A 72089-nucleotide genomic window follows, 5' to 3' on the forward strand; every position below is an offset into this window, starting at 1 on the left:
ACATTGATTTCTGGAAAAAGCCGAACAGAAACAAAGCGGCTGAGCGCTTTATTTTAGCGATTGGTGGGGGTCTCAGTGCTCGGGCCCCCACCAATCAAAACTTATGACATGTCAGAAGCTTGTCGAACGTTTAGTTACCCTTTAATCTTCATGGCATCATTTTTGACATAAAACGAACTCACCAGAATTACATGGCTGAAAACACCACTATTTTTTACTTAAACCCAGCTGACTGTTCCACAGATGGTTTTGGTGCGTCACAATAACAATTTGAATAGTTATTTAGCACAGAATAGCTGAATTGAATATAGGGGGTGTTGCAGGGATTTGTCCTCACTCTGACAGTCTTTCTGTTTATCTGTGTCACAAGCACCATAATTAAATCCACTGTGATTCAATGTTGTTACACAATGAAACATTAAAAACTATTTGAAGACAGACTGTTTATTACACACACCAGTATCTATGCATATTTGGGCCTGTTCACATCAGCGTTGCTTTCCGTGAGGAGTTCCGTCAGAGTTTTCTGTCGGGGGAAGCACCGTAGCTTTCCTAAATGTCAAATTCTATGAGTGGATGTCTCATGGTACTCATTTGCACACCAAATTCAGGCTAGAGATCCCTCACCAAAATATAGGCATAGGCCCTCATTTATCAAGTGAATTACGCCTTTTTACTGTCCGGAAAATTTAGGTACATGACTGTTTTTCACAAAAAAATTTACTTTTTTCGCTTTTACTTTCCCAAAATGGGGACGGGGCTTAGTAAAAGGGGCACAGACACGTATTTATTACAGGAACAAAAGAAAGAGAGGATCCAGCGATGAGTGATATATGTGGGGAAACTGTTTTCACTTTATTGAGATATAAGCAAAAAAGCTCTAAAGAACACCAGGAGGAATGACAAGGTGGTAGGGATGGCAAGTAGATGAAAGCCTACGCGTTTCAAGCACTGGCTGTGCTCTTATTCATGGCTAGTTCGAGTGAGCTGCTACAAGCAGTGAAGGTAAATATATCCTGAAACGTATGAGAGGCAGTGCCTAAATAATGACAACGCCCTCGGGTATGGTAATTTCGGGTGGGAGGTCAGACACCCGTTAAACCATAGTAAAGAAACGATTAATCGATATATGGATGAAACTAATAAAGAAATACTGGATGAGTCAAAAGATAGGGGCCAAAAACAAGGGCAGTATGGTAATATATATGATAATAATTATGTAACGTAATAATGACAGGATAAGATATTTATAATACTCTCAGCCAGCAAATTAAAATGGAAATTTATGGCTGCTCAGACACCGTAAATTTCACTTTAAGTTGCACAGACAGCACAAGATACAACTAATTTATGAAAAAACGTGTCTTTTAATAAATTACTCACATACTTCAGACTTATGACTAAGACTGGCATATGAAATGCCACTCTTGGTACATCTGGCCCATAGTTTATGTATATGTCCCATATAGAATACACCATTTACACTTGAAAGGTATGCTATCCAGTACAATGTATTACCCATCCACTAGACCGGTGATGTCAGACCCCCACGATCACTAAAACTTCACCAGCACAAGTAGGCGTTTATATGGAGCAGCGTTTGAGCATGTGCGCTGCCGCTTCATACAACTCTATGGGAGTAATAGGAAGAGCCAACCGCTCTTTAAAAAGGGCCTTGCATAAATTCGTCTGGTAAGACTACCGCATTCAGTGCATTGTATTTTATTTGAAATATTTTTATAAATGGTCTAACAAAAGTGTAGTACAGCTTCCATTTAGAATAGAAAATAAATGAGTGATCGTTTCTGTAGTGTGCATGCACCTATGCAGCTTTAGTAAGTGGCTTCGTCCATGTTGTCATCACTGGCAGCAAAATCATCTCCATCTTCAAAATAGGAAGCAATATAGTCATTTTCCTATGAGAAATAAAAATGTTGGTTTAGAAAATATGGAATTTAAATGAGCATCGATTTACACACAGCAGAAACCCTTTGTCTTTCAAACTAACGGTTTTCACTTGGCATTCCCTAAAGCCACCAACAATTTAATTAAAGGGGTTGTCCGTTACGAATATACATTAATAGTCTATCCTTAGGACTGATCCCTGGAACCCTTACCGATTAGCAGAACGAAGGACCCGCAGTAGTCCATTGAGCTTGTCCGTACATGCGGTTACTGTAAGCTGGGTACTATAGCTTTGCGGTGTCCATTTCAAGGAGACGGCGCTACGACGCTAGGCACAGCCGCATGCAGCTGCACCTGGATAAACATTTTGCGGAAGTGGCTCTCCAGAGAGCACTCCGGACCCTTTGTTAGACTAGTTTATTGTGTACCTTCGGGTCGGACCCCCACCGATACCATATTGATGGCTTATATTAAGGATGGGCCATCAATCCATATTAATGAAAAAACTCTTTAAGCCATTAGAGAGGCTTGGTCAGTAGTTTAGTAATTTCCAATCTCCTAGCTAATTTGATAGGCGCTGTCACACTGAATGCTAGTGAAAATAGTGTCCCAAAACATTTTTTATGATCTTAAAAGTCATGAGCCCAAAAGGGCAACAAGTGTCAGCAGGTCCTGTGTCGGACACGCAGGATCCACCTGTTATCGATCACATCTAAGTTATGAACCATTGACACGAAGGACCCGCTGACACTGAACCCGTCAGTCCCACTAACCTGATGGACTCAGGTCTCAGCGCTAGATACAGCTGCTCTGTATACAGAAATCAAAACAGCTGTATCTCAAAAAGTAAAAATTGTTTAATAAGGCTCCGTTCAAGTGTGCGTCAGGGCTCCGTTCAGCCGTTCCGTCAGAATGGAACTCTTGACAGAATCAAAAGCGCAGTCGACTACGGTATAGATTCAGTCAAACGACGGAACCCTTGCACAACGGAGACAAACGCAAACCATTTGCACCGGATCCATCACCTCTAAAATCAATGGTGATGCAAACGGAAACCTACGGTTTCTGTTTCAGTCAGGGCTCCGTTCTGACGGAAAGCTCAGATGGAACGCCTGAACAGAGCCTTAAAATGTAATTACAAAGTTGCACCAAACACACTGATTTTTATAGAAAAAAAATATAGAAAAATTCAAAGGTGTACATAGCGCTTTTCACGTAATCTGAACAGGGTTTAAAAGGGCAACAAATTGTAAATGTGCACTATAAAGGCACTGAATTCTGTGCCCATTTGACATTTATTAACACTTTAGTGCCTTTCAGTGCCACCATGGTGCCCATTTGCCACTTATTGCCCCTTTAGCGTCTTTCTGTTTGGTGGCCCCTTAATGCCCACTTGCCATTTACTGCCCCTCTAGCCTTTAGCATCTTTTGTCACTGGAGAACAATAACGGAGCAAAATGGCAAATGGGCATCAAGGGGGCACTGAATAGAAGGATACTAAAGGGGCAATAAGTGGCAAATGGGCACCAAGGTGGCACTGAATCCTCTGTCCATTTGCCATTATTGCCCTTTTTAGAACCCAATCAGTTAACACATTCAAACAAAGTCCAGTCAGTGACTTACCTGCTGGGCTTCTGGTAAACACGGCCTGCTGGTGTTGGAACCGCCCTGGAGAAAACGTTCCCTCTGTCTCCACCAGCCCTGGAAACGCACAGGAAGCGCGTGGTCTCCTCCCTGTCTTGCGTCCTGAATGTCATCATCACGCCTGTCTCATCATTCAGGATGCAGGACAGGGCAAGAGGACGAGCAGTGGCCGGGGCACGTGGCAGCCAGTATGAGGTCGGTTCAGCAAGTGAGTGGCACCTGACCCGCTGGCATCCCGAGTAGTGGCCCTGGCGCGGGGCATGGACTCCTGGTGGCGCCCCCCTTACAGTGCGGCGGGAGGCGCACTGGTCGCACGTACCTAAGGCCGGCCATGGGAGCATCACTTCAAATTAGACATATCTCCAGCCACCTAGAACAGCAGTTCTGGTGTCATATGAAAGAGGAGAATCTAGTCTTTCATATGATACCAGGATCGCAGTTCTGTGACACACACAACAGGAGGTATCACCAGTTAAACACACAGTCGTGAATGGAAGCTGTATACTATATGATCACACAGTGTTGCTGGGCAGGGAAGGGGGAGAACCTGTATGCGGATTGGACAGCGTCATACAGAAAACATTACACCGCCCGCAGTGAAAAGAAAGTGTCACCTCCTATTTGGCTATTAGAGCCACATTAACATATTTAGAAAGATGCTCATAACTTTGCAAATAATAACCGTTTTTTTTTTTTTTAAACAAAATCACACTGTAGTTAGCAGCAAAGCGTCTATTAGATTAGTTAGGAGATAGGGAATTAATAAACTGGTGACAGTGTTTCTTTAAGGGAAATTATCTATTACTTTATAGGTAGATAATAGAGAAAAGTCCAGAAAAGTGACAAGAAGAGCATTGTAAAAAATACTGCATATGAAGAAATTACTTCCTCATTTTCTTCCTCTTCCACATCTGCTTCAACTTCCTCTTCTTCATCATCCTCTCCTTTCTTCTTCTTCTCTTTCTCTTTCTCCTCATTTTCTTCATCAGATTTTTCATCATCACCTTTTTTCTCTAGTTCCTGTTATCAACGAAAGAACATATAGTAACCAACAAAAGGTTATGTACCAATAATCAAGAGAGCTAGCAAAATACTAGGCTATACAATACCAGCTTCAGGGGTGTCTTAAATAGCACCCCAAAGTTGTCTAATTAGAGTCCTGGGAAGTACATGTGTCCCTCTAGATGTTTCTTTACATTGCATATTTTTCACACTGAATTATTTCTTTAACTCGTTTACACACAGGGTTTTATAAGCTTCCTGTAAGAGTAACACGGATAGGCATAATACATTAAAAAAACTGCAGTATTCACTCTAGCCATACTATGATGGGAAAACCCTTTTTAGCAAGTTATCATAAAAAAAATAAAAAAAAATAACTGGTCAGCTAAACCAATATATGCAAAGAGCCTGTATATTCGAATTACATTCTTAGGCTGGATTCACACGAGCACATTATGTCCGTAATGGATGGAACGTATTTCGGGCGCAAGTCCCGGACCGAACACAGTGCAGGGAGCCGGGCTCCTAGCATCATAGTTATGTACGACGCTAGGAGTCCCTGCCTCTCCGTGGAACTACTGTCCCGTACTGAAACCATGACATGATTACAGTACGGGACAGTTGTCCGGCAGCGAGGCAGGGACTCCTAGCGTCATACATAACTATGATGCTAGGAGCCCGGCTCCCTGCAGTGTATTCGGTCCCGGACTTGCGGCCGAAATACGTTCCGTCCTCTACGGACCGAACATGCTCGTGTGAATACAGCCTTAGAAGTGCAGTCTTTATACCAGACAGTGTACAGTACTACAAAGCAGGAAAAATGCAACTCTCCCAGAATGCAGTGCAGCACTGCTCGGTGTCTGTAGATAACTGGTTTCAGTAGTAACCAGCAGCATTGTGAATGTAGATCTGGACTAGAACACAGGCTATAACTCAAGATCAGTACAAGCAGTGGTATAACTAAAATTCATGGGGCCAGAAATGCCAAGAAAGCCCCCCTCTCCCTGCTACAATGGTCGGGATCAGAGCTAGCTACGATACTGGCCATTTAACTCCTTAGATGCGTGGTCAAAAGCGATTGCAACACCTAAGGGGTTAGATAGAGGAAGGGGGCTCCCTCTGTCCACCCATCAGCGCCATCGTGACACGATCACGGGGTACTGATAGGTTGCCATGGCAGCAGGAGGCCTAACTAAGCCCCCCCCCCATGTTTGCAATGGATGTAGACCTATTATAGAATTGGCTACCTGTCTGAATAATACCGACAGGCATAATACACTGCACTACGTAAGTATATTATGCAAGCGATCAAAAGATAGCATTTTTAAGTTTTAAAAAATATATATTTTTTTTTAAAAACCCCACTAGAAATGAAAAATGAAAACACTTTTTTCCAGTAACAAATACTTTATTATAGGTGAAAGGAAACCAATAAAAAAAACAAAAAAAAAACACAACATCTAAACAAAAATCCGTAACAACCTGTGGTATTAAAAGTATCACATTACTTTTCCAACACCGTGAATGCCTTTAAAAAAAATAAAAAAAAAAAATGCTTTGTTTCTAGAAAGTTACCATGATGATCTTTCCCCACAAGAAGAAACAATGTTCTTGTATCCAAGTGGGTTTCCTTTGCTATTGCTGTGGCTGTAGTCCTGCCCATGAGTGCAAGATAACATATCTACACAAACTATAATACCGCGTTCAAAAGTCAACCAACATAGTAACTTGTTGAATCTATAAAGCTTAAAGGGGTTGTTCACTACCGCACAACTGATGACCTATCCACCGGATAGTTCATCAGTATATCATCGGTGCGGATCAGACACCCGGACCCAGCACCGATCAGCTGCTCCGGTGGCCTTCGGGCACCGGATGTTATTGCCCATTAGGCGATGTACGGAACCGGAAGCAGCCCGAACGGCTTAACGGTGCAGGGTCCGTGTGTTGGACACCCACAGATCATGTACGGATGACCTATACGGTGGATAGGTCATCAGTTGTCTGGTAGTGGACAAACCCTTTAAGGCTTGCTCCCTCAGAAATAAAACTTGTGCTTATTGCACGAAGGTGACTGCATTATACTATTATACCATTATAATTCTGGCGCATTTATCTCCCCAAATATATTTATGTGAGGTTTTAGAATACCGTATTTTTAAATTTGTTGTGACCACGATATTGCTAAAAAATGTCACATTTTCCCTATAGGATTATATTGAAGTCTTATGTGATAGGATTCACTCTCCTTCTCGTAGGAGTCTGTACCCCTAAATCACAACAGATTTATGTCATTCTAAAATCGGCAAATACGTGAAACTCACCTCAATTTTCTTCAGAACATCCACATTGGTGCCGGGTTTAGCTGCTTTGGCCTTTTTTTCAGCTGATAACATGGATAATACAAGAATGGATAAAGTAATAACTCCTCCAGATGAAACCCTACCCTGTATTACAGTACAAATTGGTATCAAAAGGGCATTGTAATAGTTTACACCTAGACATTTTTCTAATTTTGTTTAATATTGTGCTTTTGCTGCAAGTCAGAGAACTCTGAACCGAAGGCGTGGCAGGTTTACCCCTATATCCTACAAACTGATTATATATATATATATATATATATATATACAGTGAAGGAAATAAGTATTTGATCCCTTGCTAATTTTGTAAGTTTGCCCACTGTCAAAGACATGAACAGTCTAGAATTTTTAGGCTAGGTTAATTTTACCAGTGAGAGATAGATTATATAAAAAAAAAAAAAAAGAAAATCACAGTCAAAATTATATATATTTATTTGCATTGTGCACAGAGAAATAAGTATTTGATCCCCTACCAACCATTAAGAGTTCAGCCTCCTCCAGACCAGTTACACGCTCCAAATCAACTTGGTGCTTGCATTAAAGACAGCTGTCTTAAATGGTCAACTGTATAAAAGACTCCTGTCCACAGACTCAATTAATCAGTCTGACTCTAACCTCTACAACATGGGCAAGACCAAAGAGCTTTCTAAGGATGTCGGGGACAAGATCATAGACCTGCACAAGGCTGGAATGGGCTACAAAACCATAAGTAAGACGCTGGGTGAGAAGGAGACAACTGTTGGTGCAATAGTAAGAAAATGGAAGACATACAAAATGACTGTCAATCGACATCGATCTGGGGCTCCATGCAAAATCTCACCTCGTGGGGTATCCTTGATCCTGAGGAAGGGGAGAGCTCAGCCGAAAACTACACGGGGGGGAACTTGTTAATGATCTCAAGGCAGCTGGGACCACAGTCACCAAGAAAACCATTGGTAACACATTACGCCGTAATGGATTAAAATCCTGCAGTGTCCGCAAGTTCCCCTGCTCAAGAAGGCACATGTACAGGCCCGTCTGAAGTTTGCAAATGAACATCTGGATGATTCTGAGAGTGATTGGGAGAAGGTGTTGTGGTCAGATGAGACTAAAATTGAGCTCTTTGGCATTAACTCAACTCGCCGTGTTTGGAGGAAGAGAAATACTGCCTATGACCCAAAGAACACCGTCCCCACTGTCAAGCATGGAGGTGGAAACATTATGTTTTGAGGGTGTTTCTCTGCTAAGGGCACAGGACTACATCACCGCATCAATGGGAAAATAGATGGAGCCATGTACCGTAAAATCCTGAGTGACAACCTCCTTCCCTCCACCAGGACATTAAAAATGGCTCGTGGCTGGGTCTTCCAGCATGACAATGACCCGAAACATACAGCCAAGGCAACAAAGGAGTGGCTCAAAAAGAAGCACATTAAGGTCATGGAGTGGCCTAGCCAGTCTCCAGACCTTAATCCCATCGAAAACTTATGGAGGGAGCTGAAGAGCCGAGTTGCCAAGTGACAGCCTCGAAATCTTAACCCCTTAAGGACGCAGCCTAGTTTTGGCCTTAAGGCTCAGAGCCCATTTTTCAAATCTGACATATTTCACTTTATGTGGTAATAACGTCGGAATGCTTAAACCTACCCAAGCGATTCTGAGATTGTTTTCTCGTGACACATTGGGCTTCATGTTCGTGGTAAAATTTGGTCGATATATTCAGTGTTTATTGGTGAAAAATTGCAAAATTTAGAGAAAATTTTGAAAAAATTGCATTTTTCAGAATTCAAATGCATCTGCTTGTAAAACAGACGGTTATACCACCCAAAATAGTTACTAGTTCACATTTCCCATATGTCTACTTTAGATTGGCATCGTTTTTTGAACATTCTTTTATTTTTCTTGGACGTTACAAGGCTTAGAACATAAACAGCAATTTCTCATATTTTTAAGAAAATTTCAAAAGCCTTTTTTTTAAGGTACCTCTTGAGTTCTGAAGTGGCTTTGTGGGGCCTATGTATTAGAAACCCTGATAAAACACCCCATTTTAAAAACTAGACCCCTCAAAGTATTCAAAACAGCAGTTATAAAGTTTTTTAACCCTTCAGGCATTTCACAGGAATTAAAGCAAAGTGGAGGTGAAATTTGCAAATTTCATTTTTCTTGCTGAATTTCAATTTTATTCATTTTTTTTTCTGTAACAAAGAAGGTTATACCAGAGAAACACTACTATATATGTATTGTCCAGATTCTGCCGTTTTTAGAAATGTCCCACATGTGGCCCTACTGCGCTCGTGGACTAAAAGACAAGCCCTAGAAGCAAAGAAGCACCTAGTGCATTTTGAGTCCTCTTTTTTATTAGAATATATTTTAGGCAGCATGCCAGGTTTGAAGAGGTGTTGAGGTGTCAAAACAGTAGGAATCCCCCAATAGTGACCCCATTTTGTAATCTACACCCCTCAAGGAATTCATTTAGGGTTGTTGTTACCATTTTGACCGCACATTTTTTTCACAGCACGTATTTGAATTGGGCTCTGAAATGAAAAAAATGTCATTTTTTCCAATAAAATGTCATTTGTGATCAAAATTTCTTATTTTCACAGGGAACAAAATACCCCATTTTGTTGCCCAATTTGTCCTTAGTGTGGCAGTACCCCATTTGTGGTGATAAACTGCAGTTTGGGCCCATGGGAGGGCTCAGAAGGAAAGGAGCGCTATATGTTTGTTGGAGTCCAGATTTTGTTGGATTGGTTTTCGGGTGCCATGTCGCATTTGCAGAGCCTCAGAGGTATCAAAGCAATGGAAACCCACCAAAAGTGACCCCATTTTGGAAACTACACCCCTCAAGGAATTCATTTATGGTTGTTGTTAGCATTTTGACCGCACAGTTTTTTCACAGCACCTATTTCAAATTGGGCTGTGACATTAAAAAAATGTCATTTTTTCCAATAAGATGTAATTTTTTACCAAAATTTCTTATTTTCACAGGGAACAAAATACTCAATTTTGTTGCCCAATTTCTCCTGAGTGCATCAATACCCCATTTGTGGCAATAAACTGTCGTTTGGGCCCATGGGAGGCCTCAGAAGGGAAGGAGCGCTGTGTGTTCTTTGGAGTACAGATTTTGCTGGTTTGGTTTTCGTGTGCCATGTCGCATTTGCAGAGCCCCAGAGGTATCAAAGCAATGGAAACCCACCAGAAGTGACCCCATTTTGGAAACTACACCCCTCAAGGAATTCATTTATGGGTAATGTGACCATTTAGACCCCATAGTTTCTTCACAGAACTTATTTGAATTGGGCTGGGAATGAAAACAAAATTATTTTTGTCAAATAATATGCAGTTTTGGCTGAAAATTTCTTATTTTCACAAGAAACAAAATACCCCATTCTGTTGCGCAATTTGTTCTGAGTGCCGCAATACCCCATTTGTTGTGATAAACTGCCGTTTGGGCCCATGGGAGGGCTCAGAAGGAAAGGACCACCATTTGGCCTACTCGGGATTTTCTAGTGCGAAGTCATGTATGCAGAAGCCCCTGAGGTACCAGTACAGTTGAAACCCGCAAGAAGTGACCCCGTTTTAAAAACTACACCCTTAAGGCATTCATCTAGAGGTGTAGTGACCATTTTGACCGGAGACCTACACCCCATAAACTGTAATGTGGGTTCTCCCGGGTATGGCAATACCCTACATGTGGCTGTTATCAGCTGCCTGGACACACAGCAGGGCCCAGAGGGGAAAGACGAGGGGGGATAAGCTGTGCGGAGTGCATCAGGGTAAGTAAAATTGGGGTAAATTATAAACCAAGGGATGTATGATAAATTTTAAAACACTTTCATACAGAGCTCTGGTTATTCGGGACACGTGTCACATTGATATATTGTGTCCTCCCTTATCCCCCTCTTATAGCAGACTTTGCACCTCTTTTGACTTTTTCCCTTCTTGCCAGTTTGGGGAACTTCCCCTGGAAAGTGTTGCCCTGGTACGATGCGTGTGGGCTCGCTTCCACAAGTACTGGGTGCCCCCCCTTCTTGGTCCCTAAAGATTAGGTTCTTGATAATCACCTCTTGAAATTCCAGGAAAGTTCCCGTCTGGCCTGCACATCGACGTAGCACGTACGCATTGTACAAAGCCATCTGTATGATGTGCCCGGCCAGCTTCTTATACCACACCGCATGGCGCTGTAGGGCTTCAGGGCTTGATCTTACAAGTCCATCACTCCCATGTACCTATTGTAGTCCAGGATGCAGTCTGGTTTGGGGGTGGCCTTTCCTTCATATATCCTAAACCTGTAGGTATACCCTGATGCACTCTCACAGCTTATACATCTTCACGCCATACCTTGCCCTCTTACCCGGCAGGTACTCGCGGAATTAAACCCTCCCTTTAAAATGTACCAGGGACTCATCAATAGAAATACACTTCTCGGGGGTGTATGCTTGGGAAAACCGGGCACTGGAACGGTCTAATAGGGGTCTCCGTTTAGACAAACGGTCAAAACTGGGGTAATCTCGGGGTGGGCACGGCTCATTATCAGTATAATGTAAGAAGCGAAGTATTGCCTCATTTATTTATTTTTTTAGGTTCCAGTTCAGTTCTGAAGTTGCTTTGAGGGGCCCATATATTAGAAACCCCTATCAAATACCCCATTTTAGAAACTAGACCCCTCAAAGTATTCACAACAGCATGTAGAAAGTTTATGAACCCTTTAGGTGTTTCACAAAAATTTAGAGCAAAGTAGAGGTGAAATTTACATTTTTTTTGTCAGAAAATCCTCTTTATACCATTTTTTTTATAACACAAAAGGATTTATCACAGAAACGCAACTTAATACGTATTGCCCAGATTCTGCAGTTTAGAGAAATATCCCACATGTGGCCCTTGGGCGGTAATGGACTGAAGCGCCGGCCTCCGAAGCAAAGGAGCACCCAGTGGATTTTGAGGCCTCTTTTTTATTAGGCACCATGTCCGGTTTGAAGAGGTCTTGTGGTGCCAAAACATTGGGAACCCCCCAAAAGTGACCCCAATTTGGAAACTAGACCCCTTGAGGAATCCATTGTAGTTTTCTTGGGGTGCATGCGGCTTTTTGATCAGTTTTTATTCTATTTTTAGGTGGCGTGGTGACTAAAAAACAGCAATTCTACTATTGTTTTTTTTTCGTTTTTTTTTACAGCGTTCACCGTGCGCTTTAAATGACATATTCACTTTATTCTGCGGGGCGATACGATTACGGCGATACCAGATGTTTATAGTTTTTTTTTATGTCTTATGGCGTTTGCACAATAAAATACGTTTTGTAAACAATCATTCACTTTTTGTGTTACCTTATTCTAAGCGCCATAACGTTTTTATTTTTCAATCAATAAAGCCGTGCGAGGACTTATTTTTTGCGTAACGAACTGTAGTTTTGATCAGTACCATTTTTAGGTACATGCGACTTTTTGATCTCTTTTTATTCCATTTTTTGGGAGGTGAAGTGACCAAAGAATTGTGATTGTGGTTCGGTTTATTATTATTTTATTTTACGGCGTTCACCGTGCGGGATAAATAATGAAATAATTTTGTAGTTCAGGCCGTTACGGACGCGGCGATACCAATTATGTATAGTTTATTTGTTTGTTTATATATTTTTATTAATAATAAAGGACTGATAAGGGAAAAGGGGGGATTTTTACTTTTATTACTTTTAAATCTTTTATTTTCTAATTTTTACACATCTTTTTTTAACTTTTTTTTTACTTTATTACTTTGTCCCACTAGGGGACATGAGGGCAGGAGGCTCTGATCGCTATTCTAATACACTGCACTACATGCGTAGTGCAGTGTATTAGAACTGTCAGCTACTCACTGACAGCAAGCATAGTGGGTCCTGACTTTGTCAGGACCCACTAGGCTTCCGTCTATGGCATAGCCGGACGCCATTGTTTGGTGTCCGGTTGCCATAGTCACCATCGCCGGCCGCTATCGCGTAGCAGGCCGGCGATGGCAGCTTAACCCCTAAAAAGCCGCGATCTCTATAGAACGCGGCTTTTAAGGGGTTAATCAGCGGGGACACAGCGATCGGTCCCCGCTGTAGGAGCTGTGACAGCTGCTGAACAAGACAGCAGCGTCACAGCTCCTGTATGTGTCGGGAGGACGGCCGAAACGGCCGTTACTCCCGAGACGTACTATTACGGCATGGAGCGCGAACGATACAGCTGCCATGACGTAATAGTACGTCAAGGAGCGGGAAGGGGTTAATGATTTACAGATGATCTGAAAAGAGGAGTGGGCCAAAATTCCATCTAACATGTGTGCAAACCTCATCATCAACTACTAAAAACATCTGACTGCTGTGTTTGCCAACAAGGGTTTTGCCACCAAGTATTAAGTCTTGTTTGCCAAAGGGATCAAATACTTATTTCTCTGTGCACAATGCAAATAAATATATATAATTTTGACTATGTGATTTTCGTTTTTTTTTTTTTTTTAATATAATCTATCTCTCACTGGTAAAATTAACCTAGCCTAAAAATTCTAGACTGTTCATGTCTTTGACAGTGGGCAAACTTACAAAATCAGCAAGGGATCAAATACTTATTTCCTTCACTGTATGTGTACAGCTCATTATTTATAAACGTACTGAGGTTTAGAACTTTCTTTCTTTTTTTCTTGACGGTTTGCATTTCTTTTGGAAGTAGTCGCCAATCTGTCATTGAAAAACAAATTATAAATACAAATAAAGTCAGGCTCAATGAGGAAATTATAATTAGTTTCTAAAATTTCTAAATTCTTTACTTTGAACTTCAGATTAGTGACAGTTTGCTGATTAAGGCGATGTTCACACAGAGCGGATACGCTGCGTAAAATTATGAAGCGAATCCATCCTTGAACCCGGAGAGAATTCCGGCTGAAAAACTGCACTATGTTGTGGTGCAGATTTTTAGGCAGAATCTCCACTGCGGAAACCACACTGGAGAAAAAAAAAAAAAAAAAGAAGGAAGAACTATACTAACCCTCAGGCATTGTCATAGCGAGGTGTACCTCTGCTCTCTGTGCAACCCGGCCTCCTGTGATGACGCTGCATCCTGCGATTGCCTGCATCTGTCACATAGGATGAAACGTCACATCAGGGGACCGGGCTGCAGAGAGAACAGAGGGATGTATTGCTGTGACAACGCCCGGGGGTAAGCATAGGCTTTTTATTAATTTTAAACAAAAAGCGTTTTTTTTTCTGATTTGCGGTTTTTGCAGCGGAATCAGTTTTTTCACCGCAAAAATCGCAGCATATGCTACAAAAGGGCAGCGATTCAGCAGCATAAATTGACATGTTGCGGATTTAAAAAAATAAAAAAAACACTAATTGTGAATGTTTTCGCAGCCTATTTTTTCCGCAGTTTGTGCATGATATTTGTACAAATATCATCTACTTTGCTGCTACTGTAATACGATGTGGATTTTCTGCAATGAATCCCGTTGCGTAAAAAAACACAGCTAATCCGCCCTGTGTTAACATGCCCTAAAGTATGTCCACATGCAGCATAAATACGGAGGAATTTTTATGTCTTCGCAGGAAAAATTTACATGATGCAGATTGAGAATCCACACCGCAGGTCAATTTCCAAATTATTTTCTGTGAGGTTTTTGCCACAATGTGTGGATGAGATTTGTTAAAATCTCATCCACTTTGCTGCGACTGTATTATCCTGCGGAATCTCAACATGGAAAATCAGGACAGAAATTCTGCAGTGTTTATGCGGTGAGTGGACGTAAACTTAATGAGTAAATTGCATTATAAGAACTTCCTTAATGTACAGTCTGCATTATAGAGCAGAGAATGTCGTAGAGTTCACATATTGCAGATTCGATGCAGATATTCCCAATTCTAATTAACACGCTGCAAAATATTTTCGCAGAAAAAAAAATGCTCAATCGCTTTTTTTTTTCTGAGGAAAGGACATTAAATTAAAATTTCACCACTTTCAATGTGTGGGTGAAATCTGTGGCAAATCTACATGTAACTATGTCTACTATGTTCACACAACTTATTTTCTGCCGTTTTTTCAGGCCGTAAGTGCCCCAAAAAAACATCTGAAAATACGGGGGCTGAACGCCTCCAAACATCTGCCCATTGATTTCAATGGGGAAAAACGGCGCTCCATTCCAAGGAGGCGTTCTTAAAAAAAAAAACGCCCCGTAAAAAAGTGCATGTCACTTCTTGTGCCATTTTTGGAGCAGTTTTTCATTGTCTCAATAGAAAAACAGTTCCAAAAACGTCCGTAAAAAAAGCATTAAAAGACGCTTGATGCATAAAAAATGGCTGTAAATCAGAGGCCGTTTTCCCTTGAAAACAGCTCCATATTTTACAGTCGTTTTTTTGTTAAGCGTGTGAAAATTGCTACGGCTTAGATTTCATTGTGTTTAATTTTGAACGGATTTTCAGTTGCACAGGTTTCTGTAAGGGTGTGCAGGGGTCCTAAGGGTGTCGTCACACGTGGCGTATTTGCCTTGAATTTCCGCTGTGGAAAACTTTACAATGAAAGTCTAAGGGAAAGATATTCTGCAACGCAAGAAATTGAGAGATCTGTCTGAGTTACGGAAATTTTTTTCTTCCATAGGCATACATTGCAAAGGCTTGCACCGTGTATTCTTGCTCTGCGGAAATACAGGGCATATATGCCAGGTGTGACTGCACCCTAACAGATGTCGCCACAACGTCACTTATTGCTTCTGACGTGTGATGTTTAACGTCTGCCTGGCAGATGCAGGGAGAAGCCCAATCCCAACCTAGTGCAATAGTTAGATGATCCCCAAAAGCAGTTTCCTCATAAAACCTGTCGCACTGAAGAGGGCACTCCTGTGGCTTGCACACACCATTATGGGACCTCCTGTGAATTACTTTTAAGAGTGGTAATGCAAACAATTTATGGATACTTAATACACGAAATGAGGGAGTGGGGGATGTTACATGACAATGGGGTGGCGACACAGTGTACCCATTCTCATGTTCCTTCCTAATCCAGCATTACCTGGTGTCCAGACAGCAGTACGTTTCTTCTCTGCTTCCTGCAGATACTTTGCACTGTACTTGTCAACATCTGAAACATAAGTCAAAATTTTTTGTAGGAGAAAATCGGTGTATAGTATTCAAAGATAATAGTCAGTTTCTAGTGAGAACCTACACAGTATTAACTGTACTTTGGTCAGCTTGATCACCCCTCTCATGGCATCCGTATCTTCTTGTTAAAAATGTGGGAGGCAAAATCTAATGGGTCAACAAATGCAAAAAAAAAGTAGCAGCATTCTTCACTCTTGTTTCTTGATGAAAAGGTGTAAGAAGTGCAAAGCAACTCCCACTCTCCCATTAATTCCTCCAAGGTCACCAGCTAAAAATAGAGCCAGGAGTCAGTAGGGGGACGATTTGACCAGTAAACATATTTTTATAAATTCCTTCTGATGGATTGTCTTTTTACAGCATATTCCCACTGTTGAATGAATGCTGATGAATGTCCATAGTAATCCTTAAATGGACACTAACTTCACAACTAATTTAAATCTAATAGTATACCGGATATTAAAATTTAGTTGTTTTAGCCATGAAAATTGTGTGTGAAGTTACTGTCACTAGGTGTCTCCCTTCCTGTAATCTGCTGTCCACCCACTGTTGTCAAGAATTGGCTATCCCTGGTTACAGAGCAGAAGAGACGGCTGCAGAAGGTAGTTGTGTCTCTTCACTGCCTGGCTATAACTTTCTATGGAGCGAAGAGCAAAGAGTGTGTGTCAGCAACACATGCTGTATGTAAGTCTATAAAAGGGGAATCCAGTGCTGGATTCTCAGCTACACTGCTCATTATTGCTGTATCGTCTACTCCATATACATACGTGTTAAAAATAGCAGCGAGTTTCAAAAGCAAATAAAAGCGCAAAGTCATTAATATAACTTTTATTTGCCTAAATGCGAATGCACTGGAAATACTACCACATTCAACTCCATTGCGTTTGTGTTAATCCTTTACAGAAGAGAAAGAAAAAGGAAATTAGGCGGTTAAAAAAAATATGTTTCAGATTGCACTTTACTGAACTAGTATTTAGTGGCATAACCATGGTTTCTGTGAAGTGCTTGACATCTGTGCTGCATGGAGTCGACCAACTTCTGGCACCTCTGAACAGGTATTCCAGTCCAGGAAGATTGGACCACAGTTCTTCTACATTTTTGGGTTTTGCCTCAAACCACATTTTATACGTCACCCCACATGTTCTCTATGGGATTAAGGTCAGGGGATTGAGCTGGCCACTCCATTAGGCTTTGTTCGCTTACTGGTGTGTTTTGGGTCATTGTGTTGAAATACCCATTTCAAGAGCATTTCTTCTTCGGCATAGGGCAACATGATCTCCTCAAGTATTTTGATATATTCAAACTGATCCATGATTCCTCGTATGCGATAAATAGGCCCAACACCGTGGTATGAGAAACATCCCCAGTTCACGATTTTTGCAGCACCATGCTTTACAGTCTTCACAGTGTACTGTGGCTTGAATTCAGTGCTCGTGGGTCGTCTGACATACTATCAGTGGCCACTACACCCAAAAAGATCAATTTGGCTTTCATCAGTCCCCAAAATGTTGCGCCATTTCTCTTTGGGCCAGTCAATGTGTTCCTTACTAAATTTTAACCTATTGAGGACATGTCTTTTTTTCAACAACGGGACTTTGCTAGTAACTTGGCTTCACTTAATCATCTTCTGATTGTAGCCGTTCTCACTGGTAACTTCAGATATTCTTTGATCTTTCTAGAGGTGATCATTGGATGAGCCTTTGCCATTTTGGCTATTTTTCGATCCATTTGAACAGTAGTTCCCGCTTCCTTCCGCATCTTTCAGGTTTTGATCACCACTTCAAGGCATTTGAGAATTTTAGCTGAGCAGCCTATAATTTGCTGCACTTCTCTATAGGTTTTTCCCTCTCCAACAACTTTTTATTCAAAGTACGTTTTTCATCAGAACAATATCTGGAACGACCCATTTTCCACAGTATTTCAGAAGGAAATGCACTATAACCAACATGTGCAACATGCAGAATAAGCGGCATGCATGTCCTAATTGTTGGTTCTGGTTTTTTTTCTACTACACTTACAAGTAAATTATTTGCCATGTAGGAATATCACTTGTACCAAAAACATTGATTTATCAGGTTAATGATGTTGGACTGCTTTTATTATTTTATTTTTTTAACACTACTGTGTATATAGACATTATAGAGTCTATATACACACATACATGTATATAGACAGTAGTGTGTGTATATATAGATAGAGATAGGAGAGCAGGATTCACCTCTTCTATGTGTGCAGTGTATAGAAGATATAGCAGATAGTGGTCTCTGAGCTCTTGGGCAGAGCCTGAGAATAAGGGTATGTTCACACACAGTGTTTTCAGACGCCTCGAATTACGCCTGAAAAAAAATGCCCCTAATACGCCTACAAACATCTGCCCATTGCTTTCAATGAGTTTTACGATGTTCTGTTCCCACGAGGTGTAATTTTACGAGTCGCTGTCAAACGACGGCGCGTAAAATGACAGCTTGTCAGAAGAAGTGCAGGACACTTCTTGGGACGTTTTTGGAGCCGTTTTTCATAGACTATTGAAAACAGCTCCAAAAACAGGCATAAAAAACGCTGCCAAAACGCCGCGAAAAACGTGAGTTGCTCAAAAAACGTCTGAAAATCAGGAGCTGTTTTCCCTTGAAAACAACTCCGTATTTTCAGACATTTTTTTGTTAAGCGTGTGAACATACCCTCAGAGATTTAGCCTGCAGAGGGGAAAACTGCTAAATAATGTCACATACAAGTCGTATAATGGCCACAAATAGTGTTTTTCGGCCTAAGAATAATCCTCTTAGCTGTCAATGTGAGTAGATAAATAATTCTACCAATTTCGATTTCAGTTGATTCTAACTCCGAATTGAAAACAAGAATCCATGGATTTAAAATTGCAGGTTGATCCAATACAAAGTTTATAATGACACTATTATTTGCAAAAGTTTCTAGACCTGTGGCCAACTCCAAATAGAACACCGAAGTCCAGCCTTAGGGAATGCATATTTTGGGCATATGTCGGTGGGGCATCGTTTCTCTAGAGTTTCTCGGCTTCCAATAGTTTTAGGTATAAAGCAAACATTAAAGGCCCCGTTTACTCTAAAGTTAATTTTCCATTAAAGTTCCCTTAAGGACATACCACGTACATGCACGTGTTAGCCGTTAAGGGGAAGTATGGAGCGGGCTCACGGACTGAGCTCGATCCATACTCAGCGGGTGACTGCTGTGTTCTACAGCTGACACCTCACCGCAACGTGCGGAATCAAAGATCAGTTTGATTCCTCCCATTTTCTGTTCAATAAGTTTTGAGGTTTTGCAGTAAAAATAATAGGTAAATGCGAACATTTTATGCACAAGATTGACAGATAGAAGTGAGCTTCATATGATAAAACAAATTAATATAAGGGAAAAGGAAATGTAGGAAGAGAGAGAATCGAGCAAGAAGCTGAGATATGAAATCTCTTTATGATAGGCCGGCTGTGGCAATGTTAAATCATCATATAGGGATAGGGTGGATGGTCCCTTATAGAACACCCTATATATCAAATCCCACTTTGCAAATGATGTAAAGTAAAGCTTTATGAAAAGCCAAGTGGGAATGGAGAGGGATTGTGAATTGATATAACTCTGAGTGACATATTGTGTTCAAACCGCAACAGATAGTATTTTGCCGTATAGGCAAGTGCTGGAGTAGATAATGACAAACAAGTTAGAAGTGAAGTAACCTGGAAGTCAGAATAGATCAATACAAATTTTCCCAACAGACACACTGAGCGCAGGGTAAACACGCACACTTGTGTCCTCTAGGAGACTATAGTAGCTTGTTACATAAAGCTTGAACGCTGAACATAAAGATCGAGTAAACCGAACGGCTATATTCTGACTTTCAGGTTACTCAAAACATATAACTTGTTTGTCATTATCTACTCCAGCACTTTCCTATACGACAAAATACTATCTGTTGCTGTTTGAACACAATATTTCACTCGGAGTTATATCAATTCACGCAGTGGCGTAACTACCGCTATAGCAGCCGTAGCGACTGCTACGGGGCCCGCAACATGAGGGCGCCCGTGTCACCCGCCGGCACGGGCCCCCCCATAGCCGGAGGCTCCACTAGCAGCTGCTATGGCTGCTACACGCGACACCACTGAAGGGGTTGTTCCTACAAAACACATGCATCCCCTATCCACAGGATAGGGGATACATGTGTGAAAGCTGGGACGCCCAGCGATAAGGAGAACGGGGGACCGAAAGTCCCCCGAAGTTCTCCATGACAAACCTAGGACTTCCGGGGTCTGTCTGCAGCTCCATAGAAATGAATTGTGCACCTTTCATTTTTATTGAACTGCGCAGACACCGGAAGTCCGAGGTTTGTCATGGAGAACTTCGGGGGACTTTCGGTCCCCCGTTCTCCTGATTGCTACCAGCGATCACACATGTATCCCCTATCCTGTGGATAGGGGATGCATGTCTTTTGTAGGACAAACTGTGGGCCGTTTTTTTTTTTGGGGGGGGGGGGGCTATATGGCGTTATCTACAGGGGGCCTGTAAGGCTTTATCTACAGGGGGTTGTGTATGGCGCTATCTACAGGGGGGCGCTGTGTGGTGGAATCTATAGGGAGGCACTATCTACAACAGGGGGTTGTGTGTTACCCAGCGGAGGGGGGGCCCCAGTCAAAAGTTTGCTATGGGGCCCAGTCTTTCCTAGTTACGCCCCTGAATTCACGATCCCTCTCCATTCCCACTTGGCTTTTCATAAAGCTTTACATTACATCATTTGCGAAGTGGGATTTGATATATAGGGTGTTCTATAAGGGACCGTTCACCCTATCCCTATATGGTGATTTAACATTACCACTGCCAGCCTTTTATAAAGTGATTTAATATCTCAACTTCTTGCCCGATTCGCTCTGTTCCTACACTCCCTTTGGTGTACATCAGGGCAGTTAAACAAGAAGCTCAAAGATCCCAAAGAGGTGTTTAGCACTTATGATACAACAAATAACCGGAACAGGTATCAGAGTCTCGGTCAAACATAGTAATAACAAATGATGGCAATAAGCAGTAAAAGGGAGAGAGAAAAAAAAAAAAAAAGGGGGAGGGGGGAGGGTACGTGGGTAAGTCAGTCTGAGAGCCAGGAAAAGATTGCAATTCTGTAATCGTGGTGGCAGGTAGGTGGGGGTAGGCATAGTTGGTCCAGGGGCGCCAAAGTTTCTCAAACCTGGTAATCAAATCATGAGAAGCTCACCTGCATTTTAATAAAAATTTGATCCATTCTTGATTTGACGTCAGCAAATGTAATTGAATGTTTTTTTCCAAGAACGGGCTATGGTCATTTTGGCTGCTAGAAGAATGTAGGAAAATAGGTGTGTGTGTGTGTGTGTGTGTGTGTGTGCAGGAGGTTTGAGATAAAGGAGTGCAAGTTTGGGATCTTTGCGAAGAATTATACCAAATAGGCTCTGGATGAGACCAAATACTCTGCTCCAAAATCTGGTGAGCTTAGGACAGGACCACCATATGTTGTACAGGTCACCGGGTGAGGGGCAACCACGGAAACCGGAGGCAAGATAGTCCCTAGCCGAATTGCACATGCATTTCCTACCTAAGTACCACGGCATCATGACTTTATAAGCGGATTCCATAATTGTTGTGTTAATGGAGCAGTGTGAGACCGTACCCCAAATAGCATGCCAATGTGCGGTTTCAATAGTTGTCCCCAAATCTCGATGCCATTTATCAACGTATGTATAAGTAGGAGGAGTTGGATTACTGAGGAGCCATTTGTATAGTATGAATATTACACCTCTAGAGGTCGGGCATGTTTCGCAGATTCTCTCGAACTGAGAGTAAGTGTTGACATCAGCTTGGTTGCGGAGGAGTGAGGTAACCGAGTTCTTGAGCTGCAGATAGCTGAACAACTCACTACTGGGGATGTTTTTAGAAGTTTGAATATCACAGAATTAGAGAATCAGAGAATGGGTAGGTGAGAGAAGGGGATGAACCATCAAAATACCATGAGACCACCGCCATTTAAAAGACTGATAATTGTCTGCTCCTGGGGAGAAAAGGGGATTATGCCATAAGGAGATGAGAGGTAAATGGGGAGAGATCAGTCTGCTAGAGTATTTAATATTTTCCCATACCGATAAAAAAAAAATGTGTGGGGGTGGGGGTCAGAAGGGTAGAACATAAGTGGGGGGTATCCATGGCAAACATTGGATGGGCGAAACTTCCGGAATGTCCAGGTACACCCAAAGGGGCATGTTCGCAGTTGTATGTAATTTAGCCAAGGGTGCAATCATAGCCGCCTGGTAGTATTTAGAAATATTTGGAACACTTAGTCCTCCATCATGTTTCAAGGAGCATAGGGTGGACCTGGATATCCTAGGACGTGTGCCATGCCAAATAAATGAAAAAAATGTGATTTTGAAGGAGACGTAATATGTGTGGAGGGACTTTAATTGGCAAGGTTTGAACAGATATAGAAGTTTGGGGAGGAACCGCATGAATGCGCCCAATCCAGGAAAGATACATAGATTGCCATGATAGTAAGGAAGAAGAGAAGGTGCGGATGATGAGAGTATAATTAGCAGAGTATAGTTGGTCATAAGAGTGGGTAAGGTGAATATCCATATCCAGGCACTCTAGTGATTGTTTAGCCCATTGAAAGGGGAAATTGCTACAAAGCAAATGTAAGGCCTCAGGGGACAGATTAATGTTTAGTGCTACAGATATTGTGGGAATTATAGTGAGGCCAGATATTGAGGCAAAACGGGAAAGGGTGATCATTAGGTTGGGAAGGGAAAGAATGGGTTGGGAAAGTAATATTAGCATGTCATCGGCAAAGAGGGATTGTTTGTGGTGCATGCCCGCCAATTCCAATCCCCAAATATCTGGATTTTGACGAATCATCATAGCCAGGGGCTCAAGTACTAAGACGAATCAGATAGAAGATAGAGGGCATCCCGTTCTCGTGCCGCGCTCGATAATAAGAGGAGCGAAATGATAACCAGCATAGCAAAACTTTGGCTGTTGGGGTAGAATAGTGGGCATGCACCCAAGACAAAAAGTGTTGTTGAAAGTACGATTTTACCAAGGCGAAATCCATGTAGGACCTGGAAACTGTATCAAAGGCCTTTGGTATATCAAGTGAGAGAAGCATTTCTTTTATGAGCCATATGGATCATGGATCAAGTAACTCACCTGGTGCAGTCGCTAGTCTGTCTGCCAGGAACAAAGCCAGCCTTGTCTCCATGGATAATCGCATCGAGGAAGCGGTTAATCCGGGTTGCCAATATTTTGACAGGAGTTTAATATCAGAATTAAACAATGATATTGGCCTGTAGTTGGCAATAATGATAGTGTCTTTTGGGGGTTTGGTTATTATCGCAATATGGGCATTAAGTGTAGATGGAAGAGGAGCAGTGCCAGCTCTAAAGGCGTTAAAGAGTCGGGTTAAATGTGGATTTAATAATGTTGAGAGTTTTTCATAATACAGTAGGGTAAAACAGTCTGTAACAGGGGACTTAGAGGGCTTCAAGTCCTTGATGGCTTCCCGAACCTCTGTTTCAGAGATCTCAGCCTCCAATGTGTCAAGGTTGGAGGGCGAGATCTCCGGAAAGGTCAGGTTAGCGAATAGGCGCACCGCCCTCAATGAATCAAATGCAGGAGGAGAGGAATACAGGTTGGAGAGGAAGTTCTGAAATAGGGATGTAATTTTACTATGGTCAGCCGTTATAGTACCCTCGGAGGTTCTCAAATTAATGAGCTCCCTTTGTGAGACAGGAACCCTCAATTGATGAACCCGGCGCCTACCTGGTTTGTTACCTTGAGGGCGGATTTACACGAACGGGCTTTACGTCCGTGCAACCCGCGTGATTTTCACGCTGGTCGCACGGACCTATACAAGTCTATGGGGCAGTGCAGACTGTCCGTGGTTTTTGCGCAGCGTGTGTCCGCTGCCTAAAACTCACGACAGGTTCTATATTTCGGCGTTTTTCGCGCATCACGCACCCATTGAAGTCAATGGGTGCGTGAAAATCACGCGCACCAAACGGAAGCACTTCCGTGGGACGCGCGTTACTCGCGCAAGAGCAGTAAAAGAATGAATGTAAACAGAAAAGCACCATATGAACATGACACACGGAGCTGTCAAGTGCCTTTTGCGCACGCAAAACGCCGCGGTTTTTGCATGCACAAAATGCACACGCTCGTGTAAATCCGCCCTTATTTACACGAGCGTGTGCGTTTTGCGCACGCAAAAAACGCAGGGTTTTGCGTGCGCAAAACGCACTTAGCAGCGTGTGTCATCAGTGTATGATGCGCGGCTGCGAGATCGCGGCTGCCATCATTTTGACACTCCGTTTGGATGTTTGTAAACAGAAAAGCACGTGGTGCTTTTCGGTTTGCATTCAGAGTTTGACAGCTGTTGCGCGAACCACGCAGTTCGCACGGAAGTGCGTCCGTGCGACCTGCGTGGTTTTCACGCACCCATTGACTTCAATGGGTGCGTGATGCGCGAAAAACACAGAAATATAGAACGTCGTGAGTTTTACGCAGCGGACTCATGCTGCGCAATACTCATGGACTGTCTGCACTGCCCCATAGCCTAATATAGGTGCGTACGACACGTGTGAAAAGCACGCGCGTATATTACGCTCGTGTAAATTATGCCTTAGAGTAATAACGTTGCTTAGACCATCAAAGTTTTCTTTCAACTTGCTCTGTCAAGAGATTGTTCAGTTCGGGTATGTTCACACTGCCGTAAATGCCCGAAAAAATCGGAAGCAGAATGCCTCCAAACATCTGCTCATTGATTTCAATGGGAAAAACGGCGCTCTGTTCCGATGGGCAGTTTTTTTATGCGGCCATTTTAAAAAACGGCCGGACACTTCTTGGGACGTTTTTTGGAGCAGTTTTTCATGGACGATTGAAAAAAGCTCCAAGAACGGCCGTAAAAAAGCAGCGAAAGTCGCAAGTGGTTTAAAAAACGTCTGAAAATCATGAGTCGTTTTCCCTTGAAAACAGCTCCGTATTTTCAGATGTTTTTGAGTTTGTGTGTGAACATACCCTTACAATTTAGTAGCTTCCATAGAGTTCTTGTTGGCATTTTCCGTTCTCTGGTTTTCTTTTTAATGAACCCTAAGCAAATGAGGGTTCCTCGCAATGTGGCTTTATGAGCTTCCCACAATATAATTGGGGAAAATGTGGACCCTACATTGAGTTCAAAATATTCCTTCACGGCGTATTGAACTTGTGCGAAAGGGAGTCATTGAGGCGCCAACTAAAAGAGTGCCGCCGTGGGACTAAAGGAGAAACCTCCATAGGGTTGTGGTCACACCAGGGTGTGCTTAAACTTTTAGCTCTAGAGCAAAGTGGCAAGGATCTTTGGGAGGTGAAACTGATCAATGCGGCTAAAGGAGGAGCGAGAGCAGGAATAGAAGGTGAAATCTTTTGTTGAGGGGTTGAGTTTGCGCCAGATATCATGGAGATGTAGCATATCGTTAAAATCAGAAAAGGGTGTATGGGGTGTAGATGCACCTGGGGCTGAGGATTTGTCCAAGGAGGGGTTGATTATGAAGTTTGAGTCACCCATGACCAGTAAAAATCCTTGGCGATGGGTGTCGAGGAGTTTAAATAAGTGAGAGAAAAAGTGTGTCTGGAAGTCATTGGGGCCATAATAACCTACAAGAGTCACATCGACATCATATAGCGCTCCCACCAATATCACATAGCGTCCAGTAGGATCAACAATTTCCTTGGTACAGATAAAAGAAGATTCCTCCCAAAGGCGAGAACTATTTCTCGTCTCTTCTCGTGGGCGTAAGCACCATGGAAGATCGGGAAGATCGGGAAGTGCAAACTCAAATATTGTGGTGTTGGAAAATCCAGTCTCCTGAAGGCAAATGATGTCGGCGTGGCAAGTTTTGTAGAAGTGGAAGGCCTTTAAACGTTTGTGTGGGGAGTTAAAGCCCTGGACATTGTGGGAAATTATTTTCAAGGTAGGCGGAGCCATATCAGGGGCCGAACCGAAACTATGCTAATCGCAGACTGACAGAGGGGTTTAGGGAAGGGGGGGGGGGAAGAGAGAAAGGGAAGGAAGAGGAGAAAAAAATAAAAAAGGGAGGAAGGGGAGAACATATGTAAATCAAAGAACATGGTGTGCCTGGAGAGGCAGAAATAGGTTCAATAGTATGGGGAGTACTACTTTCAATTGTGGGGGTCACCAGCACCTGGACACAAAGGTGCAGTAACACTGGTTGAGGTGAACATCAAAGTCAAACAAAAAAAAGTTAATGGAAGGAGAGAGGGGAAGAGGCTGAATTACTTCAATAAGCATGGAATGATAACTAGTAAAGTTATGAGTGATTCAGAAGTTGGTCAAATAGAGTAAGTGGTGTGAACGGGCAAGGTTTAAAATTTGTAATTTGGGAAACAAAATGCTACGCGGATAATGAGCTAGAAGCAAGTGATTTTGTACAATAAGTAAGGAAGGAAGCATACTAGGTACAGTGAGTATGTGCTATAGACTTTGCAATGGTGAACGTAAGCTAGAGGTAAACAACAGCATAAACATTAATACAGCAGGCCAGACACATGGTACAACCAAGTGGCGAAGTAAAATGTGTCTGGCAGGCTGGACAGTGGGTCAATAAGTGTTCAATAGTGAGAAAGCAAAAGGGAGTTATGCACTACATACATAAAAATATAATCAAGACTTTAATGGTGGTGTCATGGAGGAACATACTATAAGATCATACATAGAAGTACAGAATAATGATTTAGAAACAAAGGCATAGAACAGTAATTGTACGAGGCATGTCCCCTTTCATTGCCAAGGACCATCTGGGTTCAGTAAAGGATACATGGCTCGACTTGGAAATCAGTCCAGATGCAGAGGAGACTGAGTGGGTTCCAGAGTCTCTATCGGGTGACGAAATAAGTGTGGGTCTTACAGATGCATGCAAATCGCCCAAATCTGGATAGAGGGACAGGAGATCCTGAGATAGCGCCCAGAGATTAGTGTGGGCAATGGATAAACATAAGTCTGACTTGGGTGAAGGGAGGTCAGTCAGATCATAAGAAAAGAGTGTACAATGATAGGAGTAAAAGTACTTATCCATCAGGTAGGGTCGTCCTGGGATCTGGTCACGATGCTTGGTCTTGTGGTGGTCCACAAGGATTTGCGAGGAGGCACTTTGTCTCAGATGGGGCGAAGTCGGGGGCCATCACGAGAGGATTGTTGGCTCGAAATATCTGCAGATGCAGGCAGGAGTTGAACAATAGTTGCTTGAGGTCATCAGCCGTGCAAGACTAGTAGGATTATTGTCCAAGGAGAACTGGAGCTTATATGGATGTCCCCAGCGGTATCAGATCTGGTGCTGTTGAAGGACGGCAAGGAACGGTTTCATGCTGCGTCTTTTCTGAATAGGAGATAGGTGGGCAAATATTTGGTACTCGTGGCCCTGGAATATCAGGATGGATGCGGCCCCGGCTTTCTGTGTCAGGGTTTCCTTGGTGGCATAATAGGTCAGTTTAACCACTATGTTGCATGGCTTACTGTCTGATCTTTTAGGGCCGTGGATCTATAAACGCTGGTCCACCTCCAACCTATTAGGAGATTTTGTGCCAATTCTTGGAAGAGCACCGTAATAGAGGAGTTCGGGTCCTCATAAGATTCGGGTAGGCAAATGATCCGAAGGTTGCCCCTATGTGCACGGTTTTCAAAGCCCTGTAAGTACAGCATTGCAAAATCTAGGTTGGCCCTCCGGGAGTCAAATTCTGCATCGGGTGCAGTCAGAACTTCAATGGCGTCATCCATTTTTGTTTCTAGAACGTTCATCCTGGCTCCAAACTCACGTATCGCCTTATTGAAATCTTTGGACAGCTTAGTAGTGGTTAGCTGCAGTTCCTGCAGAAGTAGCAGTTTACATTTCCAAAGCGGGGAGGCTTCTCTGGTGGAAATCTGTTGTTCCGAAGGTGGTGACCCTTCCTCATGGGAGTCACTAATGAGCTCAGGTGAAGCCTGCAGTTCGTCCTCCGAAACGGCCGATATGGCGGGGGAGTCCGCGTTTTCTGGTACGAGGGCTCCAATGATTTTAGATCCTTCCGCCCTGCTCTTCCGAACCATGGACAATCCAGTCATGGGGTTGTCGTCAGGAGAGAAAAAAAATAAAAAATAGGATAAGAGAGAAAATTCTGACATGTCCGATGTGGCCGAAGCACACCACGGAGCTGAAGTTAAGTGGGGTAGGTGGAAGAGCTAACGCTGGGATGTGACCCGGACCAGGCCTAGTCAATAGTATAACGGAAACTAAAGAACGGTCATATTAGATGCAATGGCCGAGAAGTAGCAATGACTTCATGAGGAGAGAAAAATAAAAATTAGCACCTGTAAAGCTGAAAGTCAGTAAAGCAGACAAAGCAACAGACCGAGGGCTGCTAAAGATGAACAAGCCGCCATCTCGTGGGGACATAAACATCTATGAATGATCTGGAACCAAATTCCTGTAAAGCAAAATATGTCAATGTAAACAGACAAAAACGACAGGTTCTATGACAGCAGGAAAGTAACAAAATGCAATATGCAGAACACATCTGAAAAAATCCCGTGGCTAACATAAGGAGAAGGTCCTCTAAAGAAATGCCTCAGGTGTTGCTAGGAAAGATCAGACCTCCAATGCAATCAGTGGAGCATCGCCCCGGAAACTTCAAAGGGGTCTTCGTGGAGAAGCAGAACCAGTCTCACAAGGAGAGAGCTTTCGTCTAGTATGGAGTGGAGGCATCAGGGTTTGTTGGGGTAGAGGGAACAGGAGCCAGTCATGGAAGAGAGATAGGTGGTACCTCTAGAAAATGGCAAAGGCCTGCTGTTTGGTCCAGTGAGTGAAGGGTGAATGAAGAGCCATTCCTTCTTACAATGAGATGGAAGGGGTGGCCCCATCTATAAGTACCTAGAGTCTCTTGTATGACCGACAGTAACTGTTTTAGCATCCTACGCATCACCAGCATATGTCTGGAATTGTCTGGTAGGAGGGCAATAGAAGAGCCATTAAAGTCCACCGGGCCATGGCGCCAGGCCTCAAGGAGGTCGTCTTCCCTTTCTCTGAAGTAGTGCACTCTGAAGAGGACGGCATGAGGTCGGAGACCATCACTGCATCTGGTCCCAATTAACCGATGTACCCCGTCAATGTGGAGGTCAGTATCCAAAGGACTCTCCAGTACCTAGTTGAAGATGGAGGTCATGACAGCACGTAGGTCCCCAGCGGATACAGACTCTGTCCCGCATAGTTTGACATTACTACGCCGACCACGATTTTCTTGGTCGTCCACCTGGAGCAGTAGCGATCTATTGAAATGTTGTTGGTGACGGATCGCGTCCTCTACCCTGGACAACTGGGCTGTAAATTCCATTTTCATATGCTCAAACGTATCAATACGAGCAGCGAACGACTGTAGCTCAGTTTTGACTTCAGTTAGCGCCTGATCACATTTGGCGTCAGAGCGCTGTATCAATAATTCCATATCTTGCCTAGTAGGCAGAAGACATAACATCGCTAGGATTTCCTGATGAGAGGAAGAGGTCAGGGCAGAGTATATTGCCAAGGTCAATTGGGGCTGAGATGGAGGAGCTCATTGAGGCCATTGAGAGTGCTGGAGACACTGCCCTGAGGATAGGGGGTATGGAGGGGAAGTCAGATGAGCCCAGTAAATCCACAAGTATCTGTACATGTAGAAAGAAAACGGAGGCCAGATTACTTGGAGAAGTTCAAGGCAGGCAGGGCATGTGCTGCATTTACCCGAGCGTAGATTGCAGGCGGAGGCTAAGCGGTGGTTCGCAGGGCATCTGCGGCGGTCATGCTCCCTTCAGCAGGGATATAATCCCGCGAGTGCAAAACCGCGGGTGCCACATTGGATCTGGCCCCGGGGCACACCGGAGGCTGTCAGGGCCAAAAATAGCGGTTGCTCCGTCGGCAGGACCGGTGTGTCCTGCTTCTTCCCCCTACGACCCATGTCAGAATGGCGTGCAGGAGAGGTAAGGCTGTATATGACCAGGCTGTTTAGCGGCCGTAGGTCCGGTAGCAGAAAGAAAAGCAGCTTTACGGCGGAATGCTCAAGCCACCTTTTGCCCGTTTTTTTTAAAGCAGTTACTATTTAACTTTTTAACGTTTGTCTGCATTATACGTAATACAGAATAAATAAGTGAAACGGATACTCTCCCTCTTGCTTTTGGTATTATTTTATAGAAGTCTGTTGGGCTCCATAGGGTTGATTTTTACATAATAATTAATTAAATGTCTCTACTGGTGATAATTAAATTAACCAATTTGCCAGTTAGGTAACAAACAATATATCCACAATTATTATATGGAATCGGTCGTTTAGCTCTCATTGACACCCGAATGGAAAATTTGCCTAGATATGCAACGATAAGTGCAGTGGAGGCTATCGCTTTGTGTAGATTGTTTATCCAGGATGCATTGATCTACAACCCCTGTCGGAGCAACCATATTGTTTTTTTCATTATTAAACAGACACTAAATAAGAAATAACTTAATAGAATTTGACGGAATCGGAAAGACAATTTTTAAAAGGGACGTGTGTTTTAGTAAATACTTGTGTTATCCACGACATAAAAATTCTGGAGCATCTTTTCTAAGAACTCCATGTGGGGCCGTTCCTCTTTTGTTCCTATTGTAAATTTATGAATAAATTATTAACTGTGTGTTGCCAGTTGGGGCGTATCCACACAGTCTCACTTGGTCAGCACTGATTGGACAATCTATGTAAGGACACACCCCCAACCAGTAACACAATTTTGTCAATTTATTCAGAATTTTCTAGGAGGGATAACAGAGGAACAGCAAAATGTCGAGTTCTAAGAAAAGATTATTGAGAATTGTTTTTATTATGGGTAATACAAGTATTTACTTAACCCCTTAATGACCAGCCTATTTTAGACCTTAATGACCAAGCTATTTTTTACGTTTTTGAATCGTCGCATTCCAAGAGCTATAACGTTTTTATTTTTGCGTCTACATAGCTGTATAAGGTCTTGTTTTTTTGCGGGACAAGTTGTACTTTTTAATAGCACCATTTTGGGGGACATATTATTTATTGATTAACTTTTAGTGGGGAGGGAATAGAAAAAAAAATCTGAACTTTCGCCACTCTTTTTTGCGTCCTAAATCTGCGCCGTTTACCGTGTGGTATAAATAACACAATAACTTTATTCAGCGGGTTGTTACGATTGCAACGATACCAAATTTGCATCGTTTTTGTATGTTTTACTACTTTTACACAGTAAAAACGCTTTTTTTTCAAAATTATTTGTTTTTGTGTCTCCATATTTGAAGAGCCGTAACGTTTTTATTTTTTACTTCTGTATTGCAGTGTATTATGCCTGTCCGTTTAAAACGGACAGGCATCTGCTAGGTCATGCCTGCGGCATGATCTAGCAGGCATTCATCACTGGCAGACCTGGGGGCCTTTATTAGGCCCCCGGCTGCCATTAGAGACACAGACACTCGGCGATCTTATAGCCGGGTGTCGGTGGGAGAGAGAGGGAGCTCTCTCCCTCTCTCCAAAACAACTCAGAAGCGGTGCTTGCTATTGAGCACCGCATCTGAGGGGTTAAACGGGTGAGATCGATACTAATATCGATCTCACCCGGCAGAGCAGGGACGCTCCCAGCCCTCAGCTGCCTCTGGCAGCTGAGAGCAGGGAGATTTGACAGCTCCCTGCTCTGTTTACTTATTCCGATGCCGCGACGTAAAAAGTCTATTGACCGACGTAGAAACACGATGGGCAGGTCACTAACGGGTTAAACAGACATGTCAGGAGAAGTGACAGGTCCTCTTACAGTTGAATACCTTTTAAGCATAGTTACTAAATTGAAGAGTCCACCACTCCACCAACCTCCCCTGTAAGCAAAAAAAACACAAAACATGCATGTAGCACACGTTGGTCTCATAAAAATAGTGCAAAGAAAAAACAATTAACATTGTTTATATTGGTATGTAACAAGTTATTCAGTATGTAGAAATCTTTGTACCGTACTTGACTTTTGATCGCCTCTTCCCATATAGTATGGTAAACATTTCACGTTTCCTCGTAGTTCTTGTTTTAATGCCAATAAATAGTCCTGCTCTTCCCCTTCAAGTAAAGAAGATGGTTTGTACTCTGTATGCTAGTATAGGAAAAAACAAAACAGAATTTAGCTTATATAGGATAAAATAGTCACCCTAAGTACAAAGATCCTATTACACATTATGTCTGTAATACACAAAAAACATTCGGGGGACAAAAAAACAAAATAAAAAAAAATGGTACTCAATACTAGGAGGGCAAGAATCTTCACGGAAAAGCTTTTGATGCACATTAAAGTATCTTCTTACTACGCTGGAAAACAGTGGATCTATAGGGAGGGGACATGCACTTTCTGCAATCTACCTATCACCATAGGGCACAATAAAGACTTGACTATATTGGGAGTGGATTGACTTGTACCCCCACCTCTAGCTTGACTAACACTTTCCTTGTATCTTGATACAGGTGGGACGGGGCATCCGTTCAAAGACTATAGCAGCAATACCACTATTACTTCACTTACTGGGTACAGAGGCTTGGGCTGTGCTTGAGTCTCTGGAAGAGCATCTCCCCTTGAAAAGCCTATCGCTTGCAGGTCAAATGTAAAGTTTGACCCTCGCCCCCTTCCTCTACCAGCCATGCCTAAAAGAAAACAGTAAAATCAGTGTCAATGATCTGTTAAATGGGATGCAGACTTAAATTTTAGAGCTACTATTCTTGTAAAAGTTGCATAGTTGCCAACATTTAAAAAAAAAATCCAGGGTGTGGCGTCGTTGGTGGGCGTGTCTTATGGGCATGGCTTGTCTGGTGGGTGTGGCTAGCCAGGTGGGGCTTTCTTTCCAGAATTTCAGCATACAAATAAACGGACAAACATTTCTGCACTAGTTTGACAGAAATACTATGGAGGCCAGTATCTCTCTCTGGTTATCCGGTTGTTTACAGGCAGGTGATGTCTCAATTTATCACTAGAGCTTGGTGACATGTGCTGACCACTACTGGTAAATCGTGCCACACTCAGTATCTCTTATAAATGGTGTTCCACACTGCTCCCCTCTGTAGCCGCTGCTCCCCTCTGTAGCCGCTGCTCCACACTGCTCCCCTCTGTAGCCGGTGCGCCACACAGCTCCCCTCTGTAGCCGGTGCGCCACACAGCTCCCCTCTGTAGCCGGTGCGCCACACAGCTCCCCTCTGTAGCCGGTGCGCCACACAGCTCCCCTCTGTAGCCGGTGCGCCACACAGCTCCCCTCTGTAGCCGGTGCGCCACACAGCTCCCCTCTGTAGCCGGTGCGCCACACAGCTCCCCTCTGTAGCCGGTGCGCCACACAGCTCCCCTCTGTAGCCGGTGCGCCACACAGCTCCCCTCTGTAGCCGGTGCGCCACACAGCTCCCCTCTGTAGCCGGTGCGCCACACAGCTCCCCTCTGTAGCCGGTGCGCCACACAGCTCCCCTCTGTAGCCGGTGCGCCACACAGCTCCCCTCTGTAGCCGGTGCCACACAGCTCCCCACCCTGTAGATGGTGCCCCCCTACCCCTGCAGATGGCTCTATCTACAGCGGTAGGGGATGCACCATTGTGGCTCCTTCTAGGAGGGGAATCCCCAGCTAGAGCGTTGCCGATGCTCTGTCCATATATGGACAGTGACGGCTAGGGCTCCTCCAGTAGCGGAATCCCTGGCCAGAGCATCAGTAGCGAGGATTCCGCTGCAGGAGGAGCCCGCGACTACACTCTCCATATATGGACAGTGACGTTGTTGGGGGTTTCTTCTATGAGCGGAATCTCCGGCCAGAGCGTTGCCGATGCTCTGGCCGGGGATTCCACTCAGAGGAAACCCCGGACGATGTCACGGTCTATATATGGACAGTGAAGTCGGTGGCTCCTTCTGGAGTGCCGGAATCCCTGGCCGGATTGTTGCCGACGCTCTGGCCGGGGATTCCGCTCCAGAAGGAGTGAAAGGCAGAGCAGGAAGCGGATAGTTTCCTACTCTGCCACAGTATTCAATTGTATCTGCGTCCTGAGGACGGAGATACAATTGAATGTGGCAGTTGCCGGGACACGTATCGGGAAAGTAAGTTGCCAAGACAGTCTCTGTAAATTCAGGACAGTCCCGAGAAATTTGGGACGGTTGGCAGTTATGTCAATGTTATTATCACTTTGGACCTGTTTGTAGGAGCCGGCACATCAGCAGTGTATATAAAATACAAAAGCCACACACTTTTGCTGCAAACTACAGCCAAACATAATGTATAGTATATTCACGGATCTAGGGTGGATTTACACATGGGGCACTTTACACCGCTGATTTAGCACCAGCAAATCTGCATATTTTACTTGCGGATATGCCGCAGATTTTACACTTTGCAAAGGGCGAAACCCGCATCAATTCCAGAATTGTTGCGATTTTACTGTGACAAATATGTGCCATAAAACACCCCACGTGACTGCAGTCCTATTCTCGCTAGATACTCAGAGAAGAATAGTTCTGTACATGTGGTACCTGACCATGCATGCCACTATTTTCTTTTTCTGTTTTGTACGGACAAAAAAAAAACCCTCTATATAAAATTGGGGTCACACCGAGGTACAGTAAGGAAACATGCACCTCTACGGGTGCTCTGTTATGGCTCCATACAAAACAGAGCCATAATACAGCCATGTGCATGATGCCTTACCTGCACAAACCTCAAACTCACATCACCGGTGCATTCAATCACTATCGCTTAGGCTGGATTCACACGAGCACATTACGTCCGTAATGGACGGGACGTATTTCGGCTGCAAGTCCCGGACCGAACACAGTGCAGGGAGCCGGGCTCTTAGCATCATAGTTATGTACGATGCTAGGAGTCCCTGCCTCGCTGCCATCGTACATAACTATGATGCTAGGAGACCGGCCCCCTGCAGTGTGTTCGGTCCGGGACTTGCGGTCGAAATACGTTCCGTCTATTATGGACGTAATGTGCTCGTGTGAATCCAGTCTTAGAGGTCACTCTTCATATAATGTCAGGGGTTGAATAAGACAGATTTTATTTCTATTACAGCTGTAGTCATAGCGACTTTCATTAGATGTCAGCACAGTCTAGTGAATGATTTGGGAGGCAGGAGGTACAGAGGACAGTGTAAGGTCTCATGCACACGACCGTAGTGTTTTGTTTTTTAACTGTCCGTAAATACAAATCCGTAGTCATCCGCATATCTGTCGCTCTGTCCAAACATACGGTCCATAGTGCATCCGTATTTACAGATCTGAAAAAAAAAAAAAGGGATGCTACAAATGATGTCACCAACACGTCGCAACTCCTTGAAAAGGCCACATGATCGCTCAGGCACCATTTACTTGGGGAATCCCCTGCTGTCGTATAGCAACACATCCGCAATTACAGAGTGCTATGGATGCACATCTGTAGCCGTCCGTAATTTTGCATGCGCCCATAGACTTCTACAGGCGAGTCTGTGTCGCAATTGAGGACATGAATAGGACATGTTCTATATTTTGCAGATCATTTCTAGGGCTCGGATACACAACCTGAAAGGTGCCTGTGGCCTATAGAAATAAATGGGTCCACAGAATATCTGTAATCACAGATAAAAACAATGGTCGTGTGCTTGGAGCCTTAGGGTATGTTCACACGGCAGCGTCCGTAACGGCTGAAATTACGGGGCTGTTTTCAGGAGAAAACAGCCCCGTCATTTCAGCCGTAATGGCATGTGCAGGCGCTTGAACGCCGCATCCATTACGGACGCAACTGGAGCTGGTTTTCCATGGAGTCCATGGAAAACGGCTCTATTTACGTCTGAAGTAGTGACATGACACTTCTTTGGCGCGGGCGTCTATTTACGCACCGTCTTTTGACAGCGACGCGTAAATATACGCCTCGTGTGAACAGACAAACATCAGCCCATTGCTTTCAATGGTCAGATGTTTGTCAACGCTTTCAAGTCGTAATTTCGGACGTAATTCGGGGGTTAAAACGCCCGAATTACGTCCGTAAATAGGCCGTGTGAACATACCCTAAGGAAGAAGGAAAGCATCAGGTCAGCTGACACTTAAAGAGGATCGGTCACCAGTTTATAACTTCCCTATCTCCTACCTAATGTAATATCGCTTTGATGCTAATAACTACTGTGTTGTTTTTTTAAAACGTTTATTAGGGACAAAGTTATGAGCATTTTAACATTTATGCTAATTTTTGGTAACTAAAGCTAGACATGAATGAAGAGAAGTGTATGACGCTGATTGGTCGGCGTCATACACTTTTCTTGACAATGCCCACTTGGTTAAAGTTAAAATAATAAAATTTGCATAAATGTTAAAATGCTCATAGTCCGACTCCGGAATAGCGGAGTCGACTCCGCTATTGATTCCGTCGTTAAAACAGAAACCTGCTGGAATGGTGACGAACAGAAACCATTAGCAATGTTTCCTTTACCATTGATATCAATGGTGACTGAAACAGAAGCTAGCTGTGGTTTCACTTTCCGTTGCGGGGTTCACCCGACGGAAACCTCCGACGGAACAGAAAGCGAACAGTGATGTGAACAGGCCCTTATAAACGTTTTTTTAAAAAAACAAAAAAACAACAGTAGTTATCAGCATCAAAGCGTTTATTAGATTAGGTAGGAGATAGGGAAGTATGAAACTGGTGACAGAGACTCTTTAAGGCTACATGCAGACTTTGCATTTTTTTAATGCAGATTTTATATTTTAATGCGGAAACCGGTGCAAATTTTAAAATACAGGTCAATTTACTTGCAGAAAAATTCTGCAACGTGCAAATGAGGGAACTTGAAATCTCATTTACTTTGATGATGCTGTATTATGCTGTGGATTTGCATAAAATCCGCACGCAATACACATTGTGAGCATGCGGCCATGTAAATCCGTTTTTGTATTTATTTTTTTATGGCCGATGCACAGAACAAAGCCCCTGCTCCTCTACCTCCTGGAGTTGTAAACTGTAGAAGGCAGGCGTACTCATGGTGACCATGTAAATAAGGACCAACAATCGGAGAGGTGGGTTATTGGCTTCCTTCCTGCTCAGAGCCTGCAGATATGAATATTGTAAGATATGAATATATTATACTTTATTTTCAGTCTCATGTACATGACAATGCTTCTAGGAGATATATAATACGGCATACGTAGGCAAAAATAGAAATTTATGGACCCGTACTGTTCCTATGTCTGTGACAAGGATTCCAAATACAGCCGAGTGCATAGGGTCATGCTCTAATGGCAAGCTATCCCAACTCTGTGCGCCATTGTTTGTCATTGAATATGCAGAAAAACAATAGCACTGTTCAGTTATTGTAGAAGAGCTGCTATCTGTTACAGCAAAGAGCAGTATTAGAATAAGCGCACTTTTACACCGGCAGATAGTCTACCCATTAAACAAGCGACGATCGACAAAGATGTATGGGGATGAAAAATTGTTTACACGGGGAGATGTGCTGCCAACAAGCAACCATTGCTTGGGACGGATAAAAGAGCCAATCAGCCGATAAATGAGCGTGTGCTCATTTGTCAGCTGATCGCTGCCCTGTTGAGGGTATATGCACACGACCTATTTTCAGACATAATTCAGGCGTTTTACGCCTCGAATTACGCCTGAAAAGACGGCTCCATTACGTGTGCAAACATCTGGCCATTGCTTGCAATGGGTTTTAGGGTATGTTCACACGGCTTATTTCCGGACGTAATTCTGCCGTTTTACGCCTGGAATTACGTCCAAAAATACGGCTTGAAAGCGTTGACAATTGAAAGCAATGGGTTTTACGTTGGTCTGTTCACATGAGGCGTAAATTTACACGTCGCTGTCAAAAGACGGCGCGTAAATAGACGCCCGTCACTTCTTCAGACGTAATTGGAGCCGTTGTCCATTGTCTCGATGGAAAAGCAGCTCCAATTACGTCCGTAATGGACGCAGCGAAAAAGCGCCTCAACATGCCGTTACAGCTGAAATTACGGAGCTGTTTTCTCCTGAAAACAGCCCCATAATTTCAGCCGTTACGGACGCTGCCGTGTGAACATACCCTTACAATGTTCTGTTCAGACGAGTTGTAATTTTACGCGTCTCTGTCAAAAGACGGCGCGTAAAAATACGCCCGCGTCAAAGAAGTGCAGGACACCAGGAAACCAGCTCCAATTACGTCCGTAAAAGACGCCATGAAAAACGCGAGTACTTGCAAAAACGTCTGAAATTTAGGAGCGGTTTTCACCTGAAAACAGCTCCGTAATTTCAGACGTATTTTGCGTTTGCACATACCCTTAAGGCTGCTCGACCACGTAGAGGTTGTGCTGCGGAAAATTGCCAAATGGGCGAGTATCGCGAGGCAAAAAACGCACACGGATTGCCGCAGTTTCACGGCAAGTACAGGTAAGAGAAGCTTTTTGTGTTCTTCACCTGTACTTGCAATTCGTGATTAACAGCGTGCGCTTTTTGCCTCGGGGGTTCTCAACTACACGGTAATTACCATGGCACAACCGGTACGTGTTCTAGCAGACTTACACAAGGCAACGATCAGAAATGATCGCTAGTATAAATGCTCGTTCACCGGATCACTGGCCCGGGTAACGGGACCTTAAATGTATACAAAATATGAATTATCAATTTACACTAATGTGAAACGATTCTTTTCCACTCAATATGTCACATATAGTTTACTGTTACAACTAATCTCTTATGAGTTAAATAAATTCTTATTATAGTGTTCATTGAGGATACATAACCGGCATGCAGTAGTCATAAAATGCACAATATTTCTAGGAAACAACTGAAATTATTATTGATTACCAGCAGAATGTGAGATTTTCCAAATGAAATAGTCAGGTCTTCTCTCAAAGCATCCGGCTCCCTGAGCAGAGTATAAAGCAATGCAGCACCCGTTCACCAGCATGAGCCACAGTGCCCAACAGGTGAGGTAATCAGGAAGCAACTTGTTAACCCCAACCTGACCAGAGGCTTTACTTTCTCCCCCTCCCTTTCCTGATCAGGCCCATTTTCAAGCTTTAGGACTTATTCACACGAACGTGTCCGTTTTGCACGCATTAAAAAAAATGCAACGTTTTTCTTGCATTGCAGTTCCGTATAAGGTGCGTGTCTGCGTTTTTTACACGCGTATGTCACGTGTTTTTTACGTCCGCCAAATAAACTGAAGGAGGCGGTTTTCTTTTTCTCATCATTTCTTTAGCAACTGTTGCGTGAATCACGGACTTCACATGGATGTGCGTCTGTGTGCTGTCCTTGATTTTCACGCACCCATTGACTTCAATGGGTGCGTGATGCGCAAAAAACGCAAAAGTATAGGACATGGAATGAGTTTCACGCAGCGGACACACGGTGCGTGAAAAACACAATGTCTGAATGGCCCCATTGAACTGCATAGGCCCGTGTGACGTCCGTTGTTTTAACGCGCGTAACACGGACGTGAAATACGCTCGTGTGAATAAGGCCTTAGCCATGTGCCAATTTAAAAGCGAATTGTTCTTCCATAAGGGTATGTGCACACAACCTATTTTCATCCGTTTTTCGGGCCGTAAACGTTTAGAAAAATGGCTGAAGAAATTGGAAGCAGACGGGGCATTTTTTTACGCCTCATTTTCGGAAAACGCGCCTAAAAAAAACGCCTGCGAAAAAGAAGTGCATGTCACTTCTTGAGCCATTTTTGGAGCCGTTTTTCATTGGATCTAAAGAAAAATAGCTTCAAAAACTACCGTAAAAAAATGCAGCGAAAAACGCGACTTGATCAAAAAACGTCTGAAAATCAGGAAATGTTTTCCCTTGAAAATAGCTCCGCATTTCCAGACGTTTTTAGCTAAGCGTGTGAACATACCCTTACTCTTCCAACCTACATATATTTGGTCTTGTTTTTTTCAGAACATGTTTGGCTGCCATATTTTGTAAAAAAAATAATAGATATATTTTAATTTTGAAAAAATGAAAGAGGAAAAAAGGGAAATAAATTTAAACAAAATGTGAATGTTAATTTAGATGATGTTTTTTTTACATCTGGTGCTTGCCACTGGGTAAAAACACCTGAATACATATTTGGCAACTTCTGCCGACATCAGCGATACTAAATGTGTGCGCATTTCTTACACGCTGGGCGCAAGGCGGAGCTTACAGTGAAGGATGCGCAAACAGGCTTTTGGAGAGCAAATTTTCCAAAGCGATCTTTGTGCATGCGGCCAGTGTCGCAGCCAAAGTCTCCGTGTAGACCCAGCCTAAGAACCCCTGCACACGGCCATGCCCGTAATCACGGCCGGTGATTATAGGCACGGCCGACCTCAGACAGACACTTGCGTTTGGGGACAGTAAAATCAGGAGCAGAGTCCGTAAAATCAAAAAATAGGTCCTTTTTTTGCGGGTAATTTTTACGGCCCGGACGCCTTCCAGTAAACATACGGGAAGGTGTCCGTAGGCAATAGAAATTAATGGGTCCATACTTTGATCCTATCTATCTATGCATCTCATATACAATATATTGATATATAGTATAATTTTAGGCTGGGGCTACACGGCGACTTTGGACATGACACAGTCGCGCGGCCAAAGATCAATATGTTCCGTAGCGTACATGGCAAGTAATGAAAGTGAATGTGGTCACGGTAATTTTACCGGACAAAGCGATTTTTGCCCATGGGACCTGTCTCGTGGCCAAAGTCGCTGTGTTGCCCCAGACTAGAACTATACTGTGACGATTGCCGATCTCAGGTCACGTCACAGGGGTAAATTATACTACTGAGCTTATTAATTTACCACATAAATCCACGCACACCTACTCTAGATGACCGGATAATGCTAAATTACTCACGTAGGTTTCCAACACCCCAATAATTTATACCACAGTATGCTACCACCACCTATACTTATCTAGGCAATAGGGGCCTACGTCTTTATATTCCCTTAAGGGGGGATTCACACGAGCGTGATTTGGCAGCGTGTAGGCCGCGTGGTTTTCGCGCGGCACGCAATGCCCTATAGAAGTCTATGGGGCAGTACACACAGTCCGTGTATTTTGCGCAGCGTTTGTTCGCTGCGCAAAATACGCGACAGGTTCAATAACTCTGCGTATTTCACGCATCACGCACCCATTGAAGTCAATGGGTGCGTGAAAACCAGGCAGGTCGCACGGAAGCACTTCCGTGCGAACCGACTGAAACAGCGCACGAGCTGTCAAAAGGATGAATGGAAACAGAAAAGCACCACGTGCTTTTCTGTTTCCAAGCATCCAAACGGAGTGTCTTTGCGAGGAGCGAACCCCGACAACCGAAGCTAACTTCACCGGGTTCGGCCAAACTCGTTTTGGCCGAACCCGGCAAAAAAAATTCCGGTCCGCGACGTCGGGAGACATTCACTGTGCATGGTGCTGAAAGAGTTAAACTGTTTCAGCACCATGGACAGTGACTTGCGATCCCAAAATACATGAACCTGTAAAAAAAAACGAAGTTCTAACTTACCGATTACTCCTGTCTCCTTCCCGCAGTCCGACCTCCCGGGATGACACTTCAGTTCAAGTGACAGCTCCAGCCAATCACAGGCCAAGCACAGGCTGCAGCCAATCACAGGCTGCAGCGGTCACTTGGACTGCCGCGTCATCCAGGGAGGTGGGGCCCGATGTCAAGAGAGGCGCGTCACCAAGGACGCGTCACCAAGGACGCGTCACCAAGGCAACGGCCGGGAAGTTCTCGGTAAGTAGGAACTTTATCTTTTTTTTTTACAGGTTTTTCGCTGTTGTGTTCGGCATTCACTGTCGAGGGTGCTGAAAGATTTAGCTCTTTCAGCACCTTGGACAGTGACGGGCGTCGACAAGCCTCATCTCTATGATGCCGGCTGCGCGAAAATCACGCAGCCGCGCATCAGACACGCATGACACACGCAGCTGTCAAATGGTTTTTGCGCTCGCAAAACGCCGCGTTGTTTGCGCGCGCAAAAACGCAACGTTCGTGTGAATCTGCCCTAACACCAGTTACAGTAACACAGGTTATCTAAATGGAACATAAAATACAGGTAACGTTCCTCACCTTTGGAAGATTAAGTTCTGTAAGACTACAAGGAAGAAACTTAATATTTCAAATTTAATACACAATAGTGCAGTGCAATACAAAAAATTGTTGTCAGATTAAAAGATGAAAAATATACATACAGTCACAATGCATTCAGTTTATATAAATAAAAGGGATAAAAGAAACAGAACAAAACCTTACTGATGTAAAGCGGCGATATCCTGGCTGTGGGGACAGCTGAAAATACGGGCAGTCACTCCAACCGAGATATGGATCCCCAACAACTGACACTGACCCTCTCCTCTCCTTAACCCATTTTTTCCCTCCAGTCCACTGGCTGGTGATGTCACTGAGAGGAGGCTGTTCATATGATAATGAAGCATACTCCTCCCATTACACAGTTGTATTTCTAGTGAGAAACACAAAAATGATTGTGTGTTCTTGCAGGAATCCCCTAGAAATATAATATTACCTGCATTCACCAGTACAGACACTTACCAACCAGGGCATATCAAACACGATACAAGGAAAAGGATCCAGCGCCAGAAATCGATGAGTGATTTTTAAAAAGGAAACGGGGTTCCAATTTTATTTAGAAAATAATTAAAAGTAAGAACGACTGTCCAAGTGCAAGGGTGGATTGAAAATATGCACGCTGCCTACGCGTTTCAGACAACCACAGCGTCCTTAGTCATGGAACTCAGTTTGCTTTTTATAAATCAGTCATCAATTTCTGGCGCTGGATCCTTTTCCTTGTATTCCTGTTTGTCCTCTGCACCGTGTGCCGACACAGGGATCCGGTCGCGGCTAGCGGCACAATTCTGCTGAAAGTGAGCTGGAGGATTCCTCCTACAGATATTTCTCATACCACTGTAATAGGCCCATGTTTTTAGCCAACAGCCAATTCACGGTAGTTCCTCTGGGTGTATGGATGTGAATTTGATATATATATGAGGGCTATTTCCCCTGATCATAACTAGCTATGTGGGTCACTCCAAATATCAATTATGATGGGGTTTGCCTTGATGCATCATATTTTCTTTAAGCGTAGGCCATTGTCATGTTTCACCTGGTCCACATGGCAGACACACAACAGATAGCCATTTGCATAGCTTTTGATGTTTGGTCAGGAAGTGTGGGTAATTACTTCCAACCCTGGGTGAGAATGTTAATCAACACATCTAGCACCTTGGTGAGGAAAGGGCCAAATAGACATTTGCCTGACAGTGGATGTTCTTTGATGGCCAAAGATATGCATTTCTTAAGTAAAAGAGATGTATCTTCTGTGTCAGAAGGGGTTATGAACTGACCACTTAACCTACTTTTGATGATATTACCTGTAACACCACATATACTATATATCAATATATATGAGACAGACAGATATGAGATAGATCGATATGAAATAGATAGATAGATAGATAGATAGATAGATAGATAGATAGATAGATAGATAGATAGATAGATAGATAGATAGATAGATAGATAGATAGATAGATAGATAGATAGATAGATATTGGAGGGGGAAAAAGTGTGTGTGTTTTATTACTACTATTATTATTCTCCCTCCCTGACAGCCTGCCAAGGGAAGGAGAAGTTACAGGGGGTTGTGAGGGGGGTTGCCGCGACTATTGGGAAGTGCCGACGGGGCTGATACTGTGATCATTGTCACCAGTTGTCACGATGATCACATGCCCAGAGACCAGGCTGATTGTCTGGAAATAGCTGTATCACGCCACAGAGAGGAAAAAAGTATAAGGCCGGATTCACACGCGCACAAAAAATGTGGCGTTTTGCGCGCGCAAAAGGCACTTGACAGCTCCGTGTGTCATCACCATATGATGCGCGGCTGCGTTATTTTCGTGCAGCCTCCATCATTATGACACTCTGTTTGTATGTTTGTAAACAGAAAAGCACGTGGTGCTTTTCTGTTTTCATTCATAGTTTTCACTGCTGTTGCGCAAATCACGTGCGTCCCACGGAAGTGCTTCCGTGTGGTAAGCGTGATTTTCACGCACCCATTTACTTCAGTGGGTGCGTGATGCGCGAAATACGCACAAAGAACGGACATGTCATGAGTTTTACACAGCGGACACCCGCTGCGTAAAAATCACGCAACTGTCTGCACGGCCCCATAGAATAATATAGGTCCGTGCGACGCTCCTGAAAATCACGCTCATTGCACGGACGTATATCCCGTTCCTCTGAATAAGCCCTAACTCTGCAGGACGTTCTAGAACGGCCCTGCAGAGTTAATTGCGGACCTCCCGGATGTTTATAGATTATGGGCGGTCCGCAAGTGGTTAAAGGAACAGTGATGTTTTTTCTCCTGATGTTAAGGCCCCATGCACACGACCGTAGATTTCGACCGCAATTACGGACCTGCTAATTTCTATGGTCGACAGACACCTTCCCGTATATTTACGGAAATGTGTCCGTGCCATAGAAACCTTCCGTAAAAAATAGGATATGTTTTTTATTCTACAGACCCATACTTTATAATGGGAGCACAGTCCACAAATGCGGATGACTGGCCGCGGCCGTCCGTGCTTGTAACCACAGAACGTGATTAAGGGCACGGTCGTGTGCATGGGGCCTAAGGGGGTATGTTCACACGGCCTATTTTCAGCCATTTTTCGGGCTGTAAACTCCCCGAAAAACTGCTAAAAATACAAAGGCTGAACACCCCCAAATATCTGCCCATTGATTTCAATGGGAAAACTGCGTTCCGTTCCCACGGGGCGTTTTTTACGCGGCCGTTTTTATAAAACGGCGCGTAAAAAAATTCCCCCGAAAACAAGAAGCGCATGTCACTTCTTGAGCCATTTTTGGAGCCGTTTTTCATTGTCTCAATAGAAAAACAGCTCCAAAAACTTCCGTAAAAAACACATCAATAAACGCCTGATGCATAAAAACGTCTGTAAGGGTAGGAACACACACAATGTATTCAGTGCGGATACACTGCGTTAGGCTGCGCAGCGTGTCCGCCCTGAACACCGCAGGGAATGCCGTCCGTAAAATAGCACCACATTGTGATGCGTTTTTCCGGCGGAAATTCTGCTGCGAAGCAGTGCTGGAAAAAAAACCAAACCCCGTTCATACTTACCCCCTCTCTTTTCTCGGCGCGTAGCCCGGCCTCCTGGGATGACGTTGCAGGCCGTGTGATGCTGCAGCCTGTGATTGGCTGCAGCGGTTACATGGCCTGCAACGTCATCCAGGGAGGCCGGACTGGAGAAGAAGCAGGAAACTCTGGGTAAGTATAAGAGAAGAAGCAGGAACTCTGGGTGAGTATAACTTTATTTATTTATTTTTTTAACTTGCGATTTTTGCGGGGCATCACAATGATTCCGCTGCAAATATCGCAACACACACTGCTTTGTTGCTGGTTTAAGCACCCCATTGAATTCAATGGGTAAACCCGCAACAGAAGAGTTGTGTATCCACTGAATTAATTGACATGCTGCCGTTGAAGTAACCGCACCGCAGGTCAATTTATGTGTCATGTTTTCAGGGGATATTTACCACAGTGTGGGGACGAGATTTTTTGGAATCTTCCCCACACTGCTGGTACTGTAAAACGCTGCGGATTTTCCGCAATGAATCCGTTGCAGAAAATCCACTGTGTTTACGTTGTATGTTCCTACCCTAAATCAGAAGCGGTTTTCCCTTAACCCCTTCCCGACATTTGACGTATCCATACGCCAAAGTCGGGTAGGGGAAGTATGGAACAGGCTCACGGAGTGAACCCGCTCCATACGATGCGGTTCTCGGCTGTATATTACAGCCGACACTTCAGAGTAACGAACAGGATTGCGCTCGAGCGCAATCCAGCTCGTTTAACACGTTAAATGCCGCCGTCAATAGCAACCGCTGCATTTAAACCGTTAGAAAGCGGGGGCGACCCCCTCTAACAGCTCATCGCGCCCCTCGCAATGCAATCGCGGGGTGGCGATGGTTGCTATGGCTGCCTGGGGGCCTAATGAAGGCCCCGAGGTCCGCCATCCTTGTGCTCCTATTAAGCGCTGCCTCCGGCAGGGCTTAATAGAAGCCTATCTGAATCAAGATATACTGCAAGAGCTCTAACGATCGCTGGTTAAAGTCCCCTAGGGGGACTAATAAAAAAAAGTAAGAATAATTAAAATAAAGTTGTTGTTTTCTTATGAAATAAAAATTCAAAGTTCAAAAAAAAACTAGTTTCCCATTTTCCCCCTAGAGCATAGTAAAAAAATAAATTAATAAACATACCTGGTATTGCCGCATCCGTAAAAGTCTGAACTATTACAATATATCATTATTTAACCCGCACGGTGTACGTCGTAAAAAAAAATAAAAATGTAAACGCCAGAATCGCTATTTTTTGGTCACCTCATCTCCCACAAAAAATTAAATAAAAAGTGATCAAAACGTCGCGCATACCCCATAATGGTATCAGTAACAACTACAGCTTATCCCGCCCAAAAAAAAATAAGCCCTCATAACACTTAATCGATGGAAAAATAAAAAAGTTATGGCTCTCAGAATTTGGCGACACAAAATAAATTTCATTTTTTACACTTAGGTTTTTAACTTGTAAAATATAGAAAAAACTAGATATATATTTGGTATCACCGTAATCGTATTGACCCGCAGAATAAAGTTAACATGTTGTTTTAATTGCACAGTGAATTCCGTAAAAACGAAGTGCAAAAAACAATGGAGGAATTGCTGATTTTTTCATTTTCTAACCCACAAATAATTTTTTCCCGTTACTTAGTACATTATATGGCACAATTAATGGTGCTACGAAAAATCACAACTCGTCCCACAAAAATCAAGTCCTCATAGGACTATATCGACGGAAAAATAAAAAAGTTATGGATTTTGGAAGGTGGGGAGGAAAAAACTAAAATGAAAATCGGGAAAAATGGCTGCGGCGGGAAGGGTTTAAAAACAGCTCCGTATGGGGGCGGAGTCTGACCGCTGAGACTAATGGCCGCTTGATCTCTGCGCTCCTGCAACTTAGCGGCTCATAACGGCTCACAGTGACACTATCTCCTCCACTGTCCGGATACGATTGCTGCTGAGGTTTGAGGCTGGATCGGTGCACACATCGGGAAGTTTTACCACTCGTTTACTCACCATTCTGGTTTTTCATACTTGGTTCCTCTTCCAGCAACGCCATCTTCAAGACGGTCTGCCACGAGGTGAGAGGAAATACTCACCAGGTCCTGCTCACTCCTACGGTGTGCTCATCTGCCTGCCGTCTGTCTGCTGCTCAGGGATCGGAGTCTCTGTATCCCTCTCTGTGCCGACATTTGCAGAGGGATCTCCTCGTGTTGTAGTGAGGCCCCGGAGGATTGATTATCCAGCTCCACTCTGCAGAGATGCTGTCTCTCGTCCACCCTCCTTCTGGCTCAAGTTAATTACAGCAGTGGATGCCAAGACTGCTGAAACTGAACCTGTCCGGTTCCACTTCATTTACCTCCTGCTGGGATATCCACAGCCTGAAACGGAGTGAGTGACTCGTTTTACCTACTGGGGGAAGTTGTCTGGTCTTCTCCTGCTCCAGGAGCTAACACAGCACAGCACAAGAGGTGTAGAGTTGGGAATACAATCTGAATTAGCAGTCTCTACTGACACGATCCCACCTTCTGGTGAAAATCTTCCTAGTTTCTTCATAGTCAGTTACCATGGCAAAAAAGACGGGGAAATCGACTGCTCCCAGGAAAATGCCCCTGATTTGAAGGAATCTTCATCTTCGCCTTTACATAATGCGGATAATCCCCATTGAGCTTACAAGCCCAGTCTTCTGTCGCTCAGGTCCTCCTGGGGGCTACTGATCCGAATCCAGAAGGACACAAACGTCGAGTTGCTACCTCTTCCCCGGCTTCTCCTAAATCCATGGAACCTGCACAAAAAAGAAGCTGTTTCGAGGGGGATACATCATTGTCCTCTTCCATTTTAAACTCGCAAAATGATATAGCCCACTTTCCATCATCTGGAGAACCCATTACGGTGGATACTCTCAAGGATATGCTCGTTCTCCTGCAAAATGGGATTACCACTAGTATGTCCTCCATGATCCGCAAGTTTCAATCTAACGTGAATATTCGAAGTGAAAGAACGGATCATTTGGAAAGAAAGATGGAAGAATATTCTGCTGCCCATAACGAACTGGTGGATGCACACCTTGCTTTGGCTGACAATGTGAAGTGGCTTAAGAACAAAGCTATGGACGCGGAGGACAGATCACGGAGGAACAATTTAAAAATACAGGGCATCTTGAAGGAGGTTCCTCCATCGGATCTCGCGAAATATATCAAATTATTGTTTCTCTCAATAGCACCAATGCTCTCAGAACTGGACTTGACAATAGATCGTGCTCATAGGCTGTCTAAGTCCAAACAAGCTCCGGACTCGGCCCCTAGAGACTCCCTGGTTAGGGTAAACTTTTATCATATTAAGGAACTTATTATGTTCACATCCAGGAAACTCGGCCGTCTTTCTACTCTGTATTCCTCCATTTCCATATGTCCGGATTTGTCTGCCGCTACGTTGCAAGGAAGGAATCTTCTACCAGTTACCAAGCCTCTACGGGACAACAATATCAAGTACCGCTGAGGATTCCCCACCAAACTAATAATTTCTTACAAAGGCTCATCCCATGTCGTCTGTTTGGTGGAGGAGGGCATGTCTTTGCTACAAAAATGGCACATCCTTCATCCTGGATACGACCCTCCACCTGAGGGTCGTTCTCCTCCTAGAATTTCTCCTGACTGGCTTCCCGCTAATCCTAGAAGATCTCCCACTTGAAGGGTGGTAAGATGCCGATACTGATTTTATACTCCCTTCACATTATATTCTGATACACGATAGTGTCCATTATTTTCTTGTTCTTTTTTATTACTCATTTTGCCAGCCATGTTTTTTGTACCAAAAATTTGGTATCTCTTCTCCCCCCGGAGACCACAGCGCGCATATGTGCTGTACCTATTGTTGCATGTGTTAATGCTGATATGTTAATGTTATGCTGCTTTTGCTCCTGGTTTTTTACTGTGACTGCTGCAACTCTCTCATACATAGTAATATGTCTCCAATATTTTAGTTGTGACTCTGATCTTTATGTCCCTGTATGCTCTACCGTGTTGACACTGATCCATCTTCCATGCCGTAGCTTTATTTGGAACGCTAATGGTTCTGAAGATATCATCTATTAAGGTTAAGGGGCTAAACAGTCCCTTCAAACGTAGTATGTTATGGCGGGAGGCTAAGGTGTTGAATTGTGATGTTGTACTTGCTCAGGAGACACATTTCCACATAGATAAAACTCCTCAATTTACACAAACGCTTTCCACATATTTTCATGGCCTCATGTCAAGCTAAGCGTAAAGGGGTTCTCATTGCTATCAGAGACTCAGTGGCGTTTACTCTTAAAGAGACTCTGTCACCACATTATAAGTGCCCTGTCTCCTACATAAGGAGATGGGCGCTGTAATGTAGGTGACAGTAATGCTTTTTATTTAAAAAAACGATCTTTTTTCACAAAGTTAGGAGCGATTTAAGTTTATGCTAATGAGCTTTCTTAATGCCCAAGTGGGCATACTTTTACTTTCGACCAAGTGGGCGTTGTATAGAGGAGTGCATGACGCTGACCAATCAGCATCATGCACTCCTCTCCATTCATTTACACTGCACTAGCGATATAGTTATATCACTATGTGCAGCCTCATACACATGCCCTAACATTACTACAGTGTCCTGATAATGAATACACATGAAATCCAGCCTGGACGTCATGTGTACTCAGAATCCTGACACTTCTGACTCTTTTTTGTGAGATTCCAGCAACGGATACGAAATCTCGCGAGATCTCGGAGCTAAACGAGATTTGGTTTCCATTGCTGGAATCTCACAGAAAAGAGTCAGAAGTGTCAGGATTCTGAGTACACATGACGTCCAGGCTGGATGGTCATGTGTATTCATTATCAGGACACTAGTAATGTTAGGGCTTGTGTATGAGGCTGCACATAGCGATATATCTATATCGCTAGTGCAGTGTAAATGAATGGAGAGGAGTGCATGATGCTGATTGGTCAGCGTCATGCACTCCTCTGTACAACGCCCACTTGGTCGAAAGTAAAAGTACGCCCACTTGGGCATTAAGAAAGCTCATTAGCATAAACTTAAATCGCTCCTAACTTTGTGAAAAAGATCGTTTTTTTAAATAAAAAGCATTACTGTCACCTACATTACAGCGCCCATCTCCTTATGTAGGAGAGAGGGCACTTATAATGTGGTGACAGAGTCTCTTTAAGTCTACTCTTCTGGACCCTCAGGGTCGTTTCCTTGGCATGAATTGTGATATCAACAATATTTTGTATACAATTTTCAATGTTTACCTCCCCAATAAGCGACAGGGCCCCTACTTTAGATCCTTGCTCCCTAAAATTACGGCATTTGCTCAGAGCCTTCTAATTATAGGGGGGATTTCAATTTAGTTCTTAACTCAAATTTGGACACTACCTCATGTTTGAAAAGTCCCCCACTAATTGCTCCACTTCTACATGACGAAAGCTTGTATGACGTGTGGAGGTGTCAGCATGGTGGAGAAAGGGATTATACTTTTTTTTTAGCCACTCATAAATCCAGGCACCATTACATGGTCAGACCACGCACCCATATCGTTGTCCCTGCAAGAATCTTTCACTTCTCCTCCCCCTTCACAATGGAGATTGAACGATTACATCCTCCAACACCCTGATCACAAACAATCCTTGAAGAACGATTTATCCAAATTTTTTTTAGATAATGTGGGTTCAGTTCATAAGGCATTTATGAGCGGTATGCTTATTAAAGCAGGAACAGCTGCAAAACGGAAAAGGGAAAAAGAGATTTATGACTTGTGCTCCTCAATAACGGACTTGGAATCCAAGAATAAAGCATCCCCTGATCCACTTCTCATTTCGGAAATCCATAGGCTTAGGTTATAGCTCTAATCATTATTTGCCTCCCAGTATGACAAAACCCTTAAAATGCTACAACATCAGTCCTATGTCCATAATAATAATGTGGGAGCACTACTTGCTAAAAGAAAACTTAGACAGACATCATCTAGATCCCGTATAGCATTTTTGAAGGATGCCCAAAATAATAAGATTCTTGACCCTAGATTAATCGCTAAACAATTTCACTCATACTATTCCTCCCTATATAATCTTCACCTCGACAATAACCTGTTACAGCCGACTAATACAGGTATACAATCATTTCTAAATTCCATTTCCCTCCTTACGCTCTCCTCGCTTCTCGTTTTGGATGCAGAGAAGGCGTTCGACAGGGTCCACTGGGGCTATTTGTCACAAATATTAGATAAGTTCGGTTTTAGTGGTGGTATTAAATCAGCTATATTGGCTCTTTATGCCTCACCTTCGGCTAGGGTTCTGTCCTCAGGCTTTCTTTCTGATTCCTTCAACATCACCAACGGGACTCGTCAGGGGTGTCCTTTATCCCCGATAATTTTTGCTATGGTCATGGAGCCTCTGGCCGAAAAAATTTGTTCATCTGCAAGTATCCATGGTATTCAGGTAAACCAATATACCCACAAAATAGGATTATATGCAGACGATGTCCTTATATCTTGCACGCAGCCCCGCTCTTCCATGCCGTAATTGCAACTAGTTCTCACAGAATTCAGCAAAATCTCATATTATAAAGTTAATGACACCAAATCTCAAATCTTTAACATTGGTATAGATCAAGCGACCTGTACGTTACTTGCTTCTCAATTACCATATTCATGGCAGGATGGTTCCCTGACTTATTTGGGCATATCCCTGACGAGTCCCAGTTCGCAAATGTATGCTAGGAATTATCTTCCCCTTCTTCCCAAGATCTCTTATCTTCTGGGCACCTTTTCTAAACCTATGATCTCCTGGGCTGGTCAGACGGCTATTGTTAAAATGATGATACTTCCTATTATTTTGTATGTTTTCTGGGCAGTTGTTATACCTGTTCCTGTCACCTTTTTACAAAAGTTGCAACGTTTACTTACCAATTTTATTTGGGCTGGCAGAAAGCCTAGGATTCGCGTGTCCACCATGGTTCGACCTTGTTCTGGTGGGGGGATGGGGGTCCCAGATGTGAGGAAATACTATGTCGCTACCATTCTCTCCCATCTTTGACATTGGTGGAATAATAACTCAAAACTAAGGTGGGTCGCCATTGAAAGGGATTTTGCCAGGGTACCTCTCATCTCATTGTTACGCTCCAGTGAACAGAATCCAATAAGTTTCTCGACCCACTTCTCTACATTAGCTGCTTCTGTGGCAGCTTGGAAATTTCTGCACAAGTATACACCTACTGGGGATTACAAATCGTTGAAATTTTTACCGATCAGATATTTATCCACTAAGATTCCTGACATATCCTTCCAAGGATGGGAAGAAGCGGGCATCTCCCAGATAAATCTTCTCCTGGACTCCACAGTTCTCGTTTCATTCCAACATCTCAGGAATAAGTATGGCATTACGAATCGGGACTTTTATAAATTCCTCCGGATCCGACATCTTTTACAATCCTGGTCACCTGACTCTCCGACTATTGCTAAATCAGCCTTCGATTACTATAACAGCTCATCCCAACAGCTAAAATGTATTTCCTTTTTTTATTCTGCTCTCCATAGACCTCAACTCTCTCTGAAACCTTGTCATTTTTTGGTGTGGCAAGAGGAGCTCAATACTACTGTCTCAATGGATGACTGGATGCAGACCATCAAAGGCTCAAAACAAGCCTCTCATAGTTCAACGCATTGGGAAACTGCTTTAAAAATTATTATGAAATGGTATAAAACCCCTGCACAAATTTCCAGGTTTAACCCATCCTATTCGCCACTATGTTGGCGTGCCTGTGGTGTGAGGGGTGATTTCCTTCATGCTTGGTGGAAGTGCCCGCTGGTATATGATTTTTGGAAGGTGACTTTTCTAACGTTACTCGTAGCACAATCCTCCCGTCCCCGGCACTGGCTCTATGCTTCATAGGCATTATGGACATCCCGCAATCCATGAGGACGATTGTGGGACATATAATAATGGCTGCTAGGATTATAATAGCTAGATCCTGGAAGTCCCCGTCACCTCTGGTTCTTCAAGAACTTACTAACCAGGTGCGTTTGGATTGGCTAGGAAAAAATGCTGGCCAAACGAATGTACCGGTACTCTGCCTTTGCCTCACGTTGGTCTCTATGGTCAGACTTTGTAGACCAACCTCCTTAGGGTATGTTCACACGTACAAGAAGAAGTGGCTGAAAATTACGGAGCTGTTGTCAAAGGAAAACAGCCGCTGATTTCAAGGCGTTTTTGAAGCTGAAAATAAAGCTTCTTTTATATGAAGATTATTTTTGAGGCTTTTTTTGAGGCGTTTTTCATAGGGGGAGTTCACATGGAGTTTTTTGACGCTGAAACCGCACCGCAAAACGCGCCAAAAAACTGCCGAAAATGCCTCCCATCAAAGAAAGGGCACGTCTCTTCTTTTCAGGAAAAAGAAGAGACATGCCCTTTCTTCGGGCGTTTACGCCTCTGACCTCCCACTAACATCAATGGGAGGCAGAGAAAGCGTATTTCGTGGTGTTTTATACCCGTGGCGCTCAATGGCCCCCGGCGAAAGACGCAGCGAAAATCAGCATGCAGGCAGAGGAAATTCTGCCTCAAAATTCCAAATGGAATTTTGAGGCAGATTTTCCTCCTGCAAAAAACTGTGTGAACCCAGCCATAAAGTCAATGGAAAATCAGCTCCAAAAATGCCTCAAGAAGCGACATGCTATGGGTATGTTCACACGGCCTATTTTCAGCCGTTTTTGGGGCCGTAAACGCCCCGTAAAATAGCTGAAGATACGGGGGCTAAAGGCCCACAAACATCTGCCCATTGATTTCAAATGGTAAAAATTGCGTTCCGTTCCCACGGGACATTTTTTACGCGCATTTTTAAAAACGGCGCGTAAAAAAATGCCCCGTAAAAAAGAAGTGCATGTCACTTCTTGAGCCGTTTTTCATTGACTCAATAGAAAAACAGCTCCAAAAACTGCCGTAAAAAACGCATCAAAAAACGTTTGATGCATAAAAAATGGCTGAAAATCAGAGGCTGTTTTCCCTTGAAAACAGCTTCATATTTTACAGCTGTTTTTGGTTTGCCGTGTGAACATACCCTACTTCTTTTTAAGAGGCGTTTTTTAAATTCAGCAGCGTAAAAATAGACCTCACGTGAACAGCACAGTGTATTTCTCATTGAATTGAATGGCAAATTGAAGTGTATTTTGAAGCGTAAAACGAGGCTTTTCTGCTCCAAGATCAGCCTGAAAATGAGCCGTGTGAACATATGCCCATTTCCGGTGGCTGGAATATGAGCATGTTTTAAAATCTGCGTAAGGCTACGTTCATAAACAGCGGATTTGCTGCCGATTTTCAGCTGGGATTTGCGGATGGAAAATTTGCAGCAGAATACAATAGCAGCAAAATGGATAAGACTTAAACTAGGGCTGGGCGATTAATCAAATTAATTTAATTAATTCGCCCTCAATGCCTCTGACGATTCTGTTTTTGAACAGAATTGTTAAAATCGATTCTTTAGTGGCGCCGTGCTGCAGGAGGAAGCTCCGCCCCACTGCGCCTCGTCACCTGCCTGGTCGGCCCCGTCTAAAAAGCTGCGCCCTGTTCTGTCCCTGCTTCCCGACGGAACTGCTGTTCTGTACTGAACAAATTGATACAGTACGGAACAGTTGTAGGTAGCATCCCCCCTTGCAGATCTTACCCCCCTCGCAGAGCACACTATCTCCCCTTGCAGATTGCACCCTTACGCCCGTTGTAGATCGCACCACCACCCTCCCTTGCAGATCGCATCCCCACACCCCTTGGTAGATCGCACCCCCCCCCTTGTAGATCGCACCTAATGGCAGCTACAGTGGCGCTATCAACAAGAAGGATGGGGGGTGCTGCAATCTACAAGGGGAGTTGGGGGTGCAATCTACTAGGGGGTGGGGGTGAGATTTTCATGTGAGGGTGCGATCTAGAAGGGAGGGGGGGTGTTGCTGCCATCTACAAGCGGTGGGTGGTGGGGGTGCGATGGCCATTTTTTTCACTGTCGTGTGACTGTAGCCTAAATGACTATGATGTCAGGAGTCCCGTTCACATGTACCGTGGTCGAGCTAGAAAATCTGGCTGACACACGGACCGTTATTCACGGTCCAATCACAGTCGTGTGAATCTGGCCTTAAAGGGAATGTGTCGCAAATTAAACCTTTTTTTTTAAATGTCGTTACTTATTTCTATTATATTTTTTACGTTTTTTGCTGGGGGAGCACTTCCCAGAATTACAGCAAGGTGAATAAGGCAAAGCAACCTGACTCACAGCTGCTGTAAATGTGGGAGGGAACCTCACCCCCCCCTCTCACAAGCCAGGAAAAGGTGTCTTCAAATTGCTAAGCAGTGTCCAGCAGCCATTTTGGGTGTGATTCTGCAGCTGGAAGAAGTTATAGGACACACCAAAAGGCTGAGTGTATGTTCACACGCTTACTAAACAAAGGGAAAACTGCTCCTGATTTTCAGCCATTTTTTAATCAAACTCGCGTTTTTTAACGGCCATTTTTGGAGCTGTTTTTCTATAAAGTCAATGAAAAACTGCTCTAAAAACGTCCCAAGAAGTGATGTGCACTTTGCATTTTGGTCGGGCGTCTTTTTACGTGCCGTTTTTGGAAAACTACCACGTAAAAAACGCCCTGTCGGAACAGAACGCCGTGTTTCCCATTGAAACCAATGGGCAGATGCTTGTAGGCGTTCTGCTTCCGATTTTTCAGCTGAAAACATTGTGTGTGAACATACCCTTAGGGTATGTGCACACGCTAACTGCATTTACGTCTGAAATGACGGAGCTGTTTTCAGGAGAAAACAGCTCCGTCATTTCAGACGTAATTGCTCGTACTCGCGTTTTGCGAGGCATCAATTACGGCCGTAATTTGGAGCTGTTCTTCATTGAATTCAATGAAAAACGGCTCAAATTACGTCCCAAGAAGTGTCCTGCACTTCTTTGCCGAGGCTGTTATTTTACGCGCCGTCTTTTGACAGCGACGCGTAAAATTACAGGTTGTCGGCACAGTACGTCGGCAAACCCATTCAAATGAATGGTCAGATGTTTGCCGACGTTTTGGAGCCGTCTTTTCAGGCGTAAATCGAGGCGTAAAACACCTTGTTTACGCCTGAAAATGGGTCGTGTGAACCCAGCCTTAGAATGATGAAAGTGAAGTGAATGACTTTTCAGTTGACCGGTTCACACGCCGTGTATTTGACATGTTTTTTTTTTGCACATTTTATGTGCAAAAAAACACATAAAAAACGCTTGACTACACTTGATTTTGCGTGTTTGGGGGATTTGTGTGTGTGTGTGTGGGGGGGGGGGGGGTGCTCGCCGCTGATTCTTCAAAACAGCTGATAAGCGTCTATGAAGTATCAGCGGCGCCCGTGCACACTCCGCTCTGCCACACACACATGGGAAAAGTCTTAAAGGGGTCGTCCAAGAAAACATGGCGCCGCACCTGTCCTCAGGTCGTGTGTGGTATTACAGCTCTGTCCTATTCACTTCAATGGAGGTGAACTGCAATGCCAGACACAACCTGAGGACAGGTGCGGCGCTGTGTCTCCAATCCGGACACCCCTTCTGTCCTGAGATGACATGACGGGGGAGGCGGGTGTCAGAGCCACCCACCGCCATCACTGCAGACAGAACCACACAACTACAGCATGAGGGCAGGGCTTGTCCTGAGTGCACTTTCTCTTGTTATGGACAGATTTATAGTCACATGAACCCCGTCTGATGAATCGGTAACCTAGGTCCGATCACATGACAGAGGGGGATCACCAAAAACCCTGTGCACCCTCAGCCCGTCCATCCAGCCCTTTCCTGGTTATATCTGCGTCTGGGAAAGCTGGGTGACCACCAGGGGCGTAACTAAGAAAGACTGGGCCCCATAGCAAACTTTTGACTGGGGCCCCTCCTCCCCCGGGTGTCACACAACCCCCCCCTTGTAGATAGTGTCTTTTTTACAAACCCCCCCTTTTGATAACGCCATACAGCCCCCCTGTAGATAACGCCATACAGCCCCCTTTGTAGATATCTACAGAGGGGGCTGTATGGCGTTATCTATGGGGGGGGGGGCTGTATGGCGTTCCCTACAGAGGGGGCTGTCTGGCATTATCTACAGGGGGGACTGTATGGCGTTACCTACAGGGAGTCTGTATGGCGTTCCCTACAGGGGGGGTCTGTAGGGAACGCCATACAGCCCCCCCCTGTAGGGAACACCATACAGCGTCGTCCCCCCTTGTAGGGAACGCCATACAGCGTCGTCCCCCCTGTAGGGAACGCCATAGAGCGTCCCCCCTCCCAAAAAAATGCGACCTACAGTGTGTCCTAATAAAAGACATGTATCCCCTCTCCACAGGATAGGGGATACATGTGTGATCGCTGGCAGCGATAGCGAGAACGGGGGACCAAAAGTCCCCCGAAGTTCTCCATGACTAACCTCTGACTTCCGGCGTCTGCGCAGCTCACTAAAAATGAAAGGAGCGCGGGTCACGCATGCGCACAAGCGTGACCGGCGTTCCATTCATTTCTCCGGAGCTGCCGACACAGACCCCGGAAGTCCGAGGTTTGTGATGGAGAACTTCAGGGGACTTTCAGTCCCCCATTCTCCCTATCGCTGCCAGCGATCACACATGTATCCCCTATCCTCTGGATAGGGGATACATGTCTTTTGTTTAATGGCAGAGCGGGGAGATACCTCCCTGCTCTGCCGTACTGTTCAGTGGCGTCCCGCTGTAGCAGCCATAGCGGCTGCTAGCGGAGCCTCCGGCCATGGTGGGGGCCCGTGCCGGCGGGCGACACGGGCCCCCTCATGCCGCGGGCCCCGTAGCAGCCGCTACTGCTGCTACGGCGGTAGTTACGCCACTGGTGACCACCATTGCCCCTCCTACTGGAGTGTGTTTAGGGATGTGACTAATGTACCTCTCATACTCCAGTAGGAGGGGTAATGGTGGTCACCCAGCTTTCCCAGACCGCTGAACAGTAAATCTCTCTAGTTGTGCTGAGACTGTTTGGGAATGTGACTAATGAACCTCTCAGTCTCAGCACAACTAGAGAGATTTATCGTTCAGGGGTTTGGGAAAGCTGGGTGACCACCATTACCCCTCGTGGAGTGTGTTTGGGGATGTGACTAATGAACCTCTCACACTCCAGTCGGAGGGGTAATGGTGGTCAGCCAGCTTTCCCAGACCCCTGAATGATAAATCTCTTTAATTGTGCTGCGACTGAGAGGTTCATTAGTCACATCCCCAAACAGTCTCAGCACAACTAGAGATTTATCGTTCAGGGCTTTCCCAGTACAGTTGCATCATGTGTCCTTCATACAAGGGGAGGGCCGTCGGGGGGCTGTTAGGAGGGGGGGTGTCAGGGGGGGGCGTTAGGAGGGGGGGCCGTTAGGAGGGGGGGCGTCGGGGGTCACGAGAGCAGGGGTCTGTGAGATAGAGAGTGGGACATGCAGAGACACACATCTTACCTGCAGTGCAGCTGGTCTTCAGTATGGCGCCTGCTCTCTCCCTGCAAACCGCTGCTCTGCTCTGTGTGACTCTGACCTGCGTCTGCACAGTACAGAGCCATAGAGCAAAGTCAATGGAACGGCTCCCGTTCATTGACTCCTATGCACTGTAGCTGCCGTATTCCATCTCTGTATGTGTCGTTAATCGACACATACAGAGATGAAAAACAAAATGGCAGACCCCATAGAGAAGTAAAAGTTAGAAAAAAGAAAAAAGTAAAACACAAACACACACATAAATAAAACATTTTATAATAAAACACTAAATGCAAATTGATATAAAAAAAAATTTTTTCGTGACACTCGTCCTTTAATGTCATTTATTTGCAGAGGTTAAAAGTTGTGAAGTTATGTGCAATTATAGCAATATATGTTAAAAATCTATTTATATAAAGATAATAATTTATGAAATGATCTCTTGGTATTACTATTAAATATACGGAACAAAATCGAGATTCAAATCGAAAATCACCCGCAGTAGTTGAAAAAAAGCTATTTTTTGGCAAAATGGCCCAGTCCTAATTTGAACCAAACTCATCACATGCTGCAGACATTTCCCCCACAGAAATTGACTTACGGTGCAGATTTTTAAGCGAAATAGATTCACTATAGTGTCCGATGAAAAGTTACGTTCAATAGTATCAAGAGTATAGTACAGCCTAAAAGTACGTTTTAAACTTTCTTTTAGCCAGATTTTTAAGCGCACCGATTTGCTCCGGATTCTTACCATTGAATCCAAAGAGGAAGAAGAAATACGCAAGCAAATCCTGTTGTTGCAGATTTTGCTCTGGTTTACCTACAGTTCCACAACAAGATCCGCAAGTCCAGATAGTTTCAAATAAGTTTATAATAAAAAAACACAATACTGACGTCCCCTGTCACTCCTGTGCAACGTGTCCCCGATTCCCGCCTATCTCTGTACAACTGGCCTCCGGTGATGACGAGTTGTATTGACACATGGGATTACAAAACATACTGAATTTACATTAAACTTAAAGAGGCTCTGTCACCAGATTTTGCAACCCCTATCTCCTATTGCAGCAGATCGGCGCTGCAATGTAGATAAGAGTAAAGTTGTTTTTTTTTTTTTAAATGAGCATTTTTGGCCAAGTTATGAGCATTTTTATATTTATGCAAATGTGGCTTTCTAAAGTACAACTGGGCGTGTTTAAAGTAAAAGTACAACTGGGCGTGTATTATGTGTGTACATCGGGGCGCTTTTAATTCTTTTACTAGCTGGGCGTTGTGACTAGAAGTGTATGATGCTGAAGAATCAGCATCATCCACTTCTCTTCGTTACCACCCAGCTTCTGGCAGTGCAGACACACAGCGTGTTCTCGAGATCACGCTGTGACGTCACTCACTTCCTGCCCCAGGTCCTGCATCGTGTCAGACGAGCGAGGACACATCGGCACCAGAGGCTACAGTTGATTCTGCAGCAGCATCGGCGTTTGCAGGTAAGTCGATGTAGCTACTTACCTGCAAACATCGATGCTGCTGCAGAATCAAATGTAGCCTCTGGTGCCGATGTGTCCTCGCTCGTCTGACACGATGCAGGACCTGGGGCAGGAAGTGAGTGACGTCACAGCGTGATCTCTCGAGAACACGCTGTGTGTCTGCACTGCCAGAAGCTGGGTGTTAACGTAGAGAAGTGGATAATGCTGATTCGTCAGCATCATACACTCCCATTCACAACGCCCAGCTAGTAAAAGAAGTAAAAACGCCCAGATGTACGCACATAATACACGCCCAGTTGTACTTTAACTTTAAACACGCCCAGTTGTACTTTAGAAAGCCTCATTTGCATAAATATAAAAATGGTCATAACTTGGCCAAAAATGCTCGTTTTTTTAAAAAAAAAACGTTACTCATCTACATTGCAGCGCCGATCTGCTGCAATAGGAGATAGGGGTTGCAAAATCTGGTGACAGAGCCTCTTTAAGCAAAAAACACTATAACATACTAAAACCTTAAACATAAATAAATCGACACAACACTGAATGGTTGTAAAAAAAAATTGCCCTCTGCCTTTTATTAAAGTTATCATAAATAATTAAAATAATAATAATAATAAAAACCATAAACTTAACAACATGAGTTATTGTCCTGGCTTAGCCATAAACTCAAGCCTACCAGAATAAATAAGGCTTAAGGCATCTCTGGCCCCACCGCACCAAGAGCAATTTCAATCATTGCCTGGAGGTTGAGATTAAAAATGTCCAAACCAATTTCCGATAAATGTACAGCGTCTTTCCTAAAAAGGCAGGACACACCACCTTCCAGATCTAAGTGCTTGAATGAAAAACCCCCAATTAAACCATAAAAAATTGGAGGCAAAAATTGGGACATATGTCTATTAACCCGTTTCCGGATTTTATCACTGAATTTTAAATCCTTTGATCGAAGCCACAAAAGCTGAGGAACAATCTCAGAAAAAATAATTTTAACTTTCGGAAAAAGTTGTTTAATTGTTAACAGACTGTGCTTCAAAAGAAAAATGAGGTTAACCGTACTCTCTTTACCCACGTCATTGCCCCCTAAATGAACAATAACCACATCTGGATCAGGATACAAAATTACTCATCAACATAACGTGTTCTATTAAACTTTCACATTTTTGACCCCTAATACCACTCCAATAAACTTTCCAAAAAGCGGGATCCATTGCTAAATTTGTAGTATAACATCTTTCAAATACTCTGCGTTCAGCCCAGTGGATGAAAGAATGGCCAACGATCCAAGCAACTCGTCCTGTGAAAACTAAAAAACAATCAGATTTGAGACAAGGATGGTATAATATAATGTTTAAAACAATTAGAATCCCATCTACCAAATCTTCTTATAACCCGCTGACCCACACCAGCTCTGTAAGCTTCTGTAGCTGCACCTATTCCAAAAGAATGGGAAGAAAAATGATGGTTAAGCAAACCCAATGCTCCAAGACATTTCCGTAAAACTGCCCTGAACAGAAACTGAGTACGTTTAGAACCATCCTGATGAATTAAAAGTAATTTCCCACCTGCTGGTCTAATAGCCAAATAATTCCCCATTAAAAGAACAGGGCAAACCGAAGAACCTTGCAGCCTATTCAGACACAGCCAAATGCCTTTACCATCTTGATCCATTTTTGACCTTTCAATGAATAAAACAATAACAATTTTCTTCACCTGGACCATATGCTTACGGGAAGGTGCCCGGGCCGTTGAAAAATATACAACATGTCCTATTTTAGGCCGGAATTACGGCACGGGCAGGCCCATAGAAGTCTTTGGGGCTCCCGTAATTATGGGTGACTACGTGTGCGCACCCGTAATGACGGGAGCGTTGCTAGGCGTCGTCAGTGGATAGTCACTGTCCAGGGTGCTGAAAGAGTTAAACGATCGGCAGTAACTGTTTCAGCACCCTGGACAGTGACTACCGATCACAATATAAATAAACGTGTAAAAAAAATAGAAGTTCATACTTACCCAGAACTCCCTGATTCTTCTCCAGTCCGGCCTCCCGGGATGATGTTTCAGCCAATGTGACCGCTGCAGCCAATCACAGGCTGCAGCAGTCACATGGACTGCCGCGTCATCCAGGGAGGTCGGGCTGGATCTCGAAAGAGGGACTCGTCACCACGAGAACGGCCGAGTAAGTGTGAATTTATTTTACTTTTACCTTGGAAAGCGCTGCCCCTTCTCTCTATCCTGCACTGATAGAGAGAAGGGGCTGCCGATTAGTGCAGTGCAACTTTGCAGCGAAAACGTGCCCGTAAATACGGGTGGAATACGGGTGACACCGGACCTGTATTTACGGGCACGGGTCCGTAAATACTGGTGCAATACGGGTCGAATACGTGTGACCAAGGACCCGTATTTACTCCAGTATTTACGGGAGGGAAAAAATACGTTCGTGTGCATGAGGCCTTAGCTACTGATTTTTTCAAAAAATTAAAGCTCACGTCCAAATCAATCCCCAAAGGTGAACTGGACAAAGCTCCCCTTCCTCTTCTGCCCAGGGAACCAACTCCCGGAATCTAGGAAACTGAAAACGTGACAAAGCATCAGCAATAGAATGATCTAAACCTGGAATATGAACAGCTTTAACCCAAATATTCAACTTTAAACAAATTAATACAAAATGACGCAACAACTTAACTACCAACGGACATTTAGAAGACAAACAGTTAACAGCACAAATAACCCCTTTGTTATCAATATGCAAACGAATACGCCTATTCTCAAAAGCTGATAATGCCACAATCACAGGGAAAAGCTTGAACAAGACCATATTCTTCAACACCTTATTAGTACACCAAGCCCGGTGCCATCTTCCAGCGCACCATCTACCATCCCAAAAAGCTCCAAAACCAATTGATCCAGACGCATCCGTAAATAAATGTAACTGATCTGCATCCACAAAATCAGCTCGCCAGAAAGAACGACCATTGTAGACTGAAATGAAATCTAACCATAAATGAAAATCCTCTCTCATATCCTTATAAATATCAATTAGAAAAAAAGGATTTTTAATACCGGCTAATTGCATAACTGTGCGCCTACAAAAAAACCTGCCCATTGGCATAACTCTAGAATCAAAAGCCAATAGACCTAACACAGATTGAATATCCCGAAAAATCTGTCATGTGCACATACCCTGATCAAATCCTATAATGCACTTCTAGAGTTAAATTGTATATATCGGATTACTGTAAAGTGTCTGGAGACTGGAAATAGTTCCCAGAATGCAAATCTCCAGAGCAAGCTCTGTGTAGTGAGATTTCAGCTGTGAATCCTGCAAAATTGATCAGCCCTAATACAAAATCGGGATCAGTACAAGTAATGTAATGCAGGTACAAATGCACTTTTTATGTCAACTGAAGAGGTGGACATCCCCTTTAAGGCGTCCATCAGTCGCTGCTATTCACGATCACCAGCGTTTTCTACGAAACTCAGAAGAAGGGGCGGTTATATACCGAACAGTGCTTCATCCTCATTGGTTCACTCAACAGGGACGCCGCTTAAGAGTCGTTTCCTATTGGTGGAGGCGCGTTCTGAAGATGCCCTCAAGTCTGTGGGCGCTGCCCGAGGTACTGACAGCAACAGGCGCCTGTGTGCCCGGGGAGAGTGTCCCGCCATGACCGCTCTGGACTGGTACGCACACAAGGCACTGGGAGACGGCGTTTTCTGGATACAAGAGCGGTTTTACGAATCGGGGAACCGGGCAAACATTTGGTTGGTGCGCGGCTCCCACCAGGATCTGGTTATAGACACGGGGCTCGGGCTGCGCAGCTTGCCGGATTACCTGTGCTCTGCTGGGCTGCTCCCGCACGGAAAAGCGGGGGGATGCGGGCGCCGGCCGCTCATGGCTGTGGCTACTCACGTTCACTTCGATCATGCCGGTGGCCTGCACCAGTTCGAGCAGGTGGCGGTGCACCGGGAGGAGGCGGACGCGCTCATCCGGGGAGATAACTTCGAAACCGTGACCTGGTTATCAGACAGCGAAGTGGTGAAGCCCCCGACGCCCGGCTGGAGCGCAAGTCAGTTCAAGGTGCAAGCGGTGACCCCCACCCACATCCTGGAAGATGGTAAACACTGCTATATACGGACCAGTCACCTGTGGAGATCCGCAGTCACCGGGGTCCAGCCCCTCCTCTATGTACGATAGTGTATAACTGATGGACCAGGCTACATGGCACCGCACTATGGGCTAACCCTGGCAGACCTGATCTTGGGTACACCAGTTTGCTCTGCAGTGTAGCATGGGCCACATCACCCAACATGGTGCACACCTGCCCTGTACTGATCAATGCCAGCCCAGGAGAGCTGTCCTCTGCCAGTTGCCTGAACAGAAAGGTGGCAGAAAACTTAAAGGGATAGTCTGGAATTCAGAGTTAAAAAGATAGATGGCAATCTGTAGAAAACCCCCCAAAATACTTTAGGAATGAATTCTTGCCCTGGCCCTCGCTGCCTGTATCCGTTGCTGACTATGGCATTTTGTCCATAGTGACGTAACATAACATGACCTCGTCCAATCGCTCCTGCGGAACTACGTTTATTAAAAGTTTTTTTTTTCCATTATTGATAGATTTTGGGGGTTGCTTTTAACCCATGCTCCCCTCAAATTCCTGTTGACGCCTTTGAATAAACGAGTTGCACTTGAAGCAAATGGAAAGCTGCACTTAAAGCTACTGTACCAACCCAAGTGACAGTTCCTCTTAAAGGGGTTGTTCACTCATAGACTTTTAAGGCATGTCAACTGGATCCAATAACTGGGACCCGCCCACTGATCCTTAGGCTGGATTCACACAAGCACATTACGTCCGTAATGGACGGAACGTATTTCGGCCGGAAGTCCCGGACCGAACACACTGCAGGGAGCCGGGCTCCTAGCATCATAGTTATGTACGATGCTAGGAGTCCCTGCCTCTCCGTGGAACTACTGACCTGTACTGAAAACATGATTACACTACGGGACAGTTGTCCTGCAGCGAGGCAGGGACTCCTAGCGTCGTACATAACTATGATGCTAGGAGCCCGGCTCCCTGCAGTGTGTTCGGTCCGGGACTTGCGGCCGAAATACGTTCTGTCCTTTACGGACGTAATGTGCTTGTGTGAATCCAGCCTTAGAATGTAATCCTACATGCTCTATAACTTTCCATAAAGTGAATGGGAGGTACAGAAACAGCTAGTGAAATGTGGACAGAATGTAAGCCGGGAATTTATTAAACCTAGCGTTGCATATGCCAGTTTTACTCTAAGGCCTCATGCACACGACCGTAGCCGTGTGCACGGCCGTGATTTTCGGGTCGGCCGGCTGCGGACTGTCGGCGGACTGTCAGCCGCAGGCCGCCCGCAAATCGCGGGACATGCACATGGCCGCCGCCATTGTTTTCAATGAGCCCGGACCGCAGAACCGGGCCGTAATAAGACATGCCCGTTCTTTCTGCGGTCCGGGCTCCCGGGCCGTGCAAGGACCGCAAAAACTACGGTCGTGTGCATGGCCCCATAGAAAAGAATGGGGCCGCAATTCTCCCGTGGATTTTCGGGGGAATTGCGGCCGCAAAAACACGGTCGTGTGCATGGGGCCTTAGGCCTTATTCACACAAACGTGTTATACGTCCGTGCTACGGACCTATGTAAGTGAATGGGGCCGTTCAGACTGTCAGTGATTTTCATGCAGCGTATGTGCGCTGTGTAAAACTCACGACATGTCCTATAGTTGCCCGTGTTTCGCACAGCACGCACCCATTGAAGTCAATGGGTGCGTGCAAATCGCGCTCGGCACACGGAAGCACTTCCGGGTGCGGCGCGTGATTCGCGCAACATTAGTAAAAAGAATGAATGAAAACAGAAAAGCACCTTGTGCTTTTCTGTTTGTAAACATAAAAACAGAGTGTCATAATGATGCCGGATGCGCGAAAATCACGCAGCCACGCACCATATGCTGATGCCACACAGACCTTTTGCGCGCGCAAAACGCAGCGTTATTTGCGGCCGCAAAACTGACACGTCCGTGTGACTAAGGCCTAAAACAGGCAGGCATAAGATGTGCCTTATTTATTAGGAGACACACACCTCTTAATAAATTTGGCGCATGTCTGGCCGTCCGTGCGCCACAAAAGTTAAAACACGAGCTGGCGTGGATTGGCACTGGAATTTACACCAGTTTTCAACCTACCTCATTGTCTTGAATGTCACATAGGGTCACTGGAGTTGTATTGTAAGTCATCATGTAACAATAATTTACTTTACTTGGGTCACATGATGCAACTTTGGCGCACTTTCATTTGCTTTGTTTTATTTTTGCCTTATAGACCTCAATGAAAATGCTGCGATTGTTGCAGTTGCGAATATTTCTGTTTTCTGGAATGTCAGTGTCCAGATAGTATAGGAAAGCACAACAGATAATTGTAAGGGCTCGTTCACGCGAATGTAGCCCACCTCGGACGTGAAAAACTGCCGTTTTCCACGTCCGAGGTGTACCCGTGCGGGACGTGTTGTCACGGATCCCCCACAGACTACAGTCTATGGAGGGATGCATGACCCGCAGTAAAATAGGACATGTCTTATTTTTCAACTGAGTGTTCACATGCTCCGTTGAAACAACGGTCGTGTGAACGGCCCCATTGAAATGCATGAGTCCGTGTGACAGCTGTTGTTGTATGGCCGTCACACGGACGTGATTCACGCTAGTGTGAATGAGGCCTTAGTTTCGTCAGCTGCTCCGAGCGACAGAATCATGCAATGGCTACGCTCTTCAGATAGCCATACAGGAGGGATTTCAGATGTCTGTTTTCTGAATGTCTTTTCATTCATTGTTGGGCTGTAGTTTTGGATGACAATGACGACTCACCGATCAGTCAATTGACCGGTGTTAGGTAATGGACACATCTCCTGAAAAATGCAGCAATTCAGTCCACTTTCCGTTGCAGGAATTGACATTCTACGGTTTGAAAAATACGCACCGCAGGTCAATTTTGGCTGGAAATCTTACGCAGCCTGTGGATGAGGTTTGTTAAATGTCATCCACAATGCTGCTACTGTATTCTGCTGCGTTTTTGCTGGCTGGAAAAAAAGGCGGCAATTCCGTTACGTGTGGACAAGCCCTTGCAGTTTGATGACAAATGTGTGTTGTACTTTTTATTTTTAGGTGGTGTTGTGCATTTCAGGCTCCGCTTGGGTAAGACTTTTAGCCACAAATGTAATTTTTTTTTCTGCTTCTTTTTTTTTTATTTAATTTTTTTAAATAAAAGGTTACGCTTTAATGCAAAACTGCATGTAGGTGCCCATGATTGCATAATAATGTGCCGAGTGTCTGCTTTATGAAAATATATGGGTATGGGGTAAAATATATATATTTTTTACGTATTATAATTATTTGTGTTTGTTGAAAGTGTGAACAAAAATGTTAATGTGTATTAGTGGCGTCATATATTGCAGATTGTTGAACTCGCTGAATATACAAACTTCATTAAAGGGGTATTCTCAGAATTGTCAATTATCACCTATCAACAGGATAGGTGATAATTGTCTGATCACTGAGGGCCAAACTGCTGGAACCCCCATCGATCGCGAGAACGGGGGTTCTGAACCCCCTATATCCTCCCTGCACCCGATTGTGCTGCCATTCCATTCAAAGTGCAGCGCACAGCTGTTTCCGTCGTTCTCATAGACCTTGAATGGAGCGCCGGGCGTATGCTTGACCAGTTTCTCTTTACTTCAGAGGGTGCAGTATGGAGGATCTGGGGGTTTGAGGCTCCCGTTCTTGCAATCAGTGGGGGTCCCAACAATTATCCCGTGTCTCCTAACCAGTTAATGAATGTAAATGAAGGAGTTTTTCTAGTAAAAAAACAGATAATGTTAAAAAGACAGCTTCGGGCAGAATAATTAGGAAAATAATCTGTCTGAAACCACCCCATAAAGGTGAAGGAGTTCGCTCTAACTTCAGGTGGTTCGGGATCGGTTTAGATGTTTTAGTCAACCATAAAAAGTAGCATACGGAATATCTGAGAAATAAGTCCTAATGTTCCATTAGTGTAACATAAAGCATTCCCGTTGATCCTATTAAAGAAAGCACATACAGGTCTTGTCGCTATTACAATTTCCAGCATGATTGCGCGGCGGAAGCATTTACTGGCGATCGATTTACCATAATACAACTTGAGGTGATCACCCTTTTAGCGGCTTGAGTAGAGTGCGGCTCTTGAGTGCATAGCAGACACATAAAAGTAATGTCCCGGGTGCTCTCCCATCTCCGGGAGTACCTGCTTATTTCTCCTCTAAGAGCTTCTGAATGTTTGTTCACACTGAAATGGTTATGTATGGGATGTGCATATTCCATTATGACTTGTAACTGTTGTAGGGATGATCTCCGGGATCCTGGAAGTCATGCTTGTAGCTCCGTCACTGGGGGCCACTTATTGGTCATTGTACAACACAACAAGAATACTCACTTGTCATAAAGCCTTAGGGAAATGTAATTACTTATCTGCTAATATGTGGTGGAAATAATACATTCTAGTTATTTAAGGTTCTTCTTCCATAGACTTTCTATGAATAGTTTTGTTTAGCTTGGTACTTCAATTATAAAATATCTATCTTTATCTATCTATCTATCTATCTATCTATCTATCTATCTATCTATCTATCTATCTATCTATCTATCTATCTATCTATCTATCTATCTATCTATCTATCTATCTATCTATCTATCTATCTATCATCTATCTATCTATCTATCTATCTATCTATCTATCTATCTATCTATCTATCTATCTATCTATCTATCTATCTATCTATCTATCTATCTATCTATCTATCTATCTATCTCATCCATCGCTTTTTAGCAAGTTAGTTATTTTTGAATAGTGAAAAGTTAAACAATTTTCCAATATATTGTTTTAATTCCTCACATTTTTCAGTATCTCTGCTTGTTGTCGTTCAGTAGGAACATTCGTTTAATTCCAGTGCATAAAATTCTGTCCATGGTCATGTGATGGACACACAGGTGCACGCCTCGTTACAAGACACCGCTCTGATACACATACTGTAACGTAATGGCCTGTGCACCTGTGTGTCCGTCACATGACCAGGACAGAATTTTTTCCATTGGAAGTAAACCATGAATGTTCCTACTGAGTGACAACAAGCAGAGATCTTGAAAACTGTGAGGAATTCATACAGAAAATATATGGGAAAATTTTGTAACTATTTATTATGAAAAAAATATACATTAATTTGCTGAAACTGGACAACCCCTGTAATAGGACTGTCTTCTCATGATAACCCCTTCCCATATGCCCAGAGCCCTTCTATTAGCCAGAACAAAGAGGTGTTGCAAACTTCGGCTCTCGGTATGTCAGACAACCCCTTGAATCACACTAAATTGACCCCCAAAGTGACAATTCTGTGCCTGACTGAAGTGCCTATGAATATATATGGCAGGTTTCACTATCTCGGTGATCCCTCTCAAACAGCAAGCAGGATTTTGTGACATAGAACCAGAATGACCATATTGCAGCGGCCATTTTGGACAAGAGGAAGTGCATCCATATTAGTTGTCACTTTTTTAAATACGCTTCTCAGAAGCTGATGGTAAATTGTCGCTGTTATTGACTGAACATGATGAAAAAATGAAAGTTCGTTCCTGCTATTCTAATATAAAAATGACTACTAATATGGCTGCCCTTCCTGTTGCTACTTTTACGAAAATTTCTGTCACAACAAAATAGAAAATTATCAATAACACGAAGTAAAAATATGAAACATAATTACCATACTTTTTATCTAAAACACAGCCCTAATGCGGCTGTATTTTAGGGTCTGGATTCAGCTGCAACATCTGTACCCCCTGTTTTACTGAACCAAAGTTGAATCCCCACAGGGCTCTAAGTTGCATTCTGTTGAAATGCGGAGGGTCTAGTTGTTGCAGCTGTAATATGGACAATGCAGCCTTATTACCAACGTGTATCATTTATCAAAGGCAAAGGCAGCGAGTTCAGGTGCAACATACTGACTCCAGAAAAACGCAGCGAAAAACGTGAGTTGCTCAAAAAACGTTTGAAAATCAGGGGCTGTTTTCCCTTGAAAACAGCTCCGTATTTTGAGACGTTTTTGACTTTACGTGTGAACATACCCTCAGGGTATGTTCACACGACCTATTTTCAGACGTAATTCAGGCGTTTTACGCCTCGAATTACGCCTGAAAAGATGGCTCCATTACGCCTGCAAAACATCTATCTGCCCATTGCTTGCAATGGGTTTTACGTTGTTCTGTTCAGACGAGGTGTAATTTTACGCGTCGCTGTCAAAAGACGGCGCTTAAAAAGACGCCCGCGTCAAAGAAGTGCATGTCACTTCTTTGGACGTTTTTGGATCCGTTTTGCATTGACTCCATTGAAAAAAAGCTCCAATTACGTCCGTAATGGACGCAGCGAAAAACACGAGTACTTGCAAAAACGGCTGAAATTCAGGAGCTGTTTTCGCCTGAAAACAGCTCTGTAATTTCAGACGTATCTTGCGTTTGCGTGTGAACATACCCTAATATTACGGAATTATCCAGTCTTCCAATATAATATCTGCTACATATTGGTTGCCAAGCTCTTGTCTCCACTTGTTCATCATATTTTTTAAGATCATGTAGTTACACAAGATGTCTGTTATATTTTTCAGGTGACGTCATCAGCCTCGGTGACAGGCAACTGACCGTGATGCATATGCCAGGACATTCACGAGGCAGTATCTGCTTACACGATAGAGATCGCAAGATCCTATTCAGTGGTGATGTTGCATATGATGGATCGATGATCGACTGGCTTCCTTACAGTAATATCCCGGAGTATGTCAGATCCTGTGAACGTCTCAAGGGCTTGGTAGACAGAGGTCTGGTAGACCAAGTGCTCCCCGGGCATTTCAACACGTTTGGAGCAGAAAGACTTTATCGCTTGGCCTCCAATTATATATCAAATGCTGGAGTTTGTCATAAAATGTCAACCTACGCAGTGAGGTCTTTTGCTGGATTAGCCCTACGTGTAACTAATTCCAGGGGAACAAATTAGGCTCTTTCCACATATGTGTCGGAGGCTCCGTCGCAGTTCCGGTGAAAAATCTTGCAAGAAATAGCGTTATTTTCTTCACGTAAAACGCAGACACTCTCACGGAAACTCGATGGAACACATTCGAGTCAATGGGTTTCGTCGGGCTCCATTAGTGCCCATAATGCAATGGCTCCAGGACATCAGTTTTTTTCATTCCTCTGTTCCTATGACGGAACAGAAAAATAGAAAAACTTCGCGCAGATGTGAACGAAGCCTTAGAGTGTTTTAGCAGTGCCAATGAAGAACTAAATCCGAAGAACTTCTATGCAAGCATCTGAAACCAAACAAGATGTTCAATATGTAGATACCTTTCATATCTCCCATGTGAGCTTATATTATTATCCAAATGGCAAGTAAATCTTCTATTGATGAATCTGGGTTCAGATTGTAGAAGGAATGTATTACTTACTACCATTCGTGAACTAAATAAGGTGAAGAAAAACATATTTGTAGTAATGTTACAGGTGCCAGAAATATGTGTTCATATGACTCGATGAATATCTACTAAAATGGAATGCGGAGAGAATATTGGCGCTGTACAAATGTGTCCACCTTTTACCTTTGCTTGAATTTGAATTGAATTCCCATGAAACCAATTCAATACAATATAGCGACATGCTAGCAAAATCCACGACGGGCTGCAATTCACATAACAACCACTGGGTGATCACGCATAGCATAGACATCTCGGGACAGAGTATCGCAAAATCATGTTTTTCGCTTCACCCATGAAAGCACAGAGAGAGGATCTGCCTCCACGGACAGGTAACCTAGATAAAAAGGTGGAGCCTCTCCTCATACCTCAGTGGCTTCCCGTCCTTGGTAGGACACCTGCAGGCCGCAGTG

General features: G+C 44.0%; 2 protein-coding genes across 3 annotated transcripts in view; one reads left to right on the forward strand and one right to left on the reverse strand.

Annotated features, from left to right (window-relative positions):
- Positions 1 to 866: 866 nt before the first annotated feature.
- POLR3G (RNA polymerase III subunit G) lies at positions 867 to 32689 on the reverse strand. 2 transcript variants are annotated; one of them, XM_075854854.1, is made up of 7 exons: positions 32573 to 32689; positions 32020 to 32149; positions 15896 to 15964; positions 13510 to 13575; positions 6876 to 6937; positions 4435 to 4569; positions 867 to 1916 (listed from the first exon to the last, which is right to left on the reverse strand). In XM_075854854.1, the coding sequence occupies exons 1-7, from the start codon at positions 32687 to 32689 to the stop codon at positions 1833 to 1835; spliced, it is 663 nt and encodes a 220-aa protein (XP_075710969.1). In that variant the 3' UTR covers positions 867 to 1832. The 2 variants fall into 2 exon arrangements, with proteins under 2 accessions (XP_075710969.1, XP_075710970.1); XM_075854855.1 differs by lacking the exon at positions 13510 to 13575.
- A 31022-nt stretch (positions 32690 to 63711) lies between these two features.
- Positions 63712 to 72089, forward strand: part of MBLAC2 (metallo-beta-lactamase domain containing 2) — a 12380-nt gene continuing 4002 nt past the window's right edge. The window contains exons 1-2 of the mRNA XM_075837374.1: positions 63712 to 64232; positions 70819 to 72089. The exon at positions 70819 to 72089 is cut by the window's right edge and continues 4002 nt beyond it. Of these exons, the coding sequence (XP_075693489.1) occupies positions 63782 to 64232; positions 70819 to 71204 (837 nt within the window). The 5' untranslated portion in view covers positions 63712 to 63781 and the 3' untranslated portion in view covers positions 71205 to 72089. The remainder of the gene's footprint in view (positions 64233 to 70818) is intronic.

The sequence above is a fragment of the Rhinoderma darwinii genome, chromosome 1, assembly GCF_050947455.1.
Source record: "Rhinoderma darwinii isolate aRhiDar2 chromosome 1, aRhiDar2.hap1, whole genome shotgun sequence".
NCBI lineage: Eukaryota > Metazoa > Chordata > Amphibia > Anura > Rhinodermatidae > Rhinoderma > Rhinoderma darwinii.

Excerpts from the sequence above, each read along its gene's own strand:
- POLR3G (XM_075854854.1), bottom strand. The coding sequence starts at position 32,689 with ATGGCTGGTAGAGGAAGGGGGCGAGGGTCAAACTTTACATTTGACCTG. Across the intron at positions 15,965-32,019 it reads AAGAGGCGATCAAAAGTCAA|ATGTTGACAAGTACAGTGCA; the intron begins GTACGGTACAAA and ends CTTATGTTTCAG. Across the intron at positions 13,576-15,895 it reads TACTGCTGTCTGGACACCAG|ATTGGCGACTACTTCCAAAA; the intron begins GTAATGCTGGAT and ends TTTCAATGACAG.